General features: G+C 38.5%; 1 protein-coding gene across 1 annotated transcript; it reads right to left on the bottom strand.

The window, feature by feature from the left end:
• Positions 1-28,728: 28,728 nt before the first annotated feature.
• Positions 28,729-70,130, bottom strand: TRUB1 (TruB pseudouridine synthase family member 1). Its single transcript, XM_044240594.1, has 8 exons — positions 69,819-70,130; positions 62,809-62,907; positions 54,153-54,208; positions 45,228-45,309; positions 34,431-34,503; positions 32,392-32,531; positions 30,324-30,380; positions 28,729-29,573 (listed from the first exon to the last, which is right to left on the bottom strand). Exons 1-8 carry the CDS (start codon positions 70,102-70,104, stop codon positions 29,314-29,316), a joined length of 1,053 nt encoding a protein of 350 aa, XP_044096529.1. The 5' UTR covers positions 70,105-70,130; the 3' UTR covers positions 28,729-29,313.
• Between the last annotated feature and the right edge of the window lie 1,959 nt (positions 70,131-72,089).

The raw sequence follows: 72,089 nt of genomic DNA, 5'->3' as shown, positions 1-72,089 counted from the left end.
TTGAGCATATAAAGGGAGCTTCAAAGAAGCTATCATAATTCTAAGGACAGTAGGAAACAAAAATTATTTTCCTAGGCACAGGAGAAGATCATAAATTTGGGGAGAGTGACAAAACATGATGAGTCACAAGCCAGGAATCAGAATCCTGTAACTAGCATCTCATACTTTATGCTGTACTTCTATGCCACGGATCCTGTTTAAGTCATTGATGATCCGAGTTTCCCCATCGATATGATGAACATGGCAGCCCTTCTATCTCCACAGATCCTGGAAGCATTAGCAAGTTCCTGTCTCTCTTGTGACGTGATCAAAACTAAGGTGCAAAGAAAGTGAATTAAATACGAAGTGAAGAAGGATTATTACTTACCTTTTTTACATTCTTGGATCGTACTGATTAAGTAAGAAAGTAAGCTTTGCCTATGTATTATTCCTTTCTCTCTCTCTTTTTTTAAAAGATTTATTTATTTCACAGAGAAAGAGAGAGAGAGCTTGGAGGGAAAAGAGAGAATCTCAAACAGACTCTGCACTGAGTCCCAGTCTCATGACCCTGAGATCATGACCTGACCTGAAGCCAAGAGTTGGACACTTAACAGACTGAGCCACCCAAGTGCCCTCTATGTGTCATTCTTATTTGGTCTTTCTTTTCATGGTTCCTCTTGACCTCTTTTACATGGATATTCACAAAAAACTGACTGTACTTTTTTCCCCTCTTTTTGACAGCAACTCATACAGACCCTTTCAGGCCAAGACACTAGGAAAACAGATTTGCTCAGGTATTCCACAAACGCCTATCCATTGCTTTGTACAGATCAGGTACTGTGCTAGCTATGGTGGCAGATAGAAAGTTGTTTAGAACATCCTGCAAGGAGTCTAAAACTCCTTCAGGCCATATAAGGCATGAATACAAATTAAAAAATCAAGCAAATATTGTAATAAGAGCCTGTAAGATTCATGCAACCAAGTTCATAGTCTTTCAGGAGAAAGGAAAGTTCTTTCTGAAATATGAACTAGCTTTTAAAAGTTGGATATAGGAATTGGTATAAGAAGATGAGTCCAAAAAGAAGAAGAAGAAGAAGAAGAAGAAGACAAAGAAGAAGAGTCCATGGGAAGATTCTACCTTTTGCGGAAAAGAGGTAATGGGGTGAGCAGAGACGTGGAGAGCTGGTGCGCTTGGTTTCCACTGCTGACAGTCTCGTTTGGTTAAAAAGTGGGCTGCCTGTACTTGGCTAGTAGCATATTAGGCTGCAGAGTCATTTAAGGTTTGATTGAAGAGGGCATTAAGTGTAAGCTAAGCCTGAAACAGTTCTTTTAAAAACTTGTTTTTAGCTTTCAAAAAAAATGTTTAAATGTTTTAAAACTTGTTTTTAGCTTTTAAAAACATTGTTATGAAATGGTGCTAAGCTAGTCGGGCTACAGGGCTTCCTCACATTATGCTCACATACTTTGGTTCTTTAAGGAACTCCACGGAACCCTTAGGGCCCAACAGAGTATCCTGTATTTTGCAGTGGGTGAAGGGCAGCCATGAAATGTTTGCAAGCATGGAGACAACAAAATTAGAATAGAATATTTGGAATATATACCTTGCTCAGCTTTCAATTAATCACCAAACTGTGCGGACAGAATGACATGCAGTAAGCACTGGACAAACATTTGCTGAATGAATGAATGATAATAGCAAGGAAGGACCTATCGAAAGATACTATCAAGGAATGATTGATAGCATTTGCTGATTGGTCAGAGAGGACCAGCGAGAAGTTGTGGTGGAAAACATCAAGGTTTCAAGTCTGAGCTCCTGGAAGACGTGTGGCAGTTCAAACAGGAAACAGGAAGACCTTAAGAAGAACTGATTTGGTGGGAGACATTGTGTATTAGATTTTTTAGCAGGTTAAATATATTAGAGAGATATTCAAGGGGAAATGTCTAGGGACATTTGGAAATAGGAGGGTGGGGTTTAAGAGAAAGACCAGAGGGACTGACACAGATATAATAATGTAATGGAGACCCATGTAGACAAGATAGCTTCGAGCAGTCAGAGGCAGGCAGATTCTGGGAAACAATGACATCTAGGAGATGAGAGGAAGGGGGGAAGCTAAAAAGATAATGAAATGGTTGGAAAGGGAAAGGACCATTTTATCTGATAAAAACCAAGTGAGAGGCACTGTATTATTTTTTTTTTTTAGATTTCATTTATGTATTTGAGAGAGAGCATGCACATGGAAGTGGGGGGTTGGGGCAGAAGGGAAGACAGAGAGAGCATCTCAAGCTGACTCCCGTCCCCACCATGCGCTGACCCCAGGGCCCGAAGCAGGGCTCCGTCTCATGACCCTCAGATCATGACCTGAGCAGAAATCAAGAGTCAGACCTAAACCAGCTGAGCCATCCGAGAGCCCAGAGAAGCACTTTAGAGATTTCATTTATTTATTTGACAGACAGAGATCACGGGTAGGCAGAGAGGCAGACAGAAAGGAGGGGAAGCAAGCAGGCTCCCTGCTGAGCAGAGAACCCGATATGGGGCTCGATCCCAGGACCCTGAGATCATGACCTGAGCCGAAGGCAGAGGCTTTAACCCACTGAGCCACCCAAGCGCCCCAGAGCAGCACTTTAAAGGAGGGAATCATCAACATAGTCAAACGCTCCAAAAGCATAAGAAGAACTAAGAAAAGGTCACTATACTTGGTCACCCTCAGAGAGGCATTTTAAATAGTGATGAAAGGGCCCTGATTATCCTGGATTAAGGAATAAAGGGATGAGGAAGAAGAAGGAATAATGACAGGGTCCAGGTCTTCGAGAATTCCAGAGGTGAATGGAATAAGGGAATCAGGCAGTAACTAGACTGCAATAAACTGTTTTCTTCACTTTTTGAAAGCCTGGGAGAATCTTGAGCTTGTTTACAGGCAAACAGGCAAAGAGGAAAGAGTTGATGGAGGCAAAATTGAGGGTGAAAAACACTATAGTCATGTTAAATTTTCTGAGTGACTGAAGCCATACTTTTCAAAGTTGGAGATTCAGATAGTGAAAACAGAGTGGCTGAAATGTGAACATAAGTCTCGTAATTGGACAATTATTGCATCTGAGGCTGCAGCTTAAGAAATCCCATGAAATATGCTTTACCTGGAAGAATGCCCCTGTGCACCCAATTAGTCATCTGGCAGGAGAGCAAGCAGCAGTTCTTTCGGTTGGCACAGAAAACAGAGCTGTTTACTACCTTGAAACACTGTTATGAGCCATCATAACATTAGGCTGTTTGTACAAGCGCTTGAAAATATTGAGCTGTAAAGCTTCAAGGAAAGTACTACCAGCCTCAGACTTTGCATAGAGCAGATTAAAACCCAGTCGTAGCCAAGAGGAGTCTAAGGGACATGAAAACCAAACGTAACGTGGGGTCCCGTGGCTTGCTGAAGCAGAGAAAGGATGCTGGATAAAAACTAAGAAAACCTGAGTAAGGGATATGCTTTCGTTAATAATAATGTATCAGTATTGCTGCATTAATGGTAACAAATGTACTACACTCATGTAAGAAGTTACTAACGGTGGACATTGGTGTGGGGTATAAGGGAAATCTCTGTACTGTTTTCTCTATCTTTGTCTAGATCTAAAACTGTTCTAAAAGAAAATCTAATTTAAAAAAAAAGCAGAGAAACTCAGTCCTAACTGCAGGGCCTAGAAACTACACCTTAACTCTAGCTAATTTTATTTGGTAAGACATTAGAGTATAAATGCATAGGCCACCTAAAAAATGAGTCAAGTTTTATTATGTATAAATACACACATGCAGAGTACGTTCATCCTGAACTCTATTTCTCCGCCTTGGTATTTTCTTTTTAAAGTAACTTCTGGGCGGCCAGGTGGCTCAGCTATTAAGCATCTGCCTTTGGCTTGGGTCATGATCCCAAGGTCTCTGGGATCGAGCCCTGCATCAGGCTCCCTGCTCAGCAGAAAGCCTGCTTCTTCCTCTCCCACTCCCCCTGCTAGTGCTCCCTCTCTCGCTGTGTCTCTCTCTGTCAAATAAATAAATCTTTAAAAAAATTAATAAATAAAGTAAGTTCTGATCACACTTTCTCTTTGGCTATCGGAAAATAAAGTCAGATTTATGGCCCACCTTTGCCAATGTTGATAGCACGTGTATTCACTTAGTCCAGCAATGGAGAATGTGGACTCCAGATCAACGGTTAGATTCAAATCCCACCTCCGTCACAGGCTAGCTATGAAATCAGGCCAGTTCCTCAGCATCTCTGGATCTGCTCCTCATTTGTAAAATGGGATGAGCACAGGGTCTGGGGTGGGAGGAAGAGAAATGGGGAGAGAGGTAGGTACAAGTTTATTTTTAAAAATTAAAAAACAGGGACGCCTGGGTGGCTCAGTTGGTTGGACGACTGCCTTCGGCTCAGGGCGTGATCCTGGAGTCCCGGGATCGAGTCCCGCATCAGGCTCCCAGCTCCATGGGGAGTCTGCTTCGCTCTCTGACCTTCTCCTCGCTCGTGCTCTCTCTCACTGTCTCTCTCTCTCAAATAAATAAATAAAATCTTTAAAATAAAATAAAATAAAATAAAAATTAAAAAACAAATCCAACTGTGTTACAGATACATGACACAATTTCACTAAAAGGAGTGGAGGAAAATTTGCCTACAAACTTAGATAATGAGTAGAGACTATAAGACTAAGGACTACAGGAACTATATAGAAGCACTGGACAGTAGTTAATAAAGTTGTTTCCCAAGAGAATGCAGGTTAACATTTTGACATCATTATATTGAGCACATAAACTGACAGATGATGGACAGTGGTTAAAAAAAAAAAAGAGAGAGAGAGAGAGACAGAGAAAATTAAAACAAAACAGAAATAAGTACAACTTGAACCCTTCCTTCATCCTGTGCCGGAAACAGAAGAGGAAACAAGATCTGACTCTTCCTGTATGGTCATGTTCTGCTGTTTTGTTTTGTTTTCACACTTGTTCTTCCCCTCTGCATGTATACTCTCTGCTTAATCCACTGAATTAATTCGCACTCCTCAAAAACAAAACAAAAAAAAATTAGTGTTTACCTCAAGAGTTAGCTGGGAGGATTAAATGAGTGAATATATGTAAAGCTCTTAGGCCAGGTGCTTCATGAGAGCTCAACAAATGTCAACTATTAATTTGTGGGGGGGGTTTTGTGTTAGTCTTATCCTTTGCTTTATTCGTTCCCTAGACTTGATCTTGCCTGTGCTCCCCCATGTCCTCATAATATTGACTCTTTATTCTGTCCTTCTGTATATATTTCATAGGCCACTTTGAGTCTTTAACCATGTTAATCTTTCCTCAGGGAATTGGGATGATTGACTGTGGAACTGTTACTTTTCTTATTAGTAATTTTCTCCAATATTTTTTATTGTGGTAAAATACCCACTGCAGAGAATGTACTTAACCACTTTCCAGTGGGTGTGAGAACATTCCTCTCCACCACCACCAGCACCCCTCTCTAGAAGGCTCTCATCTATAAAACTGAAACTCCATCCCTGATAAATAGTAACTCTCCTTTCTCTCCTCCTCCATGCCCCTGGCAGCCACCATTCTACTTTCTGTCTCTGATTTTGACTATGCTAAGTTCCTCAAGTACATAGAATCGTGCACTATTTGTCTTTTGTGACTGGCTTATCTCACCGGTTTACGTCCTCATACTTCAGTCCTGCGGTAGCAAATGGCAGCATTTTCTTACTTTCTGAGGTTGGTTAATATTCCACTATACGTACAACATTTCCTTCATCTGCTTTTCTGTCCATGGACCCTTGGAGGGCTTCCACATTTTAGCTGTTGTGAATAATGCTGCTGCAAACGTGGGTGTGCAGATGCATATGGTAATTCTGTTTTCAGTTTTTGGGGGGGAACTACCATACTGTTTTCCACAGTGGCTCTACTGTTTTACTTTCCCACCAACAGTGAACAAGAGATCCAATTTCTCCACATCCTCACCAACACTTGTTATTTTCTGTTTTTTCTTTCTCTTATAGTAGCCATCCCAATGGCTAGGAGATGGTATCTCATTGTAGTTCTGATTCGCTTTTCCCTAATGACGAGTCATGTGGAGCACCTTTTCCTGTGCTTTCTGGCCATTCGTGTGTCTTCTTTGGAGAAATATCTATTCACTCCTTGACTCATCTTTGAATCGGGTTGTTTATTTTTTTTTGTTGCTGCCTTTTAGGAGTTCTCTATATATTCTGATTGTTAATCCCTTATTAGATACATGACTTACAAACATTTTCTCTCACTCTGTGGGTCAACTTTTTCATCCGTTGATAGTATCTTTGATGCGCAAAACTTCTAAAATCTCACGAAGTCCAATCTGTCTTCTTTTTTCTCTTGTCGCCTTGGCTTTTTGTCTCATATCCAAAAAATCATTATCAAACTATTATTAGTATTTTTTAAAGATTTTATTTTTAAGTAACCTCTACACCCAACATAGAGCTCGAAGTCACAACCTGAGATCAAGTGTCACATGCTCTACCAACTGAGCCACCCAGGTAACTCTAATTTAGTAATTTTTGAAACACAAAAGTACAAATGTTATACATGTGGCTGGCATTAGGATACAGTTTTGTGCCCTGACATTTGGGACTGAATTTTAATATAATTTTAAAATGTGTTTGTGTGTACATATTTTTTTAAGAAAACTAAACCCAACTTTTGACTAAAATAGTTCATCTTGATCAAAATCAAAATCCCAACAAATACCACATCTGTTGGTTCAATAAACAAATTTAATCACAAAAGTCTCTAAGCAGGTGTACTAATTTTACTTTGTGTTAATGGATGTCAGAATTGGCTCAACATTAACCGTAGCAAAGTACTACCTCCTCTTGATGCTTTAGGTAAGATTTAGTTTTCATGGGGCCAAAGGACTAGTCCAGTTATTTTTTAAATATGAAAGGCTTCTACGCTGAATGGGAAGGTTGAGTTCATCATCTGAGAAGCCAAATCATCTGAGAAGCCAAGTGCCACAGTAATGCTCCTTCAGAGAGTCAAGGCAGAATTTACTGAAAATAAAATTTTAAAAAATGGGCTTTGGAAAAGTGGGCCTGTTTTACAGTTCTGCATCTTTATTTTATTAGTGGCATGGCTGGTTCCAGCAGATATTCTAAAAATGTTCTCAGTATATTTAGCATACACAGAAATCTTATATCCATCTCTAATTTATTTAGTATAAGAACTGAGGTAGGGCATAAGCTTATTTCTTTCCCAGTGACCAGCCAATTATCTCAATACCAGTTACTGCATGAACAGTTTTCCCCACTGGTTCACCATGTTACCTTTATTTTACATTAAATTACTTTATGACTGTGAGCCTATCCCTGGACTTAATGTCTGCCTCACTGGTCTGTCGGCGTATTCCTGCAGCAGTTCTGATTTGATTACTGTCATTTCATAATACATTTTAAAATTTACATTTTCCATTACAGAAATTTGATTTAACATTTCTTAAGATTGGGATCCTTTGTGTACAACACTGGGAAGGGTTTAAAATGATGGAGATGGTTTGGAAGCATATTTTAAGCTTTTTATAGCACCAAGCTTCTCTTTAACAGGGTGGTTTTGTTCTTTTTTATCTAAGGCAGTTGTGACTTGTTGGGGGGGTGGTGGTGAATGGGAAGAAATCACAAGTGTTCTGCCAGTGGACTGTCTGCTGCTCTTTCTCTCATTCTGTCTTCATAATATCTTGATCATATCTAAGTTGAACCAAAAACTCTTCATCGTTTAGAGGAGATGGGCAACCATGCCCGGCGGGGGGGGCACCTGCCATGGCTGTACACTTCTTTGAATCTCCTCTTAATTGTACTCACAGCTCTGATTACTCAGAAACAAACAGAAAAGATCTCCCTATTCTATGGAATAAATTTTATTCTCTAGAAATATACATGAGTAGAAACAATACTGATGTTGCTTCTCTAAAAATGGGTCATCTATGGTATTGTTTTGTTTCTCTTTCCTCTCTTTTTCTTTTTCCTCCATCAGTTTTTAAGTCTTTTCATTGCTGCTAGTATCCTACCTAATTTATGCTTTCGTTTTTATGATCAATTTGTAGCTCTTTCACCTCAGTCAGTAAAAGGTAAATGATTTCCATGTCTTTCCATTTCTAACAGAGAAGAGGGAGAGGCAGAAATCATAGCATAATTAATATGGGTTCTGAATGAAAATACAGAGCCCAGAAAGAGGAAGAGATGGGAGGGAGGGAGGGATGGACGGACAGACGGTAGGAGGGAAGGGGGAAGGTATTTATGCCTTTCTGTTTAGTGGTTGCCATGAGGGGTGTCAAATCTTTCCAGTTGTCAGAGAATCTGTGCTGCAGGAAGAAGATGAACTTTCCATCTGCCCTCTCCCTCCAGCTAGGAAAGGCCCCTGTATCTTGCCTTGTAAGGATAAGATGACTTTCCAGTACACTCTGTGCTCCAAACTCTGAGTCTAAGAAAGAGAAAAGTAGACCTGGCAAAGATGGAAACATCTCTGGGCTCCTGGAGTCAGAAGGTCTTCTCCTAAAAATGGTCAGGATGGACTGAGTGGCCCATGGGTACTTCCAGTGAGCCAGTCTTTGAGTAGGTGATGGTGACACCCCTTTCCTGTTTGGGAAATGACCGGTTTCCATGTTGGTGCAACTGTTCTGCAGAGAAGAGAGTCTGACACCTGTGGGTGCCTGAAGGGGGTCAAACTGCAATGCCAATGCGCAGGCGTGGAAAAGCTGCCCCAGACAGCCGGAAGAGCAGACCTAGAGTTTCTCCATCAGCTGGTAGTTCAGAGGCTGCTTCCTACAGGAAGCCTCGTCCACCCCAACGTGGATCAGCTTCAGCAGGCATGTCTCTTCCATCGCTCCTCTGTGTTTCATGCGGACAACTCGGTTTTTTCACCTCTGGAGCTTTGGAGACTAGTCTAGTCTCCATCCATTGCTCAGGCCCAGAGGGACCTCTTTCCTCCTAATTTTTGCTATGTCCATGTTGGTTGAGTACTACCCGATTTTACTACTTTCAGTAAGAGAGGAGTAGTCAGCACGCAGTGTGAAATATTATAAAAGGTCACAACAGTTAACAGTCTGTTGTTACCGGCATGCAGTCAAAAGACAAGATATATTCGAAAAAGAAACTGATAGAAGCTCTCTATTAGAATAGCCAATTAGACCTACAAGGTAATAGGAGACCAGAAGCTTGATGACAAGAAGTGAAGACTGGTGAATAAAAGGAAAATGGATAATTTAAAAGAAACACAATATCAGCTGTACTGAATATATTTTTTGCAAGAATAAGAAAGGAACCAGAGAATATTCAGGAGATATGCAATTGTTGAAAATCTTACTCAAACGTACTACTTCCAAAATGAATAGATAGAAATGGCAGCTTAAGAAACAGAATATAAGATCTGAGAAAATATAATCAAGTCCTTCTCTAAAGAGTGTCAACACTAAAGCAAGCTCTCTTGTCACACATGGAAAAAAAAAATCTCCCTATATTGGGTTTTGGAGCATTTTCACAGAGTAAGATTTCACCCTGGATATGGTGGTGTGTGCCACTGTTGACAGCAAGTTTTGAAAGAACAAGAGCACATTTATTCTACGAGATTCAGGCAGGAGTAGACACACACGGCCCCGTGCTTGAGCTATACCCACACAGGGGTTTATACGCTGCCTGAAGCGGAATCAAGTTTTGCAGAGTTGGGACCCACAGTCGGTGTCTGCAGCCTCTAATGCAGGGCTGTGCGGGCAGCACTCACTCCCACGGCCGGCAGCTCTCCATCCCACCTGGGCCACTGAAGACGTGGCTCCTGCTCTGCAGCTCAGAGTTCCTCATTGTCCTGCTGGAACCATGAAGTTTGGGCCTGGGCCAAGCACACAATGTTCAAGAGGCACTGCAGCCTTCCCTAAGATGTCTCTTCCGAGAGAATGGACAGAGATGCCCAGCACCTCGTTACTCCTTGATCTGTGGGTACTAGGTAAGTCCAGAGACTCGTGGGCTGTTGGACCCAAAGGAACAGGACTGCCAGAGGGAAGAAAAGAGCTACCGTTGAGCTGAGATCAGCAGTGTTTAAAGGCTAGAAGCCACGAGAGCAGCCGTCCCAGAGGACGCTTGAGCAAGGACTGCCCCTCTGTAGTTGCAGCCGTATATCCCTCTGCTGAATCCCCTGTTGTTATTCTGACTCGCTTCACTCGGTTTGGGATTCCTGCCGCAATTACAGTAACCTGCTCCTGGATTGTTGGTAAGATCAAGAGAGAACGCACGTAAAGCACCATATACTAAACCCGGCATGTCGTAAGCACCCAGGGAAGAGCGAAAAATCATGGAGCATTCTGCAGCAAGTAGAAGCAATAGGTTAGAAACCCACAGAGCAACAAGGATAAATCTTAAAAACCTAGTTGAGGGAAGAAAGAAAGAGAAAGCTGTACAACGCAATACTGGTCTGTAGATTGATCATACAGGTCATGCGGTTTGCAAGAATACACGCAAATAAGTAATACGCGTGCATTAGAACAATTACCCATGGGGGGCCCAGGGTGGCAGGGGAGCAGGCAGAGAGAGAGCGGGAATGAGGAAGAAACACAAGCAAGCAGAGCGGGGACTGGAAAACAGAACAATGCAAGTGTGCCAGGAACTGAGGAGTGTAACTAACACAACTTCCTGCCTCGGAGCTTAAAAATAAAAAGATAATAATAGTTATTATTAATACTCCTAGATCTTCCCCATCCTTTCAACTGTAAAATGCTAGAATATCCTTCGGATGGCACCTTTCTTGAACTTGCTCAGGCAGGGGAGCGTTTTTCCCTCCGGCTTTCTGGGTGATTTAACACATCAGGGAACAAGTATATAAAAAGGCATGGTGCTCTCCCGTGTCGCCATTCTGGACTTCAGAGCGAAATTGCAAAGTCGGCTCTACACATGTGATTTCATCTATGAAATTAGGGCAAGGTGGGAAACTGACACAGAAAAAAACGTGATTTATTTTGTTACTAACCCTCACAAGTAGGGGGTCAGATGGCTCTTTTTGCCCATTAGTTTAATGCCAGCTCAACGTAACGTGGCTATTATCACATCCCTTCAAGAGCCCCGCTCTGGTCCAAAGTCTGCAGGAGCCGTGCGCATTCCCCACCTGCACGGACAGGGACACAGTGAGTAATTGTGGCATCTTGGTGGTGCAAACCCTCGCACTTAGCTTGATCAGTGCTGACACAGCAGAAAACAATGGATCGAAAATGTTTGGATTACAAAGGTAACAGAAAGGAGTTGGAAAACAACTACTGGCCCAGCCTGAGAGGCTTGGCGGAGCCTCGCGCCGAACTGTATTTTTCCACTGACAGCTGAAAATGAGCCTGGCTTCAGGGGAGCTTTTTCCCTTCCTTCCTCAAGGTTACCTGCAATTCTAATGATCACTTCTCTTGGGAAGGCAAGAAAATGGATTTGGGGGTTGAGGTTTGTTGTTGTTCTCATCATCCGTTAGAGGACGGAAAATGTGCTTCCCCCACCAAGTTTTCTGCTTGTCACAATACTCTTTTCCTGACACGGCTGCATATGGTCTAGTGGGAGTAGTAAGGGAAGCACAGACATAGCAGCTCCCAAAGGAATCATGTCCTGCTGCATCCAACAGTGCTGGCCACTCTCTCCTTTGATAAGACATCTCACCTCTGGCGCTTTGCTGACAAAGTCCTATCCTTGTTCTCCATTTGTGTCTCTCCATCTCCAACTGACCCTCTCTTTAATGGCTCATCCTATTCAGCTCTCTCCTCCCAGCGGCCACATTAGAGATATTCGTGCGTGCGTGTGTGTGTGGTTAGTCTCTGTGTACATTCATGTCAGAATCTGGAAATGGACATCGAATTTGAAACCAAAGCAGCACTTTGTCCCCTTGCCCTGGTTTTGGTCACAATATTTAATTTGACTTGGATTATAAATAAAATTCAAGGGAGGTTATGAAGTCTTATGCTCATCAAAGGGGAGGTGAGTTTTATTTAAGAGTCGAAGAAACCTATCTCTGTATGTAATTGTAAGGTTTAACCCCCAGCCAGAGATGAGTTCACTGCTTCTGCTGTTGGTGGGTCTCATTTTTCCTCACTCTTTCTGATTTCACCAGCTCTGACAGCTTGCACTTGGACTCCCATGTGGACAAGTCCTAATTCTCGAGGCCAGATGTGTGTGCACCCTCTGCCATTGTCTTCTGTGGGTGTCAGCATCACATTTAAGAGCTTAGGCTCTGGGGTCAGGCTGCCTGGGTTCAAATCCCAGGTCTTCACTAATCAGTTGGTGTGACCTTAGGTCAACTACTTAGTTTCTGGGACTCAGTGTCATCATCTGGAAGCTTGGGATGACAGTACTGAACTCACAGGGTTTCTGTGAAACTTCAATGGGAGTACTACACAGCCAGGCAAGGAGGAACCACTCAATAAGGACTCTGTTGCACACATCCCACAAATCTTGCACATAATTTTAAGGGGTTTTCAAGATTACGAACAAACTCAAGTTCTTCAGGTCCAACAACTTCCTCTCTGTTCTGGTCTTCATAGTTCCCTCAGCAGCGCTGACCAGTCCCCCTTTAAAGAACCGTACCCCTCCTTTCTCAGGATTCCAGCGTTCCTGGGTTTTCCTCCTACTGCATTGGACTGACTTGGAATGATGAAGAACTCAGAAGCTGCTGAGCCTATCTGTGTGCTCCCGAGAATGATGACCTGACCCTATCCCATGGTTTTAAACACCTCTCAGACACAAGAATCTCGGCTCTTCAGCCACCTCTCCCTCGAGACTCACCTGACTGCCAACTGGTGAATATCTAACACTTCTCAAACCAGCATGTGCACAGCAGTCTTGCTCTCCTCTGCATTTTCACACCTGTCCCCCCTCCAGTTTCCTCACATTGCCAAGAGTCCAGTCAAAAGGTGTGTGTGGCTTGGGCCGAGTTGTGCAAAGGAAAGATGAGCAGCGCGCATATCCCCAGATCCTGCTGGCAAGTGCTGGAGTGAGGAGGAAGGCCTCAGGGAGCCAGGTGCCAAAGTACAATGCACATGACACAGGCAAGGTTAAGAGAGAAAGGCAGAGGACATCAAAGGCTTTTAAGGACAAAACAACAGAGAATGTCCTGGGGTCCCCAAAGAACATGTGTTTAGCTATCTACGATTAAACGGGTTTGTGAGAAAGAAGTCTCTTTTCCTAAGAAAGGTTTTAAGAAAGTCAAGTTACAGGGAAGGTGGCACAAAGGGGAAAGTCATCACAGATCCTTGAAATCAAATGTGATCTCCCAGTTCTCTAAATCTCCATGGTACTACATAGATACATAAATCTCCCTTTTGAGTTTGTTTTTTTGTTGTTGTTGTTTTGTTTTTTAGTAGTTCCTAGACCCAACATGGGGCTCAAACTCATGACCCAGAGATCAAAAGTCCTGTGCCCTTCCAACTGAGCCAGCCAGGCACCCCCAAGATGTTTTAAAAGTATAAGATATTTCAAACATGCAGTTAATTGTTATAGACTAATGTTATAAGTATCTTTATTCCTATACCTGGCTTTAACGTATGTTCCTTTTTAATGGTACCTGCTATGTGGTACCACGTTTTTATTATTTCACTTTATTTCCTTGTATTACACGAAGTGTCTTGAGGGCAGGGGTCACTCTCCCTTTGTATCTTGGAAACAACTTATACATTGACTTTCACACATTAGGTCCCCCCCACATATTTGCTGAATTGACTTGTATTCTTGAAAGACCCCAGAAACCTTCAGGAAAAAGGAATGTGTGGTAAGCAGCATACACCATTCCTACAGATTTGAGGCTCTGCAGCTATTTTAAGGTATATGAATTCAGAAGGAATTACTGTAAGTGAAAATAGGACAGTGGCTGCATCTCGTGGCATGTAACAGTGAAAATAGATTTCATTTGCTGACATCCTTGCCTAATGTTTCTGATTCTGGAATCAACGCCATAGGCAACCCAAATCCCAGCTCTCCCAGTCAGCAGTCAATTTCTGTGCCCTCCTCGATACTAAGCACATCTGACTTACTAAGAAAGATGGTTAGCCAATAACAGTAATTTATTGTCAGCTCTAGCGGGTTTATTAGACAATGTTTACACCCTTTGTTGAATCCCAGTTGCTTTGTCTTCTGCCCTAACATGCCTCTTAACCCACTACAAATCCAGAAAGTGGTATATTGCCTGATGTATTAGGATTCCTACCATGTTACTCCTTGACACAGAGCTACGTCAATGACTCATCAGAACCCGCGTAATTCCCAGAAGAATGTGCTGTATATCATAGTAAACAAGACTTTTAATGGGAGTTTCAAGCTCCCAGTTAGGGTGACAATGGTATTGGGATCATCCTGGATGGACGAGTAGATCCAACTGTTGTAGATCAAGTGATGCTTTTAATCACTTAGCATGCCCTTCTCACTCCCTGGGTTTAGATGATAAGTTATATGGTCGCCCTATGGATCCCTGTACCTCAACTTTTCACATCACCTGACTGCCTTATGTGGCTGGACTTCTCTTTTTCTTATTTGTGCAGTGTCCTGACATATGGGTAACAGAACACTCTCTGCGTGGCGAAAGGGAACCACACTAGAAATCACAAACAAGGCTCCATTTCTGGCAAGCTTTACCAACATAACACCAACTAAAATAAATCCGTTCACCCAGATGTTACCATCCCAAGTTGTAATGAAAACACCACTGCCTTTTCCACGGGGAAAGAGTAAACCACCACAAACAGTAGGAACTAAAACTTCAAAAATGCAGTAAAAATGTTCAACACTGAAAGGACAGGATTCCGCTGGCTGAATTTAAGTCAAAACCAGCTTAAATTTTTAAAACCACAAAATCTAGGGGGGCTTTTTATTAAACACAGAATTTCTTCCTCTTTTATTTCATCTGCATCAGCTCCAAAACAGAAAAATAATACAACATTAGAATAACATGGAGTTATAACTATATTTTCAGCCCGGCAATTTCAGTCCAATTTCCAGCAGTAACGTTCATTAGAATCAAACATTTCCTAGATGGTTTAAAAACACAATGAAAATCTGGCACTTTGGGAGCTTATGTGAATACAGCTTTAACTTCTTATTTTCGAAGAAAAATGAGATTTAACATTAAAAAACTAAAGCAATATCCCCAAAGCTTCTTAAAAAAAAAAAAAAAAAGGAAACTCAACTTGCTGTACACATTAAATAATTCAAATCGGTGATCCTTTTAAGCCCTTAGCAATGCATGAACCAATGGGCGCAAGCAATCTAATACTTCATGCATTTAGGGGACTGCATTAGAAAGACTTTAAGTCTGTTTCTGCTTTTATAAATGCAAATGTATGCAGAGCAGACAGATTGGGATCTGTACAATTTAGCAATGATCAAAACTTGTAATTTTTGAAAATGGGACAGATGTCCAGACTAGTTTTATTAAGATGCTTCTTATTGAGGAAGAAACCAAACAAACAGTCCCATTCTACCTCCTCCTTAAAAAGGAAACACATAAACAATGCTACCACCAATTAGGATAAGCTACATATCATCTTGTTTCTTTCATAGACTCATAAAGTTGAGAGACAGCTTAGGGTAGTAGAATAAATATCTCTAGAATGTTATCACTGCATTACTCATCCTTCTGTCCCTAAGACACAGAAATGGGAGGGGGGAGATATTTCCTCATTCAAGGACCAGCAATAGACTCAAGGTTAACTTAGAGGTCAGCTAGATCTCTGGTTCTGTGTATCATGCTCTCCTTGAACTAAAGACAAGAAAGCAACCTAGATGAAAAGCAAACAGTAAATATGTGCTGCATAAATGTCCCTCACTTTATTCACTCAAAACCTGCTGAGTGCCCATCATCTTCCCATCCTTGGAATATCATAGCTCCCAAGGTTTATCTGATGATAATGAGGGCTTAGAACGTACCAGGCAGTGGGCAAACAGAGATGAAAACATAGTTATTTGCCCTCAAAGGGCCCACAGTTCTGGTGGGAAAAACAGTTATGATTAAAACAGGGTGCTAAGCTACTGAGTATTTACCCTAAAGATACTAACATAGTGTTCCAAAGGGGCACATGCACCCCAATGTTTATAGCAGCAATGTCCACAATAGCCAAACTATGGAAAGAGCCTAGATGTTCATCAACAGTTGAATGGATAAAGAAGATATAATACACACAGACACACAGATACATGCATACAAAATGGAATATTATGCAGCCATCAAAAAGAAAACTAAATCTTACCATCTGCAATAACGTAGATTGAACAAGAAGGTATTATGCTAAGCAAAATAAGTCAATCAGAGAGGGACAACTGTCATATGATCTCACTGATTTGAGGAATTTTGAGAAACAAGACAGAGGATCAAAGGGGAAGAGAGGGAAAAATGAAACAAGATGAAACCAGAGAGGGAGATAAACCTTAAGAGACTCTTGGTCTCAGGAAACAAATTGAGGGTTGCTGGTGTGGAGGGGGTTGGGAGGGATGGGATGGCTGGGTGATGGACATTAGGGAGGGTATGTGCTATGGTGACTGCTGTGAATTGTTTTGTTTTGTTTTGTTTTTTAAGATTTTATTTATTTATTTGACAAACAGAGATCATAAGTAGGCAGAGGCAGGCGGAGAGAGAGGAAGGGAAGCAGGCTCCCGGCCGAGCAGAGAGCCCGATGCAGGGCTCGATCCCAGGACCCCAGGATCATGACCTGGGCCGAAGGTAGAGGCTTTAACCCACTGAGCCACCCAGGCGCCCCATGCTGTGAATTGTTTAAGACAGATGAATCACAGTACCTGTACTCCTGAAAGAAATAATATATTATATGTTAATAAAAAATAAAATAAATAAAATGGGGTATAGGTATGGTAATTAATGTATACATGAAGTACCATGACAACCAAGACGAGGATGGATTCACTCTGACTGGGCCGTCAAAAAAGACTTCATTATTATAAACTTTGAGTCTTAAAAATTGCTGGGTGGACAAAGGAAATAGCCACCTTCTGGGCAGAGATCAAGTACCAAGGCACAGAGAGGCAACTGGGAGAGGAGAGGCATTGAGCTGTGTGCTTTGGGTCAGATCACCACTGAAGAATGTCTACATGCCAGGCAAGGTGTGAGCACCAGGGAAATAGTAAAAACTAAGATGGTCCTGATCATAACTTGATCCTGTAGGTGCTAAGAGTTTAAACAGAGCAGTGACACAATCAGCTGTGTTTCAGAATAGCTACTCTGGTTGGAAGGTGGAGAATAAAGGCGTAAGAAGAGACTGGAGGCAAGGAAGCCCAGTTATGGCGACTGCAATAGCCGTGGTAAGAGATGATAAGGGCCAGGGATACGCCAGTGACCTTAGGCTGGAGAAGGGATGTCTGGTCATGGGATGGACTCGACTAAGCATGTCCACCGTTCAGCCTCTGCTTCATTTGCAGACAGCCCCGGTGGTTACAGGGTCCGTCTTTACCCTGAGCTGGAATCAGAGTCATTCCAATTGCCATGTGCTGGCCTAGTTGTGCACTCTGGAAAAATTCAGACACGACAGGTCCTCAAATAGTGGGTCTGTGTTCATGCTTGATTGCTACCAGTGAAATTCAGATAAAATATTTATATTCCTCTACAAACAAAAGAGCAGACTGAGGGCATACATTCCAAAAGCTTGTTAAGTCCCCTGCCTGGAGAAGCTAAGGGAGAGAAGATGGTTTTTTAAAATCTATTTTTTTTTTTACACACTTCAGCTTCATAGATGATTGCTATATTTTAAAATCTTTCACTTTACTAATTACCCCTCTTCTCATCTTTCAAACTCAACAAACAAAAGGGAAAAGTGTTTCTTCATTGAAGAGAACAAGATTTGGCCATTCCAAGGTGCCCAGACGTCTGTTCAATGGCCAGTATTTTCCATGAACTAGGGACCAGAGAGGTCAGTTATTAATAGTTTGACAAACCTACTCTCTGTTCTTGCACCTTAGAAATCCTACCTTTTGAAGCTACCACTAGAGGCCTACAGATCAAATAATTTTCTTGGATTTCTATCTAAAGTTGTAGAGTCCTTCAGCCCAGTTCCATCTCCAATGCCAGACCAAGATGGTGAACAGAGACATATACCCCTACATTGCAGGTCTTGGTCAACCAGAAGTCTGTCTATGACGCAGGAAGGCTTTTCTATTCAGGGAGGCCAGGGATTAATATACTACTGAGTTTTGTTCAGGAAAATATAATTTAAATTTTTTTTATTATGGAAGTTTTCAAACATACAAAAAAGCAAAGAAAAAAGTAAAATGAACTCACATGTTGCCTTCTTTCACATTCAACACTATCAGCACTTTAACCGCTTGCTTCATTCTCCTCTTTTCCTTCCATCTTTTTTTCTCCCCCCCTCTCTTCTTTCCTCCCTCTTTTCCTTGCTGTAGTATTTTTAAGCAAATATCTTACATCATGCAATTCTACACTTATATTTCAGAATAATTCTAAAAAGCAACATGTTCTTGTACAACCACAATACTATTATTAAACCTGACCAAATGAATAATAATCCTCTCACATCATCTAATTCCCAGTTTCCAGGAAAGTTTTAGAAGTCATAAGGCTAGAGATGTCTATTGCTTCTCTAGAGAAAGGCTATGCCACAGATTGCCTTCATCGATTATCAAGCAATTTTTCTTTATACTCAGCTTAAATTTTATCCTATTACTGCATATTATACTCATGTATCACACTAAATAATTAATCTTCCTTTTTAATGTTTACACATTTCAGATATTTGCATACATTTAGCTTGTTTTTCCTTAGTCTTTGCTTAGCTGAGCTATACATATTTAATTCTTTTAATCTTTCCTTATTAATCAATGCCATCAGCCTCTTAATCATTTTGGAGCTTTGCTTTGAACTTCGTCCAGCTGGTTTCCATGAGCCTGGTAATGAGTAGCCCAGAACCAGATGCAGCGTTCCAAGAGCAGTGTCGCCCAAATCAAACGGCTCCCCGTTTCTTCTGTGAATGCTCAATCCCAAGCCGCAAGAGCCGTATTTTCTGTCCTATTATAACAGAAACAAATGTCTTGTTTTCTGCTTTTATGCCCAGTTATTTTTTGGCATTACAGCCTGTGTTTTATTCCTCCCACGAAACATCTGTGCTTTGGATCACTTTTCTCCAGATGTAATACAAACAGGATTTGGGAAGCAGAAGAGGACAGAGACCGAGCTCTGCCAAGCTGGCTATGCGACCCTAAGCGAGTCCCATCATCCTCACACCACTTTAAGCTCTTCACCTAAACGACAAGTGAAGACTGATCCTTCCGACGTCACGGGATTGCTAGAGGGTCAAATAAGATGATAGAAACGCAAAATACTAACCTGAATGACATGTGTGTTTGTGTTTGTGGGTGTGTAAATATAGAGATTTAATACACCTTAGTACACTTAATATACAAAAGGCAAGCATCGACAGTCTCTAAAGACTTCTACTTGCATCAGTAGCCTAGTGCACCATTTACTCATCTGTACTGTCAGGAGGTCTTTGTTTTAGCTCAAGTCTTCCTACCAAAACAGTGTCTTATATAGCATTGTTTGAAATGTATTCTATGAATTCATAAACTATGAGAATCTCAGGTTTATTCTTCTCCTACATATAAACCAGATATATGGCATTTGCTTCTGTTTACTAAGTTCTAAGTGCTTTACTTAAATAGTTACTAATTTAGACTTCATAATTCTATGAAGTAGATGCTATTAATATCCCCACTTTACAGAAGAGGAAACTGGGGCTCAGAAAAGCTAATTAACTTGCCTAAAGTTAATAGTGGGTGAAAAGCAGTAGAGCTTGGGTAAACTTACAACCACAAGCATGATTTAGTATTTAATATTTCACATGATTGCTGCGAATCCTCAACTATAGATGAAAGTGCATAAACCTACTATGCGGCAGACCCTGGAGAGAAGTGAGAAGGCATGGTTCCTTCCAGGAGGTTGTTTGCTCACGACAGATTAAAAAAAAACAAGCCACAGTGGTTGTTGTTAGCACAGGCAATTACACCAATTACCCAACACCCGAGAAAATACTACTCTTATACCAAATTTCAGATTCATTCCCTTTAAATAAACTATCTGATGGCTACTGCTAATCATTTTGCCCTCCAATTTCCTGGCCCTTGACTCTCTAATAAATAAATTGAATAATGTCAACTTTCCTTTAAACTGTTCACTCAAACATCCATTATCTGATGATACTCTGGCTTGGAGATCTTTATTATCTCAGCCCTGGATGAGTGCACCAGACTCAGTTCTAGCTGGGCTCTCTGCCTCCTGTTTCAACCTCTTCAGTTCCTGCCACACATCACTGCCGGATTAATCTCCTTAAAATAAAGCTTCCATATAAACCAGTCCCTCCCCTGAAGCTTTATTCATTTCTGGCTTTTAAGGTTCCAAACGACGTAATGCCAACCTTTCCTCACTGCATACGCCTTGTACACTGCCCTCTTTGCTGGAACTACTCTACTGCCCTGAACTCCTCTCCTTAACTCTTTGAAAATTATCTGTTCTTCAAGGTTCCCGTCTTCTTGCACCTATCCTGATCACTGGACATCCTCTGTTCTCGCTCCTCTGTTCTTATTAGGAGCTTAACAGATGTTTGCAGAATTATTTATTGCTCCATTAAACATCACTAGCACTTTTTGGGAATACTATTCATTGATACTCATGTATTGTTTTGAACCATATTTTTTTATATGTAGTCAGTAAGCAAAGTAATTAAGTGAAACTTCTTAAAGGCCTGGATTATGTCTTCAAGACTTCTGTATGCTATACATTGTTTCCCCAGGCAAAGGTACTCATATTTGACAAGTAACATATTTATTTATTTTAAGATTTTATTTATTTATTTGACAGACAGAGATCACAAGTAGGCAGAGAGGCAGGCAGAGAGGAAGGGAAGCAGGCTTCCCGCTGAGCAGAGCGCGTGATGTGGGGCTTGATCCCAGGACCCCGGGATCATGACCTGAGCCAAAGGCAGAGGCTTTAACCCACTGAGCCATCCAGGTGCCCTGACAAGTAACATATTTAAATTATATACGGCAGAACACCTATTCATCACCTTTAATTTTTTTTAATTTATTTTGACAGAGAGAGATCACAAGTAGGCAGAGAGAGAAGGGGAAGCAGGCTTCCCACTGAGCAGAGAGCCCGATGTGGGGCTCGATCCCAGGACCCTGAGACCATGACCTGAGCTGAAGGTAGAGGCTTTAACCCACTGAGCCATCCGGGCGCCCCATCATCTTTAATTTTTAAAAATATTTTATTTATTTATTTGAAAGAGAGAATGAGAGAGAGCACACACGCATGGAGAGGAGGTAAGGGAAGAGAAGAAGACGACACTCTAATGAGCAGGGAGCCTGACACGGGGCTAGATCCCAGGACCCCAGGATTATGACCTGAGCTGAAGGCAGACGCTTAACTGACTGAGCCACCAAGACGTCCCTATTTGCCATCTTTGGATCATATGGGCAATTTCATGAGCCAAAAGATTATTAATGACAAGATATCTGGCCTCTAAGTTACTAAGGCATTAATTTGGAGTTAGAAAGCTGGAGAAAATATAAAAGCATCACTTAAGGTTCTGCTTGCACTTAAGATACAGCAAGCTTCAAAGGGGTGTCAGTCCCATCCTAATAGCGAGAAAAAGCTGGATAACTTTGTGAGCCTAACAGAGAAGTAAATGAATTCAAGTGGGAGACAAGTTCCTCTGACAAGCAATGGGAAACTGAATTGTTTCACTCCTGGCACAGTACAGAAGAGGCAGTCATCAGAAAAGCAGGTTAAGATGAAAACAAATGAAACTGTAATAAATTCTTAAAGGCCAAGAGTGATAGCTTAGGAATTTGGAGAGTCTCAGACACAAAGGAAGGCACTTCTTAGTTTTACCATGGGTCTCCGTCTATAAGCAAGACTCGGGGCTGGGCAGGAGACCTGAAAGAGACCCTGTGGGTGGCACAAAGTAATGAAACCCACCCCCTACGTAACCCCCTCCCTCACGTGAAGCAAAAGCATAAACTTTGCAGGGAGAGACGAGGCCCAGGCAAAGATACATTTGCTTTTGGCGTCAGAGCAGAAACAAAAGCTGCCTGCCGCTGTGGGAAGGGGCAAAAATGAACTTGGTTCAGGATGCTGTGCTGATCCTAAGCAGAGATCTGGGACCCTTGGCGAAGGGGCAGAATTGTTGAAAAACTCCACCCCCAAAGTCCAGGAGCACAAGGCCTAAGACTGTGAGGCTGGTGTGAGAGAAGCAAGAAACACTTCCTTGAAGTCCACCATGTAACAAGTAACAGCAATTTCCCTTTGAGAGAGGTGAAAAAGCATGGGTCAGATTCCTTCTGTGGCACAGGTAGAAAGGAACTGTTGAAATGTGAGCATGCAGGGGAAAACAGAAAAACCCTCCCACAATCCATGTGACCAGTAAACAAAGCAGCAGCAGCAATTAGAAGGCTGGTGTGTGGATAGTCAGATTAACAACAAACCCAAACCTATCCCAACTACTGACTACAGTGCCCCAACACCCAATCTAATGGTTGGAGAGCAGATGTGTGTCCGTTTCCAGATGTAAATACTATGTAGCTCAGTCTGTTTTAGGCACAATATTTGGCATTCAATCAAGAAATATGAAACACACACACAAGTAAGGAAAGACAATTGACAAAGTAATTAAGAGAACTAGACTAAGATATGGACCAGATGTTAGAACTATCAGACAAAGACTTTAAAATAACTTTAATATGTTAATGGATGTAGTGGAAATGCACAACATGCATGAAGAGATAGGGAATTTCAGTAGAAGGATAAAAACCAGAATAAAATCATTAAATCAAAATGCTAGAATTAAAAACATATCAGTGATGAAGAATTTCTTCAACAGGTGTATCACCACACCGCACTAACAAAAGAATTGGTGAACTTAAAAATACGTCATTAAAAACCACCCAAACTGAAATATAAATGTATTGGCACACATATTATGGCATACAAATATAAATACTGGCACACAGGTATTGGATGCCTGAAAGAGCAGGGCATCCAATACCTGTGTGCCAATATCAAATGGCTGAATATAATAGTAATTTGAGTCCCAGGAGAAAAAAGAAAGCATGGAGTAGAATAAATATCTGAAAAGATAATGGCTGAGAATTTTCCAGAACTGACGAAAGAAAACAAACTGAAAATGTAAGAAATTCAGAGTCCCAAAGGGTAAATACAAAGAAAACCACACACAGACATATCAGAGTCAAACTGCTAAACACCAAAAATAAAACCTTGTAGGCAGCCAGAGAAACTACGCAAGTCAGAAGATAATTAAATGACATCATTAAAGTGCTGACTGAAAAAAAAAAAAAAAAGGTTAACCAGCCCAGATTTACATACCCAGCAAAAATAGCTTTCAAAAACGTAGGTGAAATAAACATTGTTCAGTCAAAAGCTGAGAGAATTTACTGCTGTCAGATCTGTGTTAAAAGAGATATTAGGAGGGCGCCTGGGTGGCTCAGTGGGTTAAGCGCTGCCTTTGGCTCAGGTCATGATCTCAGGGTCTTGGGATCGAGTCCCACATCGAGCTCTCTGCTCAGCAGGGAGCCTGCTTCCCTCTCTCTCTCTCTCTCTCTCTCTGCCTGCCTCTCCGTCTACTTGTGATCTCTCTGTGTCAAATAAATAAATAAAATCTTAAAAAAAAAAAAAAGAGATATTAGGAGCATCTCGGTGGCTCAGTCAGTTAAATGTCCAACTCTTGATATTAGCTCGGGAATCTGCTTGGGATTCTTTCTCCTGCTCCCTTTGCCCTACGCCCTGCTCACATGCTCTCTCTTTCTCTCAATAAATAAAGTCTTCAAAAAAAAATAAAAGATATTAAAGGGAGTTACTCAGGAGGAAGAAGTATGATAGCAGTAGAAATTTGGTTCTATATAAGAAAATGAAGAACATTAGGATATAGAGAAATAGGAAAGATTTTTTTTTAATCTCTTAAAGATGACTGTAAGTCTAAAGCAGGGGTCAGTAAGCTACGGCATCAGGGTAAATGTTATTTTATTGGGACATAACCACACCCGTGCATTTATATGTATTGTCTATGGTTGCTTTCATGCTACAATGGCAAAAGTGAGTAGCTGTAAGAGGAACCATATACCTGCCAACTCTAAAATAGTTATAATCGCATTTTTTACAGAAAAATTTGCTGAACCACAGTTTAAAGTAATAAAGTAAAAGCAAAAAACAACAAAAATAAAAGCCCAATATATTATAGGGTTTATGTCATATGTTTAAGTGAGATGTATGAAAAAGGCACAAAAGATAGGAGATAGGAAATGGAAAGTTGTATTGCAAAGTTTCTACATATGAGGTGGTATAATGAAGATAATTTGTGATAAACTGAAGATGTATCTCACAAATCCTCCAGCAAACACTAAGACATTTTTAAAAGGGATAGAATAAGCCAAAAATGAGACAGAATGAAACATAATGGAATACAAAAAAAATTCAAAGCTGGAAGCTTATCAAATGCCCATCATTCAGTAGAATCAATAAAGGGTGGTCTATTCACCTAATGGAATACTGAACAATAATGAGAATGAGTAACTTACAACCATAGGCAACAAGATGGCAGAATCTCCTAACTGTAATCTTGAGCAAAAGAAGTCAGACATCAAAGAGTATATATTACACGCTGTTTATATAAATCATGAAAGCAAATTAATAAGCTATGTTCGAAGTGATTATCCTTGGTGGTAGGGTGAGGGTCAGTGGCAGTGACTGGAAGAGAACTTTGGAGGGCTTTTGGTGGACTAGAAACATCCTGTTTCTTGATTTGGTTGCTGGTTACACATGTGTCTGCTTTTTGAAAATTCATCAGTCTATTCATTTATAGTATATGCAGTTTACCATATAGATATTATCAGTTAAAGTAAAAAAAATATTGAAACTATATTTAAATATATATATATATATATAAACTAAAATCTAATGAAAGAACAAGATAACACTCAAGAGGCATTTTGGGAAAAAGGTGATATTCTGGAACTTTTCTAAAAACACAATAATCATTAAAATGAATATACAGGTAAAGAGTAAACTAAAATGGCAGAAGGAATTCATTATCTGGAAAAAATTCCAGGAAATCCCCCAAGCTCTAGCACAGAGGGACAGAGATAGAAAATATAAGAGTAATTAGATACATAAAACAAAATGAGAATAATCTAATCTGACAATTGGTTGGAAGAGATGCAGTATTCAAAGAGATGAAGGGTGAGAATTTGATGAACAACATGAAAATTCAGGTTACAAGGCATGAGTTTCTGAACATAATAAATACACATTTATTTTAGACTCAGTTCTTAGACAAGTCCATCTCTTTGTTTCAAAGATAAGAAAATGGAAGCCCCAAAAGATTGAAGTGATTTTCCTGGATTAAAAAACTGATTAATAATAGATAAAGAAGTGATCTTAATATATTTTAAGAGTCATAGATAAGAAGGTATAGTTATTTCTGACTTTAACTTTCCTGCTTGTATCACCATTTACAACAGCAATCCGAAATATTCCTGTTCATAGAATTTAACTCAAACTGAAAATACAAAGGCATTACTGATTCAAACACCACATAATAAGTATTTAATGAATGATACTTAATGATTAGGCGAGACCAGGGCTGCCCACATATAGTGTAAAGAAATGGTTTTAAGACAAGTCTTCTACAGATTTGACTACAAGGCCACCACAATGATTTCAATACATAAACTATCTATTATAACCTCATATTTAAATTTTTCAACATTTTAGAGTGCTTTTTGAATTACATTTTCTATATTATATACATAATGACAGAAGGTAAATTACTTTCTTCCTTTGAAATAGAACAACTCACTATCAAAATGAACCTCTAAGTGCCCACTGTAAGTCTGATACAAATTTCAAACTGGTCAGGAGTATAAAATGACTGAAGACCTGATATAAAGCACTCTTTATTTTATTTTACAAATTAATCATTTTTGATGATGGATTAATAGCTTGTATTAATTCAAGTATTTAAGAAGAAAAGATTTAGTCAGTATAGGAAAATGTGAGTTTAGCCCTTATTCAAATTCTATCACTTTGAATTAGCAGAGAGTAAAATCTGTATTATTCTAAAGTTCAAAAACTTTAAAATCAAAAGTAAAATAATCCTAGGACCACCTTTGATGACTTCTAAGACAAAATGTTTTTCAGAAATAAAAAAATCTAAAGTGTAAAAATTAAGTATTTTGGTACGTTCTAAGCTGAAACATTTTCAGGAAGTCCTTTTACTTAAAAGCAAAACAACTTTATCATATCACTAAACTTTGGGCCTAGAACTACATAATGAAAAAAACAAAACAGTTGGTACGTAAATGCTAGACTTTCAGAAGAAAACGAATTTATCGATGAGTCTTGAACCTTTCAGAGCATCTTGATCAGTTTCAGCTGTTTATGACAGTTAAGAATATTTTAAAGTTAAAAAATTTTAACTATTCATATCATAAATCTGACAACTATATAAGGGGAATAGTTACTAAAATTAATTAGCAAATATAGCAAAAATGAAAAATGAAATGAAAATTAAAAAGACAACAGGCCATGAAAATACTTCTACCAAGTATTTACTACATAAATAACTCATACAAATGTATAAAGAAACCATTAAGACATTTATTTCTAAAATGAAGAGAGTATACGAAAAAGTCACAAAAAAGCAAATAAGAGCAATTTTTTATACTTACTAAATTAGCAACAATATATATAAAACCCCTATCCAAAGCTGTAAACTTTTAATCAACTGATATACTCAAATGGTGCCACTGTAAAATGTTGTAACTCACTGGGAAAGTAATAAGGCAAATATATTAAGAGCCATAAAACTGTTCTTATTATTCCACTTAATAATCCCATTCCCAGGAATTGATCCTAATAAAATTGAAAGTAAGTGTTCAGCAATAAGGAAATGGCTTAAATAAACTCAATAAGAAGTAATGTGATTAATAAAAACTAAATACAAATAGAGTCTAATGATCATGAAATGAAAAAATAGTCCATTAGAAAATCTAGGTGTCAAGACTGTGATCACATCAACAAAAAACCAGGGAAACAGGAATACAAAATTAAAGCTCTCAGGTCACTGTATCAGGATGGTGAGGACCTGTGGGTCATTTTTCCATTTGGCAAAACTTCCTTCAGTATTTTCAATATAAAAAAAAAGATAAAATCTCTACTCTTCACTAGTAAATGACATGTCAGTTTTTAAGTCAAGAAAGAGGACACAAACCCCCATCGTTCTCTAAAACCGGAATTTTCCTCTATTTGACCTTAGTGGGCACTGCGGAAAGAAATTCTGGAAGCCATGCCGTTCCAGCAGGCCGGAGGCCAACACCGCCACCTGCAGTTGATACAGACGGCAGGGCACAAGATGTGAGTAAGTAAAACTGCAAACTTTCAGCTTATAACCTTGTGTGTTTGGTATCTTACGTTACTGTATCAGGAGAGCAAACTCTTTTCCTTATAGTTTTGTGTGTTGGACATACTTAGAATTAGTTTTAATATTTTCATTTGAAATACATTGCTGCGGGGTACCTGGGTGGCTCAGTCAGTGAAGTGTCCGACTCTCGACCTCAGCTCAGGTCTTGATCTCAGGGTTGTGAGTTCAAGCCCCGTATTGGAGCCTATCCCGCTCCCAGCATGGAGCCTACTTAAAAAAATAAACAAATAAAAATAAATAAATAAAATACCAATTGCCAATATGATGAAAATGCTCTGCTGAAGCATTTAACTTTTTATATTGAATTTATATTAGACTAACTACAAATAAAATCACATTAGTTCACATGTTTAAATTTTTGAGTTAGCGGTTGAGACAACTTTAAAAAGAAAAGCATTCCATAAAAACCTAGAAACTTCTATTTATGAAATTTCCAACTATTCTTCCTTTAGAAACTATATTTATCTGAATCAGTGAAGCAGGATTTGGACATCTCTAAAGACTGGCCACATAATAGATTGCTTTCCCATAATAAAAATATAAAGCACTCATTATATATGAAATTTGCGTTTTTATAACATGACTATGTTTTCAAAATTATGTTAAAAACGGACCTGGAACTTTCAGTAAGCTATTTGAAGGAAAGTGTCTGAGAGGCGCCTAGGTGACTCAGTTGGTTGAGCATCTACCTTTGGATCAGGTCGTGGTCCCAGGGTCCTGGGATGGAGCCCCGCATCACATCGGGGATGAGCAGGGAGACTGCTTCTCCTTCTGTCTCCCCCGTCTTGTGCTTGAGCTCTCTCTCTCCCTCTCAAATAAATAAATGAATATGATCTTTAAAAAGAAAAAGAAAATGAGAATAGCTGTTTTTAAAATATTTAGAGCAGAAATTCAGAGCAGCTACCTCAATATCTACAAATGTAATTTGAAACAGCAAACTAAAAAAAAAAGAAAAGAAAAACCAAAAACCAGTGTCATGGGGATTAATGCCTTGTATAGGTGTAAATACTAAAAAATAGAGAAAAGAAATTCTAAACTGAAGACACATTCTTTAGCTTACTTTTAAAAAATTATGCTACTTAATAACTTGGTACAGGGTGGTTTACTATCTGGATGAAATCATCAGGAAAAGATCACACAGCTGCCAAAATATAAGCCATAGGGCTGTCCTTTGCACTCATAGTAGAGGTGAATCTAATTAAATCTTTAGTCTCCTATTTATATTTACATTCTGTTAGTGGTAGCAGCAATGATCTAGTTACAAATATTTATTATAAAAGTTTATTAGTTTCTGAGATCTAAATAAACATACCTATTACCAGGGTAGTACAGCCTTATCAAATAAATGTTCTCAATAACTGTAAACTTCAAAACATGAGTTAAATAATGGCCTTTTCAAACATAAGGAATTCAATACAACAGAACCACTAGAAAACCAAAATAAAGTCAAAGTAACACTAATTTACATTCACTTTAGCGACACCAAAGAAACACGTAGCTTGAGTTTCCTTTTTCTTTGATTAGAGTATGTGCTCAACTTTTTCCAGGAAAAGACTTTGAAGAAAGATCAAAATCAGAAGATTTGATTTTCCTGAATCCAATCTAACAACATAATAACATCCTAAAAGAACACTTCGTAGTAAAGCAAAGAACCGAACGAACCACAAGCTTATTTATAATGAGCAGATAAAGTGCACACGACAGAAACTGTAAATGATGGACGTTTTTCTTCACACACAAAAAAATCATGCGGGGGAGAGGGGGAGACATAGTTGTCTTTTGCACGTAGCTTGTCATTCTGCACACAGGATTCAAATGTCAACCAAGAAATGATGACAATCCCAAACCAATCTTAAGATGTCTTAATTACATCATCTTCTCCCTTTGTCTCACTCAGAGTTATATATTCACAGCTCAAAACTTGTTCATTAGACTCCTCAGGTTTTGATTTCTTAAGTGCCAGCTCTGCTGGGAGAAGTGATGAGCAATGTTCCAGAGACTGTGCAATGTCATCAATCGTCCATTTGTCTTCGGGAAGGGCATGCTCTTCTAGTGTAAATGGTCCCTGTTTGGTTCGGGTCAGCTCTAGGACATTGGCACAGGAAGAGAGTTCTACAGCAACAAAAGGGGAAAAGAAAATCCACAGGGGAAATGATTCAGTGTTTCATAGTCATGATGAGGTTCAAATGACAGAAGATCTTGATTCAAACCTCTCCAAACCATCCCACATGTAAAACTGTAATAATCTAAGAACCAAGAGCTTTGAGATTAACAAATGATAAAGTAGCAAAATAATATTTAGTAACTCACCTTAGCACTGCTTTACAGTCTACGAGGAACTGGCACACACTTTTCTTATTTAGCCATGAAGCAAGCCCATGAGGTAACCATTACTCTCATCTGCAGATGAGGTCATCTGGCCTGTCCGGTGCCACAGCTGCCAGCAAAGGGCAGAGCTGGAATTGCAGCCTTCTAGCTGTTTGCAAGACTGTGGCTTCCAGTTTAAAAAAAATTTTTTTTTTATTCTATCAGTGAAAGTACCTTTTAGAAGGATAAATCTTTTCATCTTATCCCTTTGCGTTAAAATAGATCTGAAATAATGTTGGTTCTTACACTGATTATTCCCATCTTCATTTCCTGCTCCTCGCTTTCTCTTTCTCTTCGACTACAAGCCTTTCATGGCAGCTGCTGAGGCTGATAACTGTATGCCATAAACCTTCAGTGCTTCTGAAGCTGAAGGCAGCAAGAGTACAGTTCCCTAAGGCCAGCACTCGGAGATAGGAAAAATAGAAAATTCCCTCTTCCCATCAAAAAAGAATATTACTCTCTAAATGATAATTCATAATTCATCTTTATGCTTACCTTTGCCAATGTCACTGACCAAGCTTCTGATATAAAAACCTCCTCCACATTCAACATCTGGAATGTTAACAGTGACATGGTAAATTGCTAACCTCCTATGAAATCCACTTTACATAGAAATGATGCCCCTAAACAAATGTAAAAATGCACTATGCAAACAATCGAGTGATAAAATATTTATGTGCTGAAACATAAATTATTCATCCAATAGCATATGTGTTTGTGAGATTGAAAAGTCAGAGTGTAGAGAAAGCAAACAGCAGAAACTCATGAACACATTTTAAATTAACTGGCAAGTCACACCGACGTTAATACTACAGCCTTGTTCATTTAATAGGTTTTAAATAGTTTAGAAATCTCAGGTTTGCTATTATGAGCTGTACATATAAAAAATATTTTCAGATTTGTATACCTTGTTCACTTAATTGGTTTTAAACAGTTGGACATCTCAGCTTTGCTATCAAGAGCTGTAGATTTTTATGACATTTTCAGATTTACACGCTCAACAAATACATCAAACCAAATCCCTTATCAGGGATAGTAATTATGTTTGGGAAAATACACTACATTGAGAGCTCAGTCTATTTAAATGTTCTCTTGGAAATATTCCTAAAGAAATCATAAAATAACTAAAATTACACAATGTTCCAGAATGAATGCATATCTAAACATCTTCACACAGAATATTACACATTTACTGGTTAAGAGCAAGACTCTGGATTATTTTTATTCATCTACAAGATATCCTGAATTTCCACAAAAAAGAACTATACTCCTGCTGCTTACAGTCTTATCATACAAAAAAAGCCACTTCAGGGAATTAACCAGAACTCACTACCTGGGGATTTTAATTCTTTTTTTCCCCCATCAGCTCAAGGCTGGGGGCCATGGATGAAATAAAAAATGACCACTGGGATCAAAGCAGGTACATAAACATTCTTGCACTCTATTTGACTTTGGTGAAAAGATAGTTCTTTTGGGCCTACCATAACCTCCAAGTGAAAAAATAGGTATTTACAACTTAAATGCAATCAGAAAAATTCAAATTTTTCTTCCTTTCAGAGATAATATCTACTATGCCAACACAGCTGCTGCATTTTCATGGAATGAAATATTTTTTAGTATATTTTTCTCATTATTTGTTAAACATTTTAGAGTCAGGACACTAAAGGAAAGAAGTGACTTAATTTTTTGACTGTACAAAGACCACATTCTATAGGAACTTTATATACATTAAGTAGAATGTCAAAGCAACGGAAATTAGGGGAAAAAAACGTTTTAAGAAATTATTTCTAAAGGGAATTCTATTTAGTAGGCATTGTGAAATTAAGAGCAGGATCAGTTTAAGGAAGCCTAATTTAGAAAAACTACAGCTTTTAATTCTTCACAGTTCATATCCATGTTCATGACTTGAGCTACTACTTTCTGCAACTAGGAGATAAAATTTCCAAACCACAGAAACAAACTTTTTGGTTTTTAAATTTATTTCAAATATAGATTTGTAGATAAATTCAAATTAATAACCTGAATTAAAGTTTACTGCATGTCCAAGAATACATTTTTGCCTTACCCATTATTTCCATATTGTCAGGATCCTTAGCAGTAACTTGCAGGTAACATAGAAAGGGAAGAAATAATCACTCTGCTCCGAGAATTTCTTGTGCAAAAACTGAAAATGCTTTGTTTTATAAGGGCAATTTAAATTTTAAAACTGAATGTAAACTACGAGGTACTAGCCAAAATGGGGGAACAAGCACCCATAAGATAATAAAATATAAAATATAAAATTTTGAAAGCATATACCCCATTAGAGATCAAAGGTATGTTACTTCCAACTTCAGAAGACAGTATGATATATAAAAACTCAGCCTATTTAGTCTAAACTTCCATGTAGCTATCAGTTTTTTCATTAAATAGAAAGGTATTAATAAATCCTAACCTTACTTAAATTTGAATTTTAAAAATCTCCAATATCCTAGGATTAAATTAAATTAAATTACCCAAAAGTAGCCAAATGCAGACTAAAGGTACATGTTAACTACAAATGATTTCAAATTTCCCACCTTACCTAATGTGAAAAATGGTGGCTGGAATTTTTGAAGGGAGAGACTGTATACGGTAACAGGCCTGGCGGGTTTTGCTTCTACTACTTCGCCTCTCTTCATTAAGGTTGAAAGTCTCTGTCCATCTTTCTTTAATGCAGAATAGCTTGCAAGATAAGAGAGGAAGAGAGGGAGTGAAGGAGAGAGAAAAGATTAAGATAGAATGACAGAGAATAACTCCATATTACAGCATGGAAAGAAAGGAGGACCAGAAGCCCTTAAACTGAATCTTTCTAGGACATGAACTATTTTTTTCTTCTAATCTACTCCATGATGGCACCAGAGACGGAGTTCCTAAATAGCTTTAAAACTAAAGCTCAGTCTGCTCCCAATGAACAGTACTGTCAATTTTACACTTTAACCTTCTCTCTGGAGATGGTCTGTTCATGTGTTCACTGGTCCTGGTTCTGGGTTAAGGGCACAAGGACTCTGGTCACAGTAGTCTCTACTGTATTTTCTTTAAACAACTTCCATTACAATAATATTCATTTTCACATAAAATTTAATAAAATATTTCTAAAATGCAAATCTACTTAATAGATCTTAAGCTTTGTGTGATAAAATTTTATTAGATCACAAAATACTTGGAATAATCAACAGAGGAAAAAATTTCTAAAACTGCTCTTATAAATAGATATAAATGTGCATGTTAACAATAATGATAAAAAAGTAACATTTATTCATAGCTTGCAAAATTTTTAAAACCTTCATTTGAGGCAAAATTATGAAAACACATTTCCCTATAGATATTTCAGTGTTCTTGATAAAAAATCAAGATATTAAAGTAAAACATAAATACTAAATTCTAGGGTTGCCTGGGTGGGTCAGTTAGTTAAGTATTCAGCTCAGGTCTTCATCTCAGGGTCATGGAGTCAAGCCCCACATTGGGCTCCATGCTGGGCACAGAGCCTACTATATTAATTAATTAATTAATTAATTAATATATAAATAAAATATTAAATTCTAAAAGAACTGTCACCTCCAGACATATGATTCAGCCATTTTTTTAAAAATAAAAAGCAATTTGCTTGAAATGGTAATGTGCACAAAAAATATGGTTAAGTGGTATTCAATATTCTTATACATTTATTTTTTTTTTAAGATTTATTTATTTATTTGACAGAGATCTCAAGTAGGTGGAGAGGCAGGCAGAGAGAGAGAGAGAGAGGAAGAAGCAGGCTCCCTGCTGAAAAGAGAGCCTGATGCGAGGCTCGATCTCGGGACCCTGGGATCGTGACCTGAGCCAAAAGCAGAGGCTTAACCCACTGAGCCACCCCGGTGACCCTATCCTTATACTTTTAGTATATTATTACTCTCATCTGTTTCATCTGTTGCAGAGATTTGTGAAGCAGATTCTGGGCCTAAAAGAATGGTCCCCACCCCTGAAAAAAAGTACTAACTGGACTATGAATCACAGTTCTTTTTTTTTTTTTTTTTTTTTAAAGATTTTATTTATTTATTTGACAGAGAGAGATCACAAGTAGATGGAGAGGCAGGTAGAGAGAGAGGAGGAAGCAGGCTCCCTGCTGAGCAGAGAGCCCGATGCAGGACTCGATCCCAGGACTCTGAGATCATGACCTGAGCCGAAGGCAGCAGTTTAACCCACTGAGCCACCCAGGCGCCCTGAATCACAGTTCTGACACCAGTACTCCCCTGGACTCGTCCCTTCACAGCAACTCCAGGAAAACCGGCATCTCTGCACTCCAGAACTGCCTTGAGGTATACAGATGGAATCAGAAAGACCAATAAACTCTGGAATAGCATCGATGTCAGGCTGTGGCAACATCCAGAGACAGAGGAAACCACATTCCACTACCTCAGAGAGTGCTGGCAGCTCTGTAACTTGTCTAAATCAGGCTCACCTTTACTTGATCATATGTTATGTCAGACTAAAAGGTGCCTCATAATACATAAAAGGAAGCCCCCCTTTTTTCCTCATTAAAGTGATATTAAATACTGAAAAATAAAAATTAAACATTTATCCAAATTCAATAACTGAACTTACAGGGGAGGTACTTGCATTATATTCCCAGTAAATTTCTGTAGAATGCCTTCAATATCTTCTTGTGTTATTTTATCTGCCAAAAATGAATAAAAAATGGAATACTATAACAACCACAGAAATATACACGCTGTTTTCACAGCACTGAAAGTTCTGAATATTCAATTAAAAATTGAATTTGTATGCCAAATTCTACCTTTTTGAGATGAATAAAATACATATAAATGAGATAAAAGGAGAAAGTCTTGTATTGTGTAATATTAAGACTAAATTTCTTTCGCTTCAATTTTTTCTCCAAGTCTTCTCCAAAACTGATCCAGTCACCTTGGTACATTTAGTTGGTTCTTACTATAGCCTTTAGAAGACCTGAGAAAATGTTGAATTAGCTATAGAAACAATACTGCCATATTAAAAAATGAGATCAGAAATTAAGTAGAGAAATACAGGTAAGTCCTTTTTATTTTTCTTAAATTGAAGTATAATTCAGGTGTACAACGTGGTGATCTGAAAAATATACATTACCTAGTGCTCATCATGGTAAGTGGTGATGGGCAAAATAGGTGATCAGGATTAAGAGGTACATGCTGCCAGTTGTAAAATAAGTAAATTATGAGAATGAAAAGTACAGCATAGAGAATATAGCCAATAATATTGTGGTAACTTTGTATGGTGACAGACGGTAAGCAGTGAATATCTGTTTTCCACCTGAAATTAATATAATATTGAATGTCAGCTATACTTCAATTAAAAAATAAATTAATTAGGGGCTCCTGGGTGGCTCAGTGGGTTAAAGCCTCTGCCTTTGGCTTGGGTCATGATCCTAGGGTCCCACGTTGGACTCTGCTTGGCGGGGAGTCTGTTTCCTACTCTCTCTCTGCCTGCCTCTCTGCCTACTTGTGATCTCTGTCTGTCAAATAAATAAATAGTAATTAAAAATCTTTTTAAAAAATCAATTAAACTTTTTAGTTAAAAAAAATTTTTTTAAAAGGAGTTGTGCCTGGCTAGCTCAGTTGGTGGAGCGTGTGACTCTTGATCTTGGGGTTGAGTTCAAGGCCACCTTGGGTGTAGGGATTACTTAAAAATAACATATAAGTTGCTTAAGTTTCTTCAGGCATCAAATATGATAAACAACTTAATGCAGTATTAAAAAAGATTATTAAGTATTAACCACATTAAAAATTTCACCTGCTAGATTTTAAAACTGCTCTGTGGTATGGCATAAGACTGACACATTCACATTCGATTCTGTCCCCAAGTAAAGTTGTATTTACTTGTCTCCTTCTGTCCCTTCACTGCTTAGAATTTCTCTGTTCTTTTAAACAAACACTCCCAGGAGTTTGATTTTAAAAATAAGCCAGTGCAAAAAAAGAATGTACATAGCAAATATATGATTACTAAGCATTTATAAAACAATGATTTTAGAAAATCTGAATGGAGACATAAAGCTTTCAGTTTCTGTTAGTCACATCTTCAGCTTCTATTTAATACTCTTTCCAACAGACTATTATTAACTATATTAATTATAAAATACTATCACTATAATATTAACAAGTGATTCTATGATTTTAACAAGTGAAAACTATAACACACTGAAATTCAGTATTTGGGATTTTCATACATATAGATGACTATGTACATATTTCATACTCAATAATTATAGAAATATTCTATAACTTGTTTAGGTTATAGTCAATGGAAAAAAATTATACTTTTTTTTTAAAGATTTTATTTATTTATTTGAGACAGCACTAGTTGGGAGGAAGATCAGAGGGCAAGGGAAAGGCAGACTAGCCACTGAGCAGAGAGCCCTGACATGGAGCTCTATCCCAGGACCCTGAGATCATAATCTGAGGGCAGATGCTTAACAGACTGAGCCACCCAGGTGCCCCTATAGAGCTTCTTTCTCACTTTGTAGGAAATTTATTCAAACTTTTTAGTCTAATACATACATGCTACATTTGATTTTGTTAAAAAATATTTTCAAAAATAATGTGCTTTGAGTTATCGTTGTAAAACCAGAATAGAGATTAAAAGACAGCATGGAATATTGGATTCTGATTTCAATATCAACACAAGAATCTTTACCTCAGGGTAACCGGATCCTCAAGTTAAACATAAAAAAAAGACTAAAATCTACTAGACTCAAACAGAGAAGATCTACAGAACTCAAAGAGAATTCTCCAACATCTAGTGGTCTATGAAGACAGATCTCAGATGGGTGTTCTCTTCATACTGTTTTTCAAACAGATGTAGCTCATGATATGAAGTTTTTTTCCATGAGAAATTTTCACTCTACTGCAACATTATAACAATTACTGGTGGCACCTTAGTGATGCAAAACTTACAAATCCGACAGCCAATGCTACCTCCCAGGGGACCACTGCTAAAGATATGTCATTGATGAGAACACTGCAAAACTTCATAACTTAACAAAACATTTTCAAAACAAGACCAAATGCTTTCTACTTCTGCTAGGCTGGTCTCTTTACCAACATTCCTGCCAACGTATACTCCTTTTCCTGCTTGGGTGGCTCTCCTTTACTTACACTCCCCAATACCAGATGATAAGATGTGCTCTTTGTCATTCTACTTCTGCCAAGATCTTTCTCCGACTTAACATCTCAGGCATTTCTGGTTTGTGCTGTTCATTCTGTAATTATTCATATACAATGTTTTTTTTTATTAAAGATTGTGTTTATTTATTTGTCAGAGAGAGAGAGAGAGAGCAGCTGGCAGAAGGGAGCTTGAAGTGGGACCCTGGGATCATGACCTGAGCAGAAGACAGATGCTTAACAAACTGAGCCACCCAGGTGTCTCAATCATACTCAATTTTTAATTATTACCTACTATATGTATGCAGGTATTATCTTGCCAATGAAACTCTAAGCTCCTTAAAAGCAAAGGCAGTTCTTCTTATGTAATGTACACAATGATGGCGGCACTCAAGACATTGCTGCTGAATTAGCTGAGCAGTGACAGAATGTCAAAGTCAAAGGGCAAGGCCAATCATTCATCTGATGTTTGAATCACCATACAGAAAGCCTATGTAGCAAGTTGTTTTGCAATAAAAGTGAACATGATACAGTAGAATAAAACATGATTATCTTTTAACATATGATTATTATATTCACTATATGAGTATGTGTGAAACATGCTGGCTATCTCTAAAACTGGTATTAGTACAATCCAAGTAATAATTAATAATAAGAATAAAGACTCAAGGCACACCTGGGTGAGCTCAATCGGTTAAGCGCCCAACTCTTGGTCTTGACTCAGGTCGTGATCTCACAGTTGTGAGATCAAGCTCCATATTGTGCCCTATCCTATGCTCAATGAGGAGCCTGTCTAGATTCTCTCTCCCTGTGGCCCTCCCCACACTTGTGTTTTCTCTCTCTCTCAAAAAATAAATAATCTTAAAAAAAAAAATACAGATTTTACCTACAAAGGATTTAAAAGAAATGGATAGTAAAATCTCTAAAGTGATTATATCCAATAACAATCAAAAAAATTATATTTGATAAAAGAAGATGGGTATGATAAAAATGCCATAGGACTTGAGTAAGTATTCTTTTCTTAGGGACTAATAATTCATCAGTGTGCCACTATTCATTTGAAATTAATTTTAAAGTCATTCTCATAAAATTAAATTATGTAAGATCATGCCACACATTATTATTTGCTTAAAATGTGTTGACTCTACTTATATCATGATAGCTGGTACTTAAATGATTGATGGAGTTAAAAGCAATATTCAACCATGGTAGAGTTAAATGGTACTGGACAAGCATTACCACTATAAGCAACTACTTAACTGGAAAAAATGTATAACACACAACTGTTTTCGAACATTAGACAACAGACAGCAAAGACTATAATCCCTAAGAGAAGGGAAAGAAACAGGCAAGGCCCTTCTGAGGTTCACTTGCTTTCACCTGGAGATGTTTTCTGAGCCATGGTGCAAGGAGGGGAATAAGAGAACTGTGATCTTGCTAGAGTAGGGAGACAGACAGACATGAGCAGTGGGGGAGAAAAGAGGGTGTGGACCCCCCCCCCCCAGTCTCCACCCAGAGACCAGCCTATCTGCCTTAGAGAAACCCTTTTTGCTACATTTCTGGAGTATACTTCCCCTTTGCTAAATAAAACCTTTGCTGCTTTAATTCTCTCTCAAGTCTCTCAACAGAATTCTTCCCTTCAAGAAGACAAACACCAAGATATTTAGCAATCTCACTGAATAAAAATCAAGAGTTTGGGGAAGAAGCAGCAGCTGGAATTTGAGAGAACCACACAGAGAAAGAGATATCTACAGGGGTCCACTAGATACTAACTACATTCCAAGCTGCACATAATACAGTGAGTTGCCACAAAATTAACCAAAGAACCACTATCAAAGCTCTTACAAGGTGGGCTCTTAACAACCATCCAGAATGAAGAAACTTGGCTGAATACCCAGGGCATTTGACTGAGATCTCAGAGAAGCCAAGTCTGAGAAGTAGGGCTCATGCAGACCCGGAAAAATGTCTACTTTAGATGTCCCCCTAACAAGGAATCTACACAAAAGTGACTCAAATTAGTGAGTCTAGCAAAGCTGAAAGACATAAGACCAATATTGAAAAGTTAACTCCTTTTCTCTACACTAGAAATGAATTATTAGAAACTGAAATTTTTAAAATTCAACTTATGATAGCATCAAAAAATATGAAGGACTTAGGGTTTCCACATACAAAAGACGTGAAAGAGAGCTACATACTGAAAACTACAAAAATAGGTTTGATGTTATTTCAAAATAAAAAGAACGGTCATAGGGCTAGTTATAGGGCCTTCCAGAATAAACCTCAGCATTCTTGCTTGTAAAGGAAAAAAAAAAAAAAAAAAAAAAAAAGAACGGTCATAAAGAAATAGTATAAACAACTTTATACTAATAAGTTTGAAAATTTAGATGAACCAATTCCTAGGATAAAAATTACCTACAATTACCTAAAATGACACAAGAAATTAAAAAATTGTTTGATATTTAATATTGTTTGATATTTAATAAAGAAGGCCAATCCTTCCTAACAAAGAAAACTCAAGATGTCTACCAGTAAATTCTACCAAGTATTAGAAAAAGAAATAATGCCAATCTACACAAATTCTAGATATTAAAAAAAGAGATGAGAATACTCCCCATCCCATTTTATGAAGTCAGCATAACTTTGATATCAAAACCAGTCAAAGACATTAATGGGAAGAAAAATAGAGAGTAATCTTCACTCTGAGACAAAGATGCAAAAATCCTACATTAAATATTGACAAACTAAATCCAACCATTTATATAAAGGATAACATATCGTGATCAATTTGGGCTTATTCTAGAAATGTAAAGTTAGTTTAATATGTGAATAAAGAGAAAAATCAACAGATACAGAAAAAGTATTTGATAAAATTCAATGTCTAAGAAATACAACAGTTGGGAGTGCCCCACTGGCTTAGTCAGCAGAGAACACGACCCTTGATCTCGGGGTTTTGAGTTCAGGCCACACGTTGGGGGTAAAGCTTATTTAAAACAAACAAACTAAGTAACAAAAAAGCAGTAAATTAGGTACAGAAAGCAACTTCCTTGCTCTGACAAGAAAGCTATAAAAAAACCAATAGAGAAAATCTTTAAAAAAAACAGAAAGACTTGCTCTTTCAGATACCAAGATCTATTCTAAAACTATAGCAATTAAGATAGTTTGGTGTTTGGTGTTACCATAAGAACAGAGAGACCAGTGTGACAAAATAAATTCCAAACAAACCCATATCTATAAGGTGCTTGATTCGTGACCAAGGAGACAATGCAACAGGGAAAAGTGCTGGGCCATACAGGATACCCATACAGGGCGGGGCTAGAAAAAAGGGTGGATTGCAGATGTAATGTGAAAGGCAATGCACCAAAACTTCTAGAATATAGGAAAATATCTTAATACTTTTGGGGTAGGAAATTATTTTTTTTAAGACTTTTATTTATTTATTTGACACACAGAGAGAGATCACAAGTAGGCAGACAGGCAGGCAGAGAAAGAGGGGGAAGCAGGTTCCCTGCTGAGCAGAGAGCCTGATGCGGGGCTCAATCCCAGGCCCCTGAGATCATGACCTGAGCCGAAGGCAGAGGCTTTAACCCATTGAGCCACCCAGGCGTCCCAGGCGCCCCATATTTTTTAACTAGACACCAAAACAACTGGACTGATTACATAGGAAAAGACTTGATAAAGTGGACTAAATTAAAACTAAAAACTTCTGTTTTCCAAGACACAGTTAAGAGAGGTAAAAGATAGGGGTGGTTGAGTGGCTCAGTGGGTTAAGGAGAGGTAAAAGATAGGCCACAGAGTAGGAGAAAATATCCACAAGACATATAGCAAAAGAGCATATACCCAGAGTATAAAAAGATCTTGTACAAATCATTATTTTTAAAAAGGCAACTCAATACAGAAAGAAAAACAACAAAAGAAGAGGCGAGAGACCTGGACAATACAGAAAAGAATGACTAAGAAGCCAAAGCACTGATGAGAAAGTGCTGAATCTCATTAGTAATCAAATGAGAATCACAATGAAATACCACTACACACATAAGAACGGCCAACATTATTAACACTGTTAATACGATGTGTTGTCCAAGCAAGGGAAAGTCATTTACTGGTGGTAAAAACGCAGTTATACAATTACTTTGAAAACCTGACAATTCCCAGTACAGCAGGATTATCCTGTGACCCAGCAATTCCACCTGGGGGCATATCCAAGAGAAATGAGTACATGTGTCTACCAAAAACAGGTACAAAACACACATAGCAGCTTTATTCATAAAGCCTCAAACCAGGGCCAGCCCAAATGTGTATCGACAGAAGAATGTTATAGATGGAATGGCGCTTGAAAGACGTCTCTAGGAATTTTCTATTTGATGACTAGACCGGGAGCTGCAGGGAGGTTTGCTTTGTGATAGTTCACTGAGCTGTAAATTTAAGCTTCATTCACTTGTCTTTATTTGTGTAACACTTCATAATAAAAAGGTTTAAACACAAACGAAAGGCACCATAAGATGACTGATGCTGAGGTATACAGCAGCCCTACTAGAGCGTGTGCCCTATTTGTTTAAATCACAATCCGAGACCCAGTTCAACTCATCAGCTTCCTCCGAGAAGTGTGGGCAGCCAAAGCACAGTCCAAGAGGAGCCTCTCCCATTAGACAGATCAGCTACATCCACTTGAGGAGACCTTGCTAAATCCTATCTTGGGATCAAGGAGTTGCAGGGAGGGTTTAGACCAGAGGATTAGCACGAGATACCACTTTCCTTTCACATTTCTGGCCTCCCAATAAAAAAGCTACAAGAGAGATAGAAAAACCTATTCTTATCGCAGACGCAGTCCGGCCTTCCCAGAAGCTTGGCCCACATCTGAGACAGCCTGGGACGCCACCTCGGCCCTCGTGTCCTGAGCTCAGCGAAGGGCAGATGAGCACACCAAAGTCAAGTGCCCTCAGAGACACCAGCAACTGTGCCTGAGACTTAACACCCAGACGTGAGTGAGGAAAGAGCCACAGAAGGTAGGAAGAAAATTTGCCTTTTGTGTGACTTAGCTGCAGTCATTTCTGCCATGCTTATCTATTGTCTGCTTATTTAATCACGCTCTAGGCTTTATTCTATATGCCACACATGGTCCTGGACACCAAGAAGATAGTGAGGACCGAAAGAGACATGGTCTCAGCTGCACAGCTTAGGGATTAACATGCAAATGTGTATTTATAAATGGTGAAAAGCTATTTAGGGATAAAGGAAGGTTCCATGAAAGAGAATAAAAGGAAGGGTCTTATTACTACGGTTTGAGTTTTCAGTCTACTGAGTCAGACTTGTCTTCTTACTCTTCTAAGCTTTCAGGTATCTGAAACAATGGTTAAAAACAGTATTTGTCCAGATAGAACAAAAGTGACTGAAAAGCAGCCATTTGCCACTTACTACATCCCGCCTTACTGGCCTTCCCCCTATGTCAGTTGTCCTCAATGGGTCAATTAAGAACTGCTTTTTTTTTAATCATTACAGTGATCGGGTGGGGCGGCAGCATCAGCAGCATCTCATAGCTGAGGACCAGGAATGCTGGATGTCCTACAATATGCAGATGGGACAGCATGATCCAGTGTTCTGCGCACCACGTAACTTCTGGATGTCTGCCAGATACTTATGTGGGTGAAAGCCTGTTTATAATCACCTGAGGCTAGAATCTAAGTCTGTTTTCCACTTAAATACGAAGTATTTTTTTGTACTGTTTCTCATATACTGAATTTTCCATTACTGAGTCATCAATACAACATACCTGTATCAGTCTGCCTTTATACTTATGGCAGTCATATTCGTGTCAACATCTGACTAGTTCATTACAATTCTTAGTGCAGTAATAGCTGTGCATTTACATAGCAACATACCTGGATTATAAATTACTTTTATTTCTTCTTTATATTCTCTTTATTGTATTATATTGACTTCTTTCCTAACATGGAGGTAGGGGAGAGTATCTCTGAATTTTAGTTCAAGAGAGTAAGGAAGGCATTATAAAGTATTGGTTACAGGTCTCAGTACTGAGTCTCAGAGGGTTGAGAACATGGGTCCTAGATTTTCATTAAACAGAAGCTCCTTAAGGACACAGGTTAGATCTCATACTTATTTATTTTCCCCTTGGTACCTGCTTTGGCAGCTTAAATCGATGACAGACATTTGTTACTTTACTTAAACCACACAGAAAACTCATGTCAATAAGCAAAATTCTCTGAGCTTTCATTTTCTGGGACTATAAATACTATTCAAGAAACTATAGGGAAGTTTCCCTTTCCAGTCTGAAGAAAGTTACTTGGTTTCTCCATGACTTATTTCAACATATAATGAGATGATTTTTTAACAAAGTAAGTTTCCTTTAAAGTAAGTAAGGAAGGTTACAAATTGCACAATACAAAATAGAGTTTTTTAAAATTCCAAAATGCTTAAGGGCAGGCAGGAAGGGAATGTTTAAGTACAGTTGACTCTTGAACAACACAGGAGTTAAGGGGCATGGAACCCCCATGAAGTCAAAGATCCATGTATAACTTTTGACTCCCCCCAAATTTAACTACTAATAGCCTGTTACTGACTGAATGCCTTCCCAACAACATACACAGCAGACTAACACATGTTTTGTATATTACATATATTATATACAATATTCTTAGCATAAAGTCAGCTAGATAAAGATGTTACTAAGAAAATCATAAGGAAGGGGCACTTGGGAGGCTCAGTTAGTTAAGCAACTGACTCTTGATTTCACCTCAGGTCATGATCTCAGAGTCATGAGATCGAGCCCTGTGTGGAGCTCCACACCCAGCATGGAGTCTACATGAGATTCTCTTTCTCTTTCAGCTCCTCCCCTCTGTTCACAAGCACTCTCTCTCTAAATAAAATCTTTAAAAAAAAAAAAAAAAGGAAATCATAAGGAAAACACATTTACAGTACTGTACTGCATTTAAGACTCCCCATGTATAAGTGGACCCACACAAGACAAACTTGTCCTGCTCAAGGGTCAACTGCATTTTCATCACCTTGGTCTTCTTCAAGTATCCCCTACTCAATGAATTGCATCATCATGTAACCAACTTTAAAACCTAGAAACCTAGATCATGGTTGACAATGCCCTTACCACCCATCCCATCAAGAAGTCTTACCAATTTTACTTCCTCACCATTCTTCTGATTATGTAGGTACTGGCATATACTTTAGTATACTCTGGAAATCTCAGACATCCTCCTATTGTCCTATGTCTCTTTAATCCTTTAAAAGCTTCCTGCTGAAAATTATGGTTGGGTTTCTATTAAGTGAGGGTCTGCTATTATTTCCTAATAACAACAATTTCAAAGATAATTCAACCTCTATTTCTTTTTAACTCAACATAAATCTGTGATTTATCTTTTGATTATGTTGTTTGATTAATCAAGTAAGATACTAACTTACATATAAATGTTAACAAGACAAGTGAAGCAAACAAGGCCAAGAAGGTTGGTATGTAATATATATTAAGGATGCTCAATACAAAAACAGGAAAGCCAGATGCTGGACTGGCTAAATTAAAAAGAGGTAACATTAAACACAGGCAAAAACAAAAAAACAACAACAACAACAACCAGAAAGCCTACAAATAATTCACAATTGACGACATAATAACACAGGTGAGCCAACAGAATGGCAACCACTGTATTAGGAAGAGCCTCACACCCTGAGAGTTGCTAGGAAACCATTTAACTTACCTATCCTCACTCAAAGTAATAAAAGGAATGGCAGGGAAATGAAGGTGGGTCCCAGTGAGTTCTGTTTCACTTCTAGAGAAACAGCTTTCCCTCTGTCATATTTTTTAATATACTCCAAAAGCAGAGGAAATGATTAGTTGTAAAGTACTAAACCTGGTATGTTTCAAAAGCTAAGAAATAGTTGTAAAAAATTAAGTCAATAAACAATGACAAGACATGGGTAAAACCCCTAATTCTTAGCTATAAATGTTTGTTTGGCTAGAGAATTATCTGGAAGAACTCTGAACGTTAAAAAAAAACCCTGATTACAGGAAAAGAGGCAATTATGATAAATCTTTATGAACAAACTCATATGAAATAAGCAAAAATGTGATCAACAACTTTCAATCCTATTAACCCAAGGAAATGTACTAATAACTGTAATAATCACTGGTAATATCCAGTAAGACATTTATTTTAAAAGTCTGAATTCACAGAAACTTGCTCTAAATCTTAAAAAAGCTGATCACATTAGATGAACATCATACCATAAGGTTTTTCTTCTGTTACTTTCCCAGTAGAATCTAGTGTGTCAGTAGCTTTCCCCAGTTCTCCAATGGCAATATACCTCTAGAGGAAGAGAAGCAAGGGAGAAAAATACATCATAAGGTAAAGAAAAATTGTTATGTATGTCTTAAAGTTTTATACAGAATTTCACCAATACTATCAACTTGACACTAAATTAAAAGCAAAAATAAGACTGCAATTGTTTTGTTAATTTTTGATATGTGGGAAGCACTTGTATAAATTGAGGAGCATTCACAAACTTCCCACACCAGCCAACATGACAAGGAAAAGCCTTATTTTATTGACAATTATGGCTTATAAGCACAGTTATTACAAACGTATTTCTAAAACCAGTTTTATACTAGGCAGTTTTGATTCTGAAGGAAAAATTTCCAAATATACTTATGAGTGGAGAGAATGGTACAATAAATCCCTACATGGCCATCACAAGACTCAACAATTTTACCACACATATAATTAAAATTAATTTTAAAATAAAATCAGTTTACTACTTCTCATATGAAATACTAAAACCAAGCTCAGTAACTTGATTAGATATATAAACAAAAGCTAAATATGTAGAAAATGGGCCAAACTAGTACAGCAAGGGTAGTATACTTAATATTACATGAGTTTTCTTAATGAAGAGAAATAGCTACTTCTCGAGCTCTCTGAAAGGAAAAAAGTCACTTCTAAGAACTGATCATTTATTCACAAGTGAAGAATTACAGCATTCATAGTTAACTGAGGCCTATTTACTTCTCACCTCAGGGCACACTTGTATTACATATTTTTTTTTTTAAGATTTATTTATTTGAGAGAGAGAGCACACAAGTGGGGAGATGGCCAAGGGAGAGAAGCGCACTCTCCAGTGCTAAGTGTGGCGCTTGATGTGGGTGCTCAGTCGCAGGACTCTGAGATCACAACCTGAGCTGAAATCAAAAGTCCGAAGCTCAACTGACTAAGCAGGTGCCGTGTATTACATATTCTTTATACTGCCCTCTTTGGGTCAAATTCAAGTTTTACTTGGAACATCTCATGAAACAGTGAGAAAAATGCAAGGAATATAATCCCCACTGAAAATAATCTGTAGTTATGTGGGCAATTTGTTAAAGAGGAAGCTCAAAATACTTTGCAGAAACTTAAGTTTATTAATGACAAGCTCATTAGGCTATTGAAGGAACCAGAGACAAAAATGAGAAAAATATTAAAACTTCAAATTCCAAAAAAAAAAAAAAAAAAAACTTCAAATTCCCATAAACAAGCATTTTATACCAGCTTACATGCCCATTGATGAAATCATCTTCTATTATACAGCTCAAAATAGTTTGTTTATGATTTTTCATTAGAAGGAGAGAGAAAGAAAGAACAAGCAGGAGGAGGAACAAAGGGAGAGAGAGAGAGACTCTCCGGCAGGTTCCGTGCTGGGCGCAGAGCCCAACATGGGGCTTGATCCCAGGACCCTGACATCATGACCTCAGCCAAAATCAATAGTCGCACATTCAACCAACTAAGCAACCCAGACAGCCCTCAAAATAATTTTTCTAAACAATGGACTACAGGAGGTAATGTTCCAATGTATTTGAATTAACTTTTAAAAATTTCATTAGTATTGTCAGAGAAAGACATATACCATATGATTTCACTCATACCTGGAATTTAAGAAAAAACAAATGAACAAAGGAAAAGAGAGACAAACCAAGAAACAGACCTTTAACTAGAGAGAACAAATGGAAGGTAACCAGAAGGGAGGTGGCTGGGGGTATGGGGGAAACGGATGGTGGGGTTTAAAGAGTACACTTGTTGTGATGAGCACTGAGTAATGTACAGAATTGCTAAAGCTCTATACCGTACACCCCAAACATATAACACTGTATGTGAACCATACTGGAATTAAAATTTTAAAAGTCTCCCAAAAAACTCCATTAGTATTGATAAAAATTAGTTTCTTGTAACTAAACATTCAGTCTCATCACTTAATTGATGAGATGCTCCATTCCTGCTTCCGTATTTTGGAACAATTGACCTGGATTAAGCGTAATCATGGAGAAAAGTACATACAGCAGGGTGAATGGGAAGAGCATGGACTCAAAGGTTTGACTCCTGACTGCATCACAAGAGTAAAGTAGGTCAAGGAAGTCTTTCCTGCTGGAGACTTGTTGTCCTTAAGATGGAGATGATAATAGTACCTTGGGAGGGCAGAGCTGAGAACAATACCTGGCCATGGTGAGCACCACTGAACAACACTATTATCATCATTATTATTTAAAAAAAGAAGAAGAAGAAGAAGATGATGATGATGAAGATGAAGATACAGAATGATTTACAGTAACAGTGGGTAGAGTACCTCATCTAGCTACAGTGAGTTCCCATAAGAAACAGTAAAGCAAGAAAATGCTCTAATTTTTGCCTTAATTATCTATCTTATCGCATGAGAAAAACCCTGCAATCATGTATACTATGCCTTGAAAATGCTGAAAATGTCTGCGCTATTCTATGCAACAAGTTTTAACCAGGAACCTTTTAATCTTGGAACATGCTTTCAAGTATGCAATATTCATTCTCCTCTTCTTTTCTCCAGACTCCAGGGGTTCTTGCATAAGCTACTTCCCTAGCCTTGAGCTTTTTCTCTTTTCTAAGACTCAAATCCTACCTCCTGTTCTTCTTTCAAAGCCACCCTATTAATTCTTCTCAACTTCCAATCACCTACCTGGGAACAAAGCTAAGAATAAACGCTCAATACCTAGAAGAAAGGCCTATATCACACCCACATCATGTATTCATTCATTCATTCATTCGTATGTGCTTTCATTCAGTCATGTTTCTTAAGGGCTGTGAATGTACAAATTATTTTCCTAGGAGCTTGTGAGAAATACAAAGATATATATTGATCCTTATCTTCTCCAATTACAAACTGTTAGCTTGGATTTTGTATTGCTGTTCTATTGTGTTTCTTACTAAATGGAAACATGGTAGCCACTTAATTAAAAATTTGTTGACAGAATTATATACATGTTGGAGAAGTTCTCATCTGTGAAATTCCTCACATTTCACCATAGTTTGGGACATCCAGATTGTATCTGCCAAGTTTCAAATCCTTCCAGGTTCTGTGCTCACACTTAATCTGGCTACACGCTGCATTTTTAAAAAAGGGAAATAAAATACCTAAATCAGCAATTCTCAAACACTGTGATTTAAACCCCTATATACACTTGAAAGTTATTTAGAAACCCTGGCACAACTTTTTTTTCATATGAGTTCTATCTGTTGATACTTACTGTGTTAGAAATTAAAACACAAAAATGTTTAAAACACTGATATACATGTACACAACATGTAAAACGCCACAACGTGCTCATCAGATTGTGAAGCTATGAAAATAGTTTTGACTTTAATAGACCCCTGAAAATGCCTCAGAGAAGTCCCTGGACTAAACTATGTCAACTGCTGAGCTAAATCATAGCTGTTTTCTAGCTCTCCCTTGTTTGGCATTTACTGATAATAATCTTTAGTTCTAGTCAATGGTCCACAAGCTACTTAGAAAAATCCAGTCAGACAGGCATGCCCTCAAGAGAAACAAAACCTCACCACCAAGAAGAAAAAAGACATGGGAATGTGTATACACACATCATCATTTTATCCTATGGGGTCAAAAGTATTTCTATTTACTGCCCTAAATTCTACAGAGAGACAGGATGCATACCTGATAATTCTAAATTCTGATAAGGTATTCGTTACAACATAAATTGACTGTAACAAAACAAATGGAAGTCCTAAGAATTCTGAAAGAAGTTTCCACTGAACTGTGTGCTCTGTGGGATTCATGGTTTCTCTCTGCTACTAGTAGTACCCTACTTTCTACTTTACTCATTTTCAAGTTCCTAGAACCCCATAGCAAGATATTAGCTAGACAGATTTAAGAGCAAATTGGCTTCTGTACTCTTCAGAAGAAAGGAAAATGTTTTTATATTACAGAAATATACATAATCATTTCCCTCTCAAGTAGGCAATTGCTTTTTCTGAGGTTTGATGTGAAAGCTTGTGATTCAAAGTTTCACAAACAAAGGAATATTATTTATGATGAGGAAGAACTTTTTTTTTAAAACCTACCAAACCAAGAACATGTAACTTCAAATGTTTTCATTAAAAAAGGAATAGCTCTTGGGGCGCCTGGGTGGCTCAGCGGGTTAAAGCCTCTGCCTTCGGCTTGGGTCATGATCCTGGGGTCCTGGGATCGAGCCGCACATTGGGCTCTCTGCTCCGCAGGGAGCCTGCTTCCTCCCCTCTCTCTCTCTACCTGCCTCTCTACCTACTTGTGATTTTTCTCTCTCTGTCAAATAAATAAAATCTTTAAAAAAAAAAAAAAGGAATAGCTCTTTATAGATGTGTAAGCCCTTCAAATTTTCAATATAGTACTTATGAAATGTATGCATGTTAATAGAGTGTAAGACAAGGTACAAATTGGACTAGCCTCTGAAGAAAATGAAAGAAATGCATAAGTCCTGGAGAGCTGGCTTATATTTCACAGGAGCAACATTCAAGTCACACCTCAGAGCAGCCATTGACTGGTTCACCTCAAAACGCTACTGTACACTTGGGGGGAGGTTACTGTCTTTTGAACACATCCAGGGTGGAAAAGTTTGGATACCTCAATGATAATATTTGTTCAACTGCTGAAGGGATACAAAGCTGCTTTCTGAAGAAATGCTGGGTTTGTCTAGAGGTACCACTTCAGTTTATCTCTACAGAGATAGGGGAGTAGCCTTACATCTGGAAAATGCTAGTCTTTATATGGCATGAGTGATTTCATAATAGGACATCAACCCTTCCATCTGTTCATGTGGTTTCTAAAGTGCATATAAGTAACTGACTTTAATCAGCAATCTAGGACGCTAATAAAGGTAGTACTACAAAATCTCATCACAGTCTGTTTCTTCTAAGTATATCTGCTTAGTGATTGGCTCAAAGAAAGTATAATTTAGGGAAGCTGGTAGAGGGACATTGCAACCACTGCCGCCTTCTATGTATTTAGAACAAGTTAGGCCAAAGGGATACATTAACCTAAAGCTCTCATTACCTAAGTTACATTTTATATAGATCCACTTCTTTATCTGTTGTAAAACGATTTTTGAGAACCACTGTCTGTCATGCAATATCCCTCACAGTTAGAAATTTCTTTCTCACTTTAACGCCCAGAGAAACTGTTTCTCCCTAAAGAACAGGCAGGTGATACTTCCCGTTTCTGATGAGCGCCATGTTTTGCCTAGTTTACCAGAAATCATAGATATGAAAAAGAATGAAATTAACTGTACTCAAGATTTCCAACAGAACTTGCTTAGATGACATAAACGTCAGTGTTGATGGAACATGTAGTTAAAGAGATCCCATAGGCCTGGAACTCTGGAGAGAGATCTGGGGATACACGATATACTTGGGAATAGTAATATTACTGATCCTTGTATACCATGGATTCGAACTGCATGGGTCCACTTATATGTAATTTTTATAGTCAGTACTATAAACGCATTTTTTCATCTTCATGATTTCCTTAATATCACTTTCTTTTCTCGAGCTTATGTTAAGAATACAGTATAAAATTCAAATAACTTATGAAGTATGTGTTAATAATTAATATGATATCAGTAATGTTTATGATAAACAGCAGGTGACTAGTAAGTTAAATTTTTAGGGAGTCAAAATTATATAGTGTTTTATGACTGTGTAGAGGGTTAGTACCCTTTACCCCTGTGTTTTTCAAGGGTCAACTCTTAATAGTATTTATTGATCTACTTTTTATACACATTATAAATGTAACCAAAAAGAGCATGCAGTGAAAAAAAAAATGGCTCAAGAAAAACAGGAACATTGGCAAAGCAAAGAGTACTATAAGAAAGGAGAGGAAGAAGTGAAGAACACAGAGCAGGACCCTTAGATAGTACACTGATCTGAACTGGAAGGAATGCAAGAGAGGAGTTGGGTGGTTGAAATGGTCTCTGGTCTTCAAAGAATGGAACCAAATCATCTGATGGCATAAAGAGTTTATTAAAAAGTTCAGCACTCTACCAATTAACTGACAGTGACTGTATGAAGTGGCATTATGTTGAAATGAATTCCAAGGATATTTCTTGGTTCAGCAGTAAAGAGTGTTAGGCCATGTTCAATTAGCAATGTCTCTAATCAGGACTGGATGGTGAGGGAGGGAAGCACTGTGATAAGGTTGTAATGTGAACACTGCATATCTGCCACCCAAGAACAAATAATGCTACTCTTGAGGTAACTCTACCCTACACATACTATAAGATGAATTTTTCTAGCAGCATTGTGATGTAACTAAAATTCGTCTGTAAAAGCAGGAAGTGGAGAAAGAGTAAACATAGGTCCAGTGGTAGGTCTGGTAGGTCCATGCCTAGTTTGGAGGCTGTAGGAACCAATTTTTTTTAAGGAAGTAGAAGCAAAAATATCAAGAGTACATTGTACATAGGATTAAGGCTGTTTAATGAGATTTTTGCTTTTTGTTTTTTTTAAGACTTTGTTTATTTGAGACAGAGAGAGAGAGAGACCAACCACATGCATGAACTGGGAGGAGGGGCAGAGGATGAAGGCGAAGCAGGTTCCCCAAAACAAAGGCTTAACCGACTGTATCATTCAGGTGCCCCTGAAATTTTTGGTTTTTTATATGTGTATGTGTATATGGGATCACAATGTAAAATGAATTTCTTATTATGGGACTTGGCCAAAAAATTTTTGGAGGCAATCTATAAGATTCCTTCCAGGGCTAAACACAAAATCTAATTTTAAAAAATTCATTAAAAATTTTCAACTACTTTTGGTAAAAATGTAATATCCCACATGCTTAAATTTAAATGACTTAATTTTTTTAAACAGATACATAATCTAAAATTAAAAGTGCAAGAAAAACAAATAGCTAACAAGATAAAAATGCCTATTTTTGAAATGTGAAGCATCCAAGAACTAGGTTTCTGTAATAAGATGCACCTGGGATTTTCTATTTAGGATACAGTCATCTGAGGATCAGTGATTTCACTGTATGACATTCAGCTTCCCGAGCTGAATACCAAAATGGTTCGTGATAAATAAAGCTTAAGCCACAGCCAATGATGTATTTACATTTCCGGTCATATTTCTGGAAATATGCCTGGAATTTATATGTAAAACCTTTCAATAGCGTGTTGTATTTGTGGTTTGGGGAGGAGGGGAGAGGTGAATAATGAATATTCCAATGAACGCAACATCTTTTATCTTGGAGTAAAAGAACAAATCCTTATTGCAAACATATCTTTTTGTTATTATTATAAAAGTAATTGTTCATTGTAAAGATTTTAGAAAATACTAAATAATGTGAAAAAATAAAATAAAAATCATCCATAATTCTGCATCAATGGAACCACTGTCTGTACTTTGGAAGAAGAAATATTAAAAAGAAACAAATATTAAGCAAATGGCAAAACTCTGTAACAGAGACAAATTCTAAATGCCATGTGTAAGTATTTAAGCACAATGTAAATTTAGCAAAACACGTCAAACTCTGCCATTCTAACACAATTCTTGTATTCTGTGATTTTTCAACACCAACATTTTAAAGATTATGCAGTAAGACGCACTGAAATTTTTCCATTTATCTAAAGTATTAAGGTCCTTTCCAACTGAAAGATACAGGTTTCTATTCCAGTTGATAACTAAAATGGGACGTCAAAAACAGTATGTTCTTGAGGGCTTTTTATTTTAAGAAAAACTTACTTAGACCACTGCCACTCAAAGTGTGCTCCATGAGCCAGCACCCGCAATGAGATAAGCTCAGAAAAATGAGACTATTTAGAAACTTATTTAGCAATCTGATGTTGTCATAGCATTTAAATTATATTTTACAAAAGTCCTTAATCTGCAATAAGAGGAATTTTTTTTAATGGTCTTTGATCATACACATACACACACACGTATTTTAAAAAACAATTTAGACAAGTTCACTTTACCAACTATTCATACCCCACTTAGAGGAAGGGTCTCAAAACAAATAAAAAGTTAGTCCAGGAACTTGCTGAAATTCTCTACCTAGCGGCTTATCAATCTTCCCTGCATAGGCATTTTCGCTGGTCCCTTGCTGCAACTATTAGAACCACCACTTCACTCCCAATTAGAATTCAGCTATGCCTGTCTCCTTTAGAGCCACAAGAGACCCTAGAGGGGATCAAATCATTCTTCCTAAGGAAAAACCGAGAGGTCCGGAGAGGTTAACCCCTTTGACACACTGACCTCTGTTTCAATGCTTCTTCTACCTGCTGTTTTGCAAGAGGGCTCTCACTCACTGCCTGAAGCTATCCAAAGATTTACAGCTCTCCCTGCCCCTGCATAAACCTTCCTCTCTCTCCCTAAGTGCCTCAAAAAGTGCTTTTCGATTCAGCCAAGGTTACCCTTACAGATGAATGTAGCAACTTATCACCCTAAAGAGGCCTCACTTGTATTGGTAAACATTTTATAACCAGCGAACAGAGCAGGTCTTTTGCTGTGAAAGTGTATGGGTTACAAAATAGTATTGTTTCTTCTTTTTTTCTTAATGGTATTGTTTCTATAAAAATTCCAAGGTTTAAAAAAAATCTGCCCATAGAATTTATGATCTGTAAGTTCTCTTTCATCTAAGAAATATATAAAAAACAATATAAATTTTAAAATAAGCACTCCAGAGTTTTTGCTTCTATAAATCAATTTGCTGAAGCATTTCCAATTTATAGTCTCAATATTTTCAATCTCAGCTATCATGACAAACACAATTAATACTCAGGAATAACCCTGTAAATGCAATGTACATAATTTTTAATTGATTAAAATCCAAAACATAGGTCATTAAGAAAAACATTCAAGAGAAAAAAAAAAAATTCCAATTTTCTTACCTTGGACCCTGACAACATACTGGTCAACATTTTTGTTCCCCTTCCAATTCCAACCACTATAAATCAAAGAAAGAAATATTATAACACTCTATTCTGAAAACTAGATTTTTGAAATAACTATATATTTGGGTCATAATTCCCGGGCACATGTAAAATAAAGTTGGAAAGAACATATATTTAGCCTTACTAGAGGGTTCCTATTATTCCAATCAGTTGAACTTGTCATGCAATTTAGAAATTCTGAAGAGAGGATGTAAGGGTATGTAAAGGGTAAGGATGTAAAAAAAAACTTTTTTTTTTCCTCTCAAAGTATTAAACATGACAGAAACCTCAATCCAGACAATTACATAATGAAAAGTTCTAGAACAATCTCAGAGGACTCACTGGAATTTTATATGTGGATCAGTGAAAAACACATGATATGCTTTAACCACAGTATGATAAAGTCTTCTGATAGAGTTCATTATCAAACCAAGCAAAAGCCATTATCATAAGTAATGAACCATTTAAAAATGATTAGTGTCCAGCAGTATACAATCAAGAAAACAGAAACGTAACAGATCAACCAAACACAAACTAGAATACAAAGTAAAATGCGAGCCTGGACAATGTATGTTCACATACATCATGTGTTAAGTACAGTAATGTCCCACCTATCTCTTCAATTTCGAACATTATTTATCCTTATGACAACACATTTCACCAGGAGAGAAGGATAGAGTTTACAATTATTTCTCCACTTAACAGAAAGCAAATTTTTATAAGAATTGAAGTATTTCTCATCAATGGATATAATTTTGTAAAAGAACATAGTATAAACACCATGATTCAGAATTACAAGAAAAAACAAAAAGAAATGATTTGAAAGAATTATCATGAATATTTATAGCAGATATCATTCCTTGAGTTTACCATGTATCAAACTCCATTCTAAATGCTTTCCATTCATTAGTTCATTTAACCCTTATAATAACCCTAAGGAATAATACAATTACCCCTATTTTATAGGTGAGGAAACTGAGATAGACAGAGACTAAGAACTTTGCCCAACATCTAACAACTAGTATATGGTGGTCAAAATTCAGACCAGACTAACGGAAGACCCCCTCCTTTCCTTTTTATCCTTCTGCCACCTTACTTATCGAGGCTTTCTTCCCAATGCCATAAGCCTAAATTACCTAACCCACTACCAGCCTGACTGCTCTACAATCTATCCCTTTCTCTTCCAGTTCACACCATTTTATAACCATTTCTGATTACCTGTACTGCACACTACAAGCCCCCAAGCAATCCTCAATGGGGCCCCAATGCCTACAGTACCAACTCTCTAGTGTTCAAAATCCATCCTTCGAAACCCAGGTCAAATCTCAACCCCAACATAAAATCATCCCAAACCCTCCCTGAGCTTCTATGATAAGAGTCATATTAGCTCAAAGACTAAGATAAAAGCAATTGTCTGCCTTTAGTGTCCTATGTGAAGCATCATACTCTTCCAATGGTAGCTGCTACTGTCCAGGAAAAAGCTTTATATAGTAATAACAAACATCCAATGCAATTTTTTCCACTCAAGAATCCCCAGTCAATATTTCTGGAGCACCTACTAAGCACACAGTCCCAAGAACAGTATTTTTAATGGAACAGAACATTTCCTGACTTTGAAAGAGTTTATAACCTCATGGGGAAAAAAAATACAGATAAGGGAAACTGCAAGCACACACACACACACACAAAAGGTGCATGAATTAATGAGTGAACAATGCTAAATAGCAATAAGACAGTATGTGAGGAAGAGTCCAAACGAACACAGAATAAATGCTTTGGGACGTCAAAGAAGGCAGTACTCTAAACCACTCAAGAGGCCAGATAATGCTTCATTCAAGCATTTCAAACACGGCTTGAGATACGCCTTAAAAGATGTTCAGAATTTGAATATACAGAAAGGAGAGAAGCATGTTCTAAAAAAGGAACACACTGCACAAATTCTGATACAAGAATAATAAGCACAGTGGGTTTATCAACCAGAGTGCAGGTGTCTTAGAACAGGCTGACATGTTTGACTTTATCGTGGTTGAAACGCTGATTTCTCTGCTAGGTCAGTGATCCAAAATGACAGAATTTGAAACAAGAAGGCATTTTAAAGTTATCCGGCTTAACCTTCTCATCTTGCATCCAAGAAAACCAAGGCCCGCTGAAGTTAGCTGATCAGTGAAAGCCAAGTTCTAGGAAGACAACTGCAAAAGCGGTACACAGAAAGATTAGCTGGAGTTGAGGCCCAGCCAACCAGTGGCTGTTCATTCAAAGGACAGTTTACTGGGCAGAATTTTTACTCAGCTTTTTCTCATTCAATCATTCCACATTTTATTCAGTTCTTATACAGGCACAGAAATAAATAAGACCTGGTTTCAGCCGTTCTGTGAGTTAAGGTTAGACTAGAATGAAGCTTTACATTAGTGATATAAAAGCACAAGTGGGCAGGCTATCCATGTAGGAGAGAGCATTTCAGCCAAATCTGGAAAGCTCAGTAGGATTTCTAATACTAAATAAGACAAAACAGTTTGAAAAGTGGGAATAACTGGGAAAATGAATGAATAACAGGGTTTGCCAAGCACTGTCTCACAGTGACTACTCTCTTTCTCCATCTCCCAAATTTTCTGTGCTCAAATGTCTCCCTGTAAAAAAAAACCACTATCTCCAAACCTATCCAAATGTCCTAGTATTGTATTCACAAATCATATAGACTTTTTTAAATGATGAGAGTCCCTTCAGAACAGGCAAGAGTATGACACATAATTCCAAAGCTTTTGCAGATGAAAGTTTCTATTGCCATTTACCTAATTCTCTAACACCCTTGCAACCATCTTAAAAGAACTGTATCTTTCCACTTCTAGAAATCTATCTTAATAATCCAAAACCAAAAAAAGTTTGGGTTTTTTTTTGTTTTTTTTTTTTTATTTATTTGAGAGAGAGACAGTGAGAGAGAGCACGAGCGAGGAGAAGGTCAGAGAGAGAAGCAGGCTCCCCGTGGAGCTCGGAGCCCAATGCAGGACTCGATCCCGGGACTCCAGGATCATGACCTGAGCAGAAGGCAGTCGTCCAACCAACTGAGCCACCCAGGCGTCCCAACCAAAAAAAGTTTTATTCATAAAGATATTCCTCACAAAATCTGTCCTACTAATAAAACTTTGCTAAGATGAACAATCACATATAGGGAAATGGTTAAATAATTGGTTTTTTTTTTTTCAAATTTTATTTATTTGACAGAGAGAGATCACAACTAGGCAGAGAGGCAGGGAGAGAGAGAGGGGGAAACAGGCTCCCTGAGCAGAGATCCTAACTGCCCATACTGAGACAGAGGAGGAGCTGGAACCACATCCTTACCAACCCGGGGACTTGGTTTGGATGCGCAGCTGCCAAGTGGAAAACTTGTTCGCTGGAAGGGACCCTACATCGTGATCCTGTCCACTCCCACAGCTCTCAAGGTCGACGGGATTACTCCCTGGGTCCACTACACCCACATCCGTCCAGCTGACCCACACGCCGTTCTCAAGAACTTTGTTCCAGAATGAAAGAGCCAGCTGGCCAAGGACAATCCCTAAAGCTGAGACTGCGCTGCGCTCACGTACCCCACTAATGTTACTTATACTACGCCCTCTTCTTACACCAGTGCAGGGGGGGGGGGATAAAAAGTAACCCTCATTAACCTCCTTCTCCTCCTTACCTTCAGGCCCTACGTTATCAATAGATTAGTATCTTTTGTCAAAGACAGAGACAGTACAGGTCAGCTCATGGTACTCAGACAGCAATACCAACCACCAGACCTTGTGGCTGAGAACAGCCTGGACCCATGACTGGGTCCTTCCTTAGGTTCCTGTGAGAGGGGGAAATGTGGAGGCCAAGAAAAATTAAGGCCATCCCACCTCAGGTTCAGCCTTAGCATAAGTACAGCCATCTCAGACCCCTGTGCCCAAGGACTGAACTTTCCCCTACTTTACTTTAGTTCTAAGGACCCCCACCCTGCTTTAGTTGCAGAGACCCCCACCCTGCTTTAGTAACAGGAACCCATAATACCCCTGCCTTAACTAAGCTCAGGGTCCAAGTCCCTACTCCACTGTGTCGGGTATACTTGGGCCCAAGCTCAAGCTTGTTAAATAAATCCTCGTGTGGAGATTGCATCCATGTTGGCTCCTTGGTTGTCTCTCAGATGCGAAAACTCACAGGCAGAGAGAGAAGGGGAAGCAGGCTCCCCGCTGAGCAGAGAGCCTGATGTGGGGCCTGATCCCAGGACCTTGAGACCATGACCTGAGCTAAAGGCAGAGGCTTTAACCCACTGAGCCACCCAGGCACCCCTAAATAATTGTTTTTGATTGATATGACAGAATATTATGTTGCCCTTAAAAATAATGTTTACTTCCTTCTTAGAACTGCTTTTCCTGCACCCCATAAACTTTGGTACGTTGTATTTCTGTTTTCACTTATTTCAAGATATTCTTTGATTTCCCTTTGACCCACTGGTTATTCAAAGTGTGTTAACTTCTACATATTTGTGAGTTTTTTAGCTTTCCTACTGTAATTGATTTCTTAGTTTCATACTACTGTGGTTGGAGAATATACTTGGCATAATTTCAATACTTTAAATATACACAATTATATTTGTCAATTATTCTTCAATAAAGTTAAAAAAAGAAAAATCTTTACTGAGCGTTAACATAAATGATGTTAAGTTAAATTTTAAAAAAGGATACAAATGTACGTACAATAAAAAAGCTCAACTTAAAAATTTTGCATAGATATAAAGCTAGGAGAAAATAAAGCAAAAATGTCGGTGACTATTGCTGAACGTGGAAAATAATTTTTACCTCTATTGTTTTTTTATATTTTCTAATATTTTTCAGTGATTTTATAAACTCTGAAGTTAAAAAAAATTGTAATTTTTTTTAAAGGAATTTACTTATTTGTCACAGAGAGAGCACAAGCAAGGCAAGTGGCAGGCAGAAAGAGAAGCAGGCTCCCTACTGAACAAGGACTGGTTTCCAGGACCCTGGGATCACGACCTGGACTGAAGGCAGACTTTTAACCTACTGAGCCACCCAGGCACCCCCCAAAATAATAATTTTCAAAGTGATAGAAACTGAGATTTCATTTCAGGTGATTTATAATAAATGGATGTATTAGTTTCCTATTGCTGCTGTAACAAATTACCAACTTAGTAGTTTAACAAACTCATTATCCTACAGTTCTGGAGATCAGAAGTTGAAATGAGTTTTACTAAGCTGAAAATCAGGGTATATCTACGTAGCTGCAGTCTTTTCTGAAGGCCCTGTGGAAGAATCTCTCTAGAGCCTTTCTATAGGAGGTTCCTTGCCTTTTCTAACACCGAGGGCTTGGGGGCCGACATTCCTTGGCTCAGTGACTCACTTCCTCATTAAAAGCCAGTAATCACATCACTCCAACCCACTGTGTCCACATCTCTCTTCTGGCTCCTCTTCCACTTTTAATGACCCTTGTGATGACACTGGGTCCACCTGCATATTCCAAGATCATCTCTTTAGCAGCTCATTAGCAACCTCAATTTCCCCTTGTGATAGAACTTAACATAGATTGTGATAGAACATTCTTAGATTCTGGAGGTTATGACATAGGCATATTTAAGGGGTCATTATTCTACTTACCACAAGATTTTTAAGAATCTTGCAAGTCCTCTTTATAGAATTATATGTCATATATATTATATATAATATAGGTTAATAGAATTATAAACCCAAATTTCAGATTATATCTTACATTATAAACTAAATTCTTAAATCTGTACCATTAATATTACAAAGGAAAAAAAAAGCCCAGCAAAAACAGTCTACATGTTGAAAGTAAAAGTATATATTTTTTTTCCCAATTTATTTATTTTCAGAAAAACAGTATTCATTATTTTTTCAAGTAAAAGTATATTTTTTCACACAGGTCCAGTTTTATGGGGAAAAAAAAAGACCTTTATAAAGCACTTGACAGAGTATAGCATATATCCATAGGTTATAGATATTTCATATGATATTTCAATAAATCTACTGAAAATTATGGTAGATGTTACTTACCCCTTTCAAGAGATTAAACAAATGGAGATTTAGAGAGGTTACAGATTTTTCCCAGACTGTGTTTAGTAGGTAAAGCAGCTAGTTCACAAACTCATGACGATTAGAACCAGTGCTTATTCCACCACATAACAAAAATCAAGTTCTAAGTCTCCAGATGACTAATTTCAACAATGAATACCCTTTATTCTGTGACTAAATGCCTACTTTTTTTTTTTTTTACTTTATTCCTCATTGGGAAATACAGGTATTAGAATAAAATTAATCAATTTGATACATGCATGGATTATATCATCATAAAAGTTCCTGGATGATCAAATATAAACTAAGCCTCCAAATAGGAAATTATTTCCAATACAATTTCTTCCATTCATACAAATCTTAGCCAAATGCCAGCCTTTCATAATATTAAAATGGAAATTTCAACAAGATCCCTTAGCTTTAGGGTGAAAAATAAACTTATTTTTTCACTGCCTCGAATATCACTATTTTCTGCATACAAATGAGTAAAAACCACCAGAAACTAATACAATTGGTCTATTCATAAATAAACAGCAGACTTTATCCTGTCTCTTCTCATATTTTAGGGCTGTACCTTGGAAAACAGTAGAACAGAATGGTTACAATGAATAGCCTTCAACTCAAGGAGTGCTGAACTGATAAAAAACCGTGAAGCCACTTTTAGGACCAGCTGCAAAGAACAGTGACTGCCAGGTAACCCTGCAATGGGCGGAGCAGGAGAACAGGAGGCCCAAGTATCTGCCACACCAGGTTAGGGCAGAAGCTTTGGAACAGAGCAGATCAGGCTCAGAATCCTGACTCTGCCACAAACTATAACAAAGCACTTTCTCTCAGGGCCTTCATTTCTTCTTCTGTAAAATGAGGAATCATAACACCTACCTTACGAGGACTAAAGTATATAACTTATGTATGCCCCAAGCTGAAGACTTCACACGTAGTTCACTGCTCATTAAATGATTATCATTAGTTAGGCAAGAAACAGTTAACTTTAAGTGGTCAGAATTTGCCTATTCAAGTTCTCTAACTCAGGAAAATGTATTCGCTTGTGTTTTTTTAATCTACTTACACCCTCAGTAAAGATATTTTTCCAAATGAATTAAATAAAAACTGTAATTTTTTAAAATGCAAAATCATATATTGTTTCTAACTTTCTTAAAAAATGGAATTTTCCTCACCAAAAACTTTATCCTTTTCTTCTAAATAAGCATTCATTTCCTTTGGATAGCTTAGATCAGGTTTGTTGTTTGTACCTAATTTTTTGGCTCCAATAAAATGGACTGAACACTGTAGCACAGTATTTTATAAACTGTGAATCACAACCTATTAGTGCATCATGAAATCAATTTAGTGGATTATCAACATTTAAAAGGAAAATGAAATAGAATAAAATACAAAACACCAGACCATGTAAAAAAGTAGGTATTGTCCTACAGAACTCTGTTTCTAAGATGTGGAGACAGGAATCCCAACACATGTATTTCTGTGACGATGGATAGACTTATACCAAAAGTTTGTAAACATAGTCTAGCCTGTGGATACAAACTTTAGCAGTCTGTAAACTTTAGAACCTCTACCAGAGGCATAAAAAAAAAGAGTAAAAAGGGAAAGGGATAAGTGATTTTTCTCCTGTCAATCAATTCCACCAATCTGCCTCCATAAGCAATAATGTTCACTCTATCTCCAACAGAAAGTGTGACTTCCTCTCAGGAACCATAAGCCCCATGTTCTCAAAAGAGCTGATCCTCAGAGATGAAATGTGAGATAAGTGTAAAAAAAAAAAAAAAAAAAAGCCAAATACTTTGTCAGAATCCCCAACAGGACACTCCACACTGGAAGATGCATGTATAGCTAAGACTCACTACAGTGACATAGTACCATTACATCGTAGGATCAAAAAGGGAAAAAGACACTGGAGAAATCCCCACACAGGTTTCCTTATTCTCTCTTCCTCCTGTGACAGAGGACCCTTGAGCTTGCTCCTTTCTCCAACATATAAAAAGCACGTGCAATGCTCCTACTCGGGAAAGCCTCTTAGAAACTCAGAACCCAAAGTTCTTAATTGGGGAGAATGAGGACAGTTGCCCAGACACACCTGCACAAGTGGTAGGACAAAATTCCAGACTCCTAAAAGGAAAGCAGGTGTTCGGTACACACCACATTGTTCACACCAACAGCTGAGGCACACAGCAAGCCACCCTTATTGAATAAGAAAGGTGGGAACACTCTCAAAATCCAAGTTCCCAGATGCCTGCCAAGGGAAAGACTTGCAAGCAAGCCTTTCTAAACATAGCAATTTCAGGCCCGCTAAGTTAACGCTTTGCTTCACAGATACAAATCCTGTCTTACAGTCCCATCCACACACAAAAGTGGCTATTTCTAATAGCTTTGTATGGCTTGTACCTTTTAAGGGCTTCTTTAGAAGATGGCATTATAAATCCAGTAGATCTGAAATACTCCAAAGACTGAAAATGGCATGGCTTTATCTGTTCTCAATCTGTATTTCTTTCTATAATAAGTGGTAGTTATATCAAACTTCCATTCGTATCTCTTACCCAGAACTCCTCGGGCTGCACTGTCTAGTGTGCCTCCATGTCCAATTTTCAAAGTTTGCTTTTTCCTTTTGGTCCATTCTGGAGAAGGCATTCCAGCTTCTATGAGAGTAATTGAATGAGAAATGTCAATTAGAAAAACAAACAAAGTAAGAGCTCCATAAATACGGGGGAAAGAGGGATGGAGTATTCAAAACAAAAAGGATTGTACAAACTTAACAGATTGAGATGATAACACTATTAGCAAAGAACAGATTTAAAGATGTACAGACACTCCCTAAATTATGAAGAAATAGTATTACAAAATTAGTTGTGTAGAAACTAGAATTCACTTTCTAGAAATATTTTTTTAATGTGAGCAAATATCCAGGCTAACCCTGAAAAACATAATAATAAATTCACAGTAGTGGGCTCTTAAATGATAAAAAGAAGTCAGTTTTTATATAGGCAGGTAGTTTTAGAAGTTCTTGATTTCATGTCTAATTCTCTCGTTTCCAGGCATTCTTTGCTGGTACCCCCAGCTACCTAATGTCAGGAATACTTTTTAAAGGGCTACTTCTAAGAACACTATGTTCCCAAATTATCTATTTTTGTTGCCCTTCTCTCCAAATCAAAACCCTCAATTCCTTCAAGAAGCTAATCTTAGCAAAAGGTTATGTGGGCCCAAAACTGCTAGAGCTCATACAGGAATTCAGTAAAGTGGCAGTCTATAAAATCAGTGCACAGAAATCATTTGCATTTCTATATACCAACAAGAAGATAGAAGAAAGAGAAATGAAGGAGTCAATCCCATTTATAATTGCACCCAAAGCCATAAAATACCTAGGAATAAACCTAACCAAAGAGACAATCTGTACTCAGAAAACTACAAAGTACTCATGAAAGAAACTGAGGAAGACACAAAGAAATGGAAAAACGTTCCATGCTCATGGATTGGAAGAACAAATATTGTGAAAATGTCTATGCTACCTAGAGCAATCTACAAATTTAATGCAATCCCTATCAAAATACCATCAACTTTTTCACAGAAATGGAAAAATAATCCTAAAATTTGTATGGAACCAGAAAAGACCCCGAATAGTCAGAGGAATGTTGAAAAAAAAAGCAAAGCTGGAGGCATCACAATTCCAGACTTCAAACACTACTACAAAGCTGTCATCATCAAGATAGTATGGTACTGGCACAAAAACAGACACATAGATAGATCAATGGAATGGAATAAAGAGCCCAGAAATAGACCCTCAACTCTATGGTCAACCAATCTTGAACAAAGCAGGAAGGAACGTCCAATGGAAAAAAGACAGCCTCTTCAACAAATGGTGCTGGGAAAATTGGACAGCCACATGCAAAAAAAATGAAATTGGACCATTTCCTTACACCACACATGAAAACAGACTCAAAATGGATGAAGGACCTCAATGTGAGAAAGGAATCCATCAAAATCCTTGAGGAGAACAGAGGCAGCAACCTCTTTGACCTCAGACTCAGCAACATCTTCCTAGGAACATCGCCAAAGGCAAGGGAAGCAAGGGCAAAAATGAACTATTGGGACCTCATCGAGGTCAAAAGCTTTTGCACAGCAAAGGAATCAGTTAACAAAACCAAAAGACAACTCACAGAATGGGAGAAGATATTTGCAAACGACATATCGGATAAAGGGCTAGCATCCAAAATCTATAAAGAGCTTAGCAAACTCAACACCCACAGAACAAATAATCCAATCAAGAAATGGGCAAAGGACATGAGCAGACATTTCTGCAAAGAAGACATCCAGATGGCCAAAAGACTCATGAAAAAATTCTCCACATCTCTCGGCATCAGGGAAATACAAATCAAAACCACAATGAGATACCATCTCACACCCATCAGAATGGCTAAAATTAACAAGTCAGGAAATGACAGATGCTGGCAAGGATGCAGAGAAAGGGGAACGCTCCTACACTGTTGGTGGGAATGCAAGCTGGTGCAACCACTCTGGAAAACAGCATGGAGGTTCCTCAAAAAGCTGAAAATAGATCTACCCTATGACTCAGCGATTGCACTACTGGGTATACACCCTAAAGATACAAACGTGGTGCTCCGAAGGGGCACGTGCACCCAAATGTTTATAGCAGCAATGTCCACAATAGCCAAACTATGGAAAGAACCTAAATGTCCATCAACAGATGAATGGATAAAGAAGATGTGGTATATACACACACACACACACACACACACACACACACACACATATAGGAATACTACGCAGCCATCAAAAGAAATGAAATCTTGCCATTTGTGACGATGTGGATAGAACTAGAGGGTATTATGCTTAGCGAAATAAGTCAATCGGAGAAAGAAAACTATCATATGATCTCCCTGATATGAGGAAGTGGAGATGCAATGTGGGGGTTTGGGGGGTAGGAAAAGAAAAAAATGAAAGAAGATGGGATCGGGAGGGAGACAAACCATAAAAGACTCAATCTCACAAAACAGGCTGAGGGTTGCTGGGGGGAGGGGGGTCGAGAGAGGGTGGTAGGGTTATGGACATTGGGGAGGGTATGTGCTACAGTGAGTGCTGTAAAATGTGTAAACCTGGTGATTCACAGACCTGTACCCCTGGGTAAAAAATACATTATATGCTTATTAAAAAAATTTAAAAATTAAAAAAAAATAGCTTTTGCATAGCAAAGGAAACAGTCAACAAAACCAAAATAAAACCAAAAGAATGGGAGAAGGTATTTGCAAATGACATATCAGACAAGGGGCTAGTATCTAAAATCTCTAAAGAACTGATCAAACTCAACACCCAAAGAACAAATAATCCAATCAAGAAATGGGCAGAAGACATGAACAGACATTTCTGCAAAGACATCCAAATGGCTAACAGACACATGAAAAAGTGCTCAACATCACACGGCATCAGGGAAATACAAATCAAAACCACAGTGAGATATCAACTCACACCAGTCAGGATGGCTAAAATTAACAAGTCAGGAAATGACAGACAGATGTTGGCAAGGATGTGGAGAAAGACAAGCCCTCCTACACAGTTGGTGGGAATGCAAGCTGGTGCAGCCACTCTGGAAGACAGCATGGGGGTTCCTCAGAAGTTGAATATAGAGCTACCATATGACCTAGCATTTGTACTACTGGGTATTTACCCCAAAGATACAAATGTAGTGATCCAAAGGGCACGTGCATCCCAATGTTTATAGCAGCAATGTCCACAATAGCCAAACTATGGAAAGAGCCTAGATGTCCATCAACAAATGAATGGATAAAGAAGATGTGGTATATATATACCTACACACACACACACACACAGAGAGAGAGAGAGAGAGAGAGAGAGAGAGAGAGAAATATTATGCAGCCATCAAAAATGAAATCTTGCCATCTGCAATAACATGAATAGAACTAGAGGGTTTATGCTAAGCGAAATAAGTCAATCAGAGAAAGACAATTATCATATGATCTCACTGATGTGTGGAGTTTGAGAAACAAGGCAGAGGATCATAGGGGAAGAGAGGAAAAAATGAAACAATATGAAACCAGAGAGGGAAACAAACCATAAGAGACTCTTAATCTCAGGAAACAAACCGAGGGTTGCTAGAGTGGAGGCAGAGGAAAAAGTTGGCTGGGTGATGGACATTGGGGAGAATATGTGCTATGGTGAGCACTGTGAATTGTGTAAGACCGATGAAACAAATAATAAATTATATGGTAATTTTAAAAAGGGGGGGGGTTATGTGGGAAGTAGGTACCAGTTAAATTATCTCAAACTCTAAAGCATTTAGATTTAAAAAAAGAAAATGTCAACCTGGACCATCTCATCTTCCTATTATAAAGATAAATTGAAATAATGTTATCTGAAAGTGCTTTGGAAACTAAGTGGCACTCTGACAAGAAGTTATTATTATTATTACTAACATTATTATTGTTACTTATATATATATCAATATAGACCAAACATTGGTTACTGAACTTCAAATGAAAAAGGAAAGAACAGCTGTATTGATCTACAACTCCCAAACCCATCAAACTTCCCTTATAACCACTGACATGATGAAGATAAAAAATAGAGCAAAAGAAACGAAAAGAGAGGACAGAGAAAAGAAGAGAAGGAAAGCAGAGCAATAATGGAGAAGCCAGAATAGATGTCCAAAATGATGTGCTGGGTTGCCCGGCCTGACTGCAGCATTACAGAACACCATCTGTCTGGAACACAGTCCTCATAGCTCTCTCTGATTACATCACTGGGCGTGGAAGAGCCTGCTTTAACACCAACCCATAAGAACAGGCCCAGGCTTCAAACCTTTCACCTTTCACTTGTAATTCATTACGGGCCTCTCATCTATAAATTTATAGAAAACTTCCGGAGAACTCTCTGTATTTTTCAACCTGACACTCCTTAGACTACAAAGGCCCACAAACCTGCTTCTTTCCTTTGTGTCCAAATTTACCTCTTTCAAGTTCGAAGACACACCCGTCTACTATATTGGAATTTGGTTCATCCTATTGGTAACACTGATGGAAGAATATCTCTTAAGGTCTTTTTTAGCTATAAAATTCTGATGTTTGGGCCTTGAAGGATTCAGATAGAAGACAACGAAGAGCAAGGATTTCAGTATAACATGGATCAATACAGGGAATAGTCAGAAGTGTTAATAGAGGCTATGGCCATTAACGGTGGCCTGAATCCGTGGGTGTCAAACCTGGCCAGCAACAGAACGTGCTGCCTTGAAATTCGTATCTTTTAGAACCCTCCCAGGTAGCCTGGTCTAGCTAACACAAATATAGAATTAGACCAATCAAAGCAATACAGAAGTGGAGTAATGAAAATATCTACATCTGAGCAAGGGGCTTCTACAAGATGGCCTAGCAACAGCCTTGAAACAATGTTTTAACCAAGTTTCAACAAGAAACTTCAGCTCTAGGACTCTTGGAGGCAGATTAACCAGAAGGCCAGGATATGGCTTTGATTCCATCAGAAACCTGTCTGAGAGGAAGAATGGTAATCATTACCTTGCAAATCAAAAAAACCATAGTTCAGCTAATAAATCAGGCCCAATGAAAGAAATTGTGTGTGGGAAACAACTACACACAAATGACACCACATTGCTTGTTCTTAATGCAATTCCTTCCTTCAACATCCCTATATGACCCATTCTTACAGGTAACAAAGTATAAGGGAAGTATAAAAAAAGAATGAGTAGGGACGCCTGGGTGGCGCAGTTGGTTGGATGACTGCCTTCAGCTCAGGGCGTGATCCTGGAGTCCCGGGATCGAGTCCCACATCAGGCTCCCAGCTCCATGGGGAGTCTGCTTCGCTCTCTGACCTTCCCCTCGCTCGTGCTCTCTCTCACTGTCTCTCTCTCTCAAATAAATAAAATAAAATCTTAAAAAAAAAAAAAAAAAGAAAAGAAAAGTACTTGTAAAAAAAAAAAAAAAGAATGAGTAGATCTAACATTGGGATTAAACATCTACAAGAGTGTACGTATTAAACATTAATACCATTAAACATTTGAATCCATATTGTGTCAATTTTAATTAACAAATTTCCGCCAGAATAATTTGTTTTTACATTTAAAAAAAGTATAATAAAGTTTGCCAAGACACACTAAACAATGTTAAAAAGAAAGTTCCTGGGTGGCTCAGTGGGTTAAGCCTCTGCCTTCAGCTCAGGTCTGATCTCAGGGTCCTGGGATCCAGCCCCACATCAGGCTCTCTGCTTGGCAGGGAGTCTGCTTCCTCCTCTCTCTCTGCCTGCCTCTCTGCCTACTTGTGATCTCTGTTTGTCAAATAAATAAATAAAATCTTAAAAAAAAAAAGAAAAGAAAAGAAAAGAAAGTTCCTGCAGCACCTGGGTGGCTCAGTTAGTTAAGCAACTAACTCCTGATTTGGACTCAGGTCATGATCTCAGGGTTATATAATCAAGCCCCCCTCTTTGGGCTCCATGCTCCATCGGGTAGTCTGCTTGAGAGTCTCTCCCTCTCCTTCTGCCTCTTTGCCCTGCCTGTGTACTTTCTCTCCCTCTAAACTAAATAAATCTTAAAAAGAAGAAGGTGGAGAGGGAGGAGAAAAGTTCCTGTACTGTATTTTTAATAGAAAGACAGGCCAGGGTCAAATTCAGGAGAGCCCTGAATACACAGCTAAATAGTTTTATCATCAAAGTCTGCAGAAATGTCTATGCTCTGAGCTCAGTTAAGAGAAAAGACAGGATTTTTCATCTTCCCGTCTCTATAAACTACATCTGGCTTATTGTAGGTGTCCAATAAATCTAAGGTTCCTTGATGTCACTGTCCGAAATAATCTACCGGGCGGATGAACTGAGATATCCTCCAAGGCTCTTCTAATGTGTTCCCAGTGTACATGAAGAAACAAAAAAGAATGCTCTTCAATTATACTTAGTGTTCCTCAAAATGTCGTCCAAAGGCCACTTACACCAGAACCACCTGGAGGAATAGTTTAAAAATGGTTTCCTAAAAAATACCTCAGAACCTCAAAATCACAGTCTCTGGGAGGGCAGAGATCCGGAATCTGTATTTGTACAAGGGACTCTAAATAATTCCTATGCCCACTCTGTGAAAACCACAGCATTAAAGTCTTGGTTAATTAAGTAATATCTGCATCTCCAAACTATTTTTAAGACTTCAACGTTGGGGGTAGAGAGCCAGTGCGTCCTTTAGGAGGGGTTTATCAACGGGAGCCAAACAAAAGTCTCCTGGGCGATCTAATTACAGAATATTAGTTTGTCTGCCCAAGGGAAGGGGTTTATTTGTGTTAAGTGTGGGGGTTTTGTGTTTTGTTCTTCCCTGGAGACGAACACTGTCAACTAGGCTACAGGAGTTCACGTCAGGGCAAGTCCAAGCCCGAGATGCCCCAGATTTCTGTCCAGAGCTAATTCAGTGGTCATCCTCCCTTTCCCCTCCTTTGACTTCTCGAGCCACGGGCGCGCAAAAAAGCCTATTGGCTCTGCGGCTTCCGCTCTCGCGGCGACCGCCTCAGCCTGGTCCCCACCCGGGCTGCAGTACCTGCTAGCAGCTTCTCCTTCAGCCGATTCAGCAGCTCGGCTGAAGTGGGCCCTTTGGGCTTGTGCACGGCGAACACGCCGCTCAGGGACAGCAGCTTAGTAGCCAAAGCGGCCTTGGAGACCCTGGCTTCGGATCCGGTTCTGGCAGCGGCTGCAACGGCCGCAGCTGCAGCCGTCGCTGGTGGGGTGGCGGCCGTGGCTGCGCCTGTTCCTGCAGTTTCAGGGACCAGGGCTCTGTCTGTTTCCAAAGACGACGACGATACCACCGCCGCCTGAGCAGCTGCCATGCTTTTGTAGCCCAGACCTGTTGTGTGTCTGGAGTCGCACTCTAATGACGCAACAGGAGAGCGCCCGGCGTTCCTCCATCTTTCCCATGCTTCGAAGTCAGGCTGGCGGTAGCAAGGGCGTTTGGGAGTTGTAGTTCATAGCCTTCTGCTGTAGGCTGAGATGGCTCTACCCTCTGGGGGCTCTGATAAATTAGTGTTTCTTCTGTAATCCTGTCTGCCTTTTAGGTCGGGATAGTTCTGTACTGCAGTTGTAATTTGGAATTCCAGTCCTAAACTGCTGAACCCAAACACGAAATCTGTGTATATATTGGACGGGCAATCTCTTTACATCCCACCTGCCCACCCCCACCCCCTTTCCGGAACTAAGAGGATCCAGCTTCCAAAAATAGAAAATTTTAAATACCGATTTTGCTGAGGTTTTTGAAGAATCGTGGTTCCTCGGTTCACTGCATCATTCGATTTATCGTGCCCTTGGATTCACGACTCAGAATTCTAGTACGCCTAAATGTAGGCTCTTTAAATAAAGGAAACTACCTGTTCACAGCTGTATCCCAGGGCCTCACACATAGTAGGCGCTTAACTAAATATTTCAGAATGAATGAATGGATACAAGTTCTTCAAATTCCCAAAAGAAACTTGTAGGCCAAGCCAATGTAAATCACTTGAGCGTATTTTGAATTCGTTCCTGTCCACCCCACGCCCTACGACCCCCACTGTAATTCTTAATAAGTTTAAGATTTTTAATACTTAAAAAAATTTTTTTTAATACTAACTCTTATGTGGATTGCATCCCTTAGTAAACCATTGCTTAGATATCAAAAAGCATTATTGCAATTCATAATAAACTTTACTTTTGATTGGAGACTTTCTCTGTGGAAGTTATTTATGCCCCCATCAACACTCAGGAACATTGTTCTGATCCTGGCACAAGGCATAGGGGAGAAAAAGTCTTCATTTTACTTCGCTTCAGATATATGAAATGATGTGATGAGTGAGACGGGTAAAGTTTGTCTTCATTGTTTCCCCAAGTTTCCTTACAGCCAAGCTTTCTCCTCATCACCCTCTTGCACTTTAAAACCTGCTGTACTGCTGATGGCTTTCTGCTGCTCAAAATTATGAATTATGGAACTTGCCCCATTCATTCAACAAATACATGATGTTTCAAATGAGCAATGTTTCAAATATAGAATTTATTTCTATATTTTCATCCTTCCCCATTTCAGTCAGATCACCAGATTCTTGTTAAATCTTTAGGGTACACAACAGTGTAAATGTACTTAATGCCACAAAAACATACACTTAAAAATGGTTAAAATGGAAAATTTTGTGTTATGTATATTATAGCATAATAAGAAAGACCAAAAAAAAAATCTTTGGGGAGTTTTTGCAAGGTGGGAAGCTGAATTGGAAGTGGAAGTCACGAACTCTTATGGTCTAAGCTAAATGAAAATATTGTGTATGGGAGTGAGTGGGAAGCCAGAAGAGAATAGAATTATTTTGAGAATAAAGAGAGAAAGTGAATGATTTGCAGGTCCCATGGTTACCTGAGTGGATACTGGAGCCTGCTTCAAGATTTTTCCTTTTCCAGGAAGGTGACACAACTTCAGAAGGGAGGAGTGCACCCTGCGAAGGAAAGCATCCTTTAGCCTCAGTACAGATTTCTGTGCTCTCCTCTTGGTGAGAAGCAGAGAGCCAGGGACTTTAAGAGAAAGTTTAAAGCAGGGTTGAACAATAGCAACTTGGAGATTAGAGAGCCTTTCCCCAGGGGCCTAGACATCAGTAAGCTTCCCTAATTATTTTGTGACTCCAGGATGGAGGGAGCAGTGGGAAAACAGAAATAGAGGTGAAATATAATGCTTCCAATTTGAGTTTTCCACAGTGCCAGTGCAGAGTCAGAGTTAATTCGATTAAAAGAAAAACAGAAGAGCCCTGGGTATCTTACGGAAGTGAAAAATCACTAAATCCTACACCTGCCACCGATTTTA

Source organism: Neovison vison, chromosome 2 (assembly GCF_020171115.1).
Source record: "Neovison vison isolate M4711 chromosome 2, ASM_NN_V1, whole genome shotgun sequence".
In the NCBI taxonomy this organism is placed as follows: domain Eukaryota; kingdom Metazoa; phylum Chordata; class Mammalia; order Carnivora; family Mustelidae; genus Neogale; species Neogale vison.
Note: the sequence above shows the minus strand (reverse complement) of the source record. Positions and strands in the feature narration are given on the sequence as shown.

What these genes read in the sequence shown, in the direction of transcription:
- TRUB1 (XM_044240594.1), bottom strand. Translation starts at nt 70,104, where the DNA reads ATGGCAGCTGCTCAGGCGGCGGTGGTATCGTCGTCGTCTTTGGAAACA. An exon ending in ATAATGCAAGTACCTCCCCT is followed by an intron (nt 32,532 to 34,430) that starts GTAAGTTCAGTT and finishes TTATCTTGCAAG; the next exon opens with CTATTCTGCATTAAAGAAAG. An exon ending in GCCACCATTTTTCACATTAG is followed by an intron (nt 30,381 to 32,391) that starts GTAAGGTGGGAA and finishes TTAACATTCCAG; the next exon opens with ATGTTGAATGTGGAGGAGGT.